The sequence below is a fragment of the Saccostrea echinata genome, unplaced genomic scaffold (genome assembly GCF_033153115.1).
Source record: "Saccostrea echinata isolate AGI-Se365-2 ecotype Australia unplaced genomic scaffold, CSIRO_AGI_Sech_v1 ptg000005l, whole genome shotgun sequence".
Classification (NCBI taxonomy): Eukaryota; Metazoa; Mollusca; class Bivalvia; order Ostreida; family Ostreidae; genus Saccostrea; species Saccostrea echinata.
This window is the reverse complement of record NW_026889754.1, coordinates 5458245-5530333: the sequence shown is the minus strand read 5'-3', so window position 1 is coordinate 5530333 and position 72089 is coordinate 5458245. Positions and strand designations below refer to the sequence as shown.

The 72089-nt window shown below is 36.7% G+C and overlaps 3 protein-coding genes and 1 pseudogene across 3 annotated transcripts; 2 read left to right on the top strand and 2 right to left on the bottom strand.

The window, feature by feature from the left end:
• Window positions 1-13090: 13090 nt before the first annotated feature.
• LOC133179557 (uncharacterized) lies at window positions 13091-13897 on the top strand (annotated as a pseudogene).
• A 14545-nt stretch (window positions 13898-28442) lies between these two features.
• On the bottom strand, window positions 28443-29585 carry LOC133180009 (uncharacterized). The gene is made up of 2 exons (XM_061314634.1): window positions 29410-29585; window positions 28443-29040 (listed from the first exon to the last, which is right to left on the bottom strand). The coding sequence occupies exons 1-2, from the start codon at window positions 29583-29585 to the stop codon at window positions 28443-28445; spliced, it is 774 nt and encodes a 257-aa protein (XP_061170618.1).
• A 7061-nt stretch (window positions 29586-36646) lies between these two features.
• Window positions 36647-39130, top strand: LOC133179555 (ATP-dependent DNA helicase RecQ-like). Its single transcript, XM_061314285.1, has 3 exons — window positions 36647-36992; window positions 37876-38042; window positions 38293-39130. Exons 1-3 carry the CDS (start codon window positions 36660-36662, stop codon window positions 39128-39130), a joined length of 1338 nt encoding a protein of 445 aa, XP_061170269.1. The 5' UTR covers window positions 36647-36659.
• A 69-nt stretch (window positions 39131-39199) lies between these two features.
• LOC133179554 (uncharacterized) lies at window positions 39200-40755 on the bottom strand. Its single transcript, XM_061314284.1, is given in 5 exon segments — window positions 39200-39433; window positions 39560-39676; window positions 39820-39989; window positions 40206-40488; window positions 40491-40755. Coding segments are annotated over 5 exon segments (1065 nt in total). The 5' UTR covers window positions 40752-40755.
• Between the last annotated feature and the right edge of the window lie 31334 nt (window positions 40756-72089).

Sequence of the window (72089 nt, the reverse complement as noted above, 5' to 3'; positions counted from 1 at the left end):
AAATGTACGGTTGTTCGATGTTCATATTTTTTATCGATTGTAACCAAGAGAGCGAGTCCGAGTATATTGTAAATTTGTCATTAGTAGAAGATTTAATATATTCAAATGCAAGTTGAATGGCTTTGGCTTCTGCTGTAAAAATAGTAGCTCCATTAGGAAGCCGTGTAGAAAAAACACTTTTGTCAATCACTGCAGCTGCTGCCGCTTTGTTTTTATCTTTTGAACCATCTGTATAAATATCGACTGAAGAGTTCTTAGAATGTTTTATTTCGGTAAATTTCTGTTTAAAAACAAGAGGATTTGTCTCTGATTTCTTAAATTCAGTTAAAGATGTATCTATAGTTGGTTTTATTAATTTCCATGGTGGTATTTCAGAATAATTTGAGGGTTTTATTACATCCAAAGGTATTTCAGAATCTCTTACGTGTTTTTTAGATCTTAGTCCTAAAGGTTTAATACATGATTTACTTTTTTCATATAAATCTTCATATTGCGGATGAAAAACACAATTATAAGCGGGATTTTCAGTATTTGCTTTTAATTTCGGAATGTATTGTAAGGTGAGTTTAATCCTTCTCAAGTCGAGAGGTGGCTCATTTGCTTCAACTTCTAAGCTGTCTATAGGAGAAGTACGAAAGGCTCCTACACACAGTCGAAGGCCTTGATGGTGGATTGCATCAAGTGTTTTTATATAAGAAGTCCTTGCTGATCCATATACATTACAGCCATAGTCTAATTTAGATCTTACAAGAGAGCGATAGAGTTTAAGGAGAGTATTTCTGTCTGCCCCCCACTTTGAATTTGCGATAACTTTAATTACATCTAGTGCTTTTGTACATTTTTCTTTTAGCATTTTAATATGTGATACAAAAGAGAGTTTACTATCAAAGATAACACCTAAAAATTTAAATTCTTTAACAACTTTAATGGGGTTTCCATAAAGCTGTAAATGCGGGTCATCATGGGTTTTCCGTTTGGTGCAAAAATGCACGCAAGCGGTTTTACTTTTTGAGAACTTAAAACCATTCATATCAGCCCAATTTTGAATTTTGTTTAGACTTTTCTGTAATTGTTGCTCAATAGAACTCATGTTTTTGGATTTATAACAAAGAACAAAATCATCAACATATAGACTTCCATGCATATCATTTTCTAATATTTCCGCTAAACTATTTATTTTTATACTGAATAATGTAATCGATAGAATACTCCCTTGTGGTACTCCCATTTCTTGTTCAAAATTGTTCGAAAAAGTAGATCCTATGCGTACTTTAAAATGTCTATCATTCAGAAAATTCTTGATAAAATTAGGTAAAAGCCCTTTTAGGCCTATATTATGAAGATCTTTCAAAATGCCATATCTCCATGTTGTATCGTATGCCTTTTCTAAATCAAAAAATATAGATACGGCATGCTCCTTTTTAATAAAGGCATTTCGAATATAAGTTTCCAGTCTTACCAGCTGGTCAATAGTACTTCGGTTTTTTCAAAAAACCGCATTGTATATTTGTAAGAATATTATTGGTTTCAAGAAACCATATTAAACGTTCATTAATCATCCGTTCCATGGTTTTACACAGACAGCTTGTTAAAGCAATTGGACGGTAATTATTAGGAGCTGTGTGGTCCTTTCCAAGTTTTGGTACTGGAATAATTGTTGCTTGTGTCCAGGAAGGTGGAAAATGACCACGTTCCCAGATCGTATTAAATATTTTCAGAAGACATTCTTTACTGATTTTAGGAAGATGTTTTATTATTTGATGATGGATTTGGTCCGGTCCTACCGCTGTATCATGAGCCTTTTCTGGAAATTTTTGCAGCTCATCAATCGTAAATGGTTCATTATAACATTCATTGTTTTCAGAACTAAAATCTAACGTTTCGCTTTCCTTTGAATCTTTATGTTTAATAAAATTAGGGTTTAGTTTGTCTGTCGAGGAATTTACAGCAATTGTATGAGCTATTTTATTTGATATTTCTTTTTTATCCGTAATAGTATGATTTCCAATTTTAAGGTGGTGATACTTTTCGGGACCTTTTCCTTTTATTTTTCTTATAGCATTCCAAATTTTGTGAATAGGTTTATTAGAATTAAGGCTGGAAACAAACTTTTTCCAAGATTTTCGTTTGCTAAAGTTAATAGTTCTACGTGTTTTTGCTCTAAATATTCGAACATTGTTTAGATTTATTGATGTTGGTGATTTGTTGAATTGTCGTTCTGCTTTTTTACGAGCTTTAATAGCGTCATTGCACTCTTCCGTAAACCATGTTTTTTTCATTTTAGGAGAATTAGTCGAGGTTTTAGGTATGCATTCATTTGCGAAATGTATGAGGATTTCAGTGAATTTTTGAATGGGATCAGAATGGTTTTCAAATTTTTCATCGGAAATATTTTGTATACACAAGTATTCAAATTGAGACCAATCAGCTTTATCTAGTTTCCAGTTTGGAACATAACTATTTTCGGAAGGTTCATTTACTTTGACAATAATTGGAAAATGATCACTTCCGCACAAATCGTCATGTACTGACCATTTAAGATCTAAAAGTAGTGAAGGATCTGCTAAACTGATATCTATTGAAGTATATGAACCATTGCCCGGATGCAGGTAAGTGTTTGAGCCGTCATTCAGGATACAAAGATTATGATGCGATATTGCATTTTCAAGTTTTTTACCTCTTTCTGATACTTTGTTACTGCCCCAAAGTGGATTATGAGCATTGAAGTCACCCATTAGAAGAAATGGAGCAGGAAGTTGTTGAATTAATTCTGTAAGTTCACGGGACTGTAGTTCGTAATTTGGAGGGATATATACAGAACATAAAGTAATAGTTTTTTCAAGGGAAATGCGTATAGCTACCGCCTGAAGATTGGTTTTCAAAGATAGTTGGCTATGAATATATTTATTGTGGATTGCTATAGTAGAACCACCCGATGCTCTTTCAGTTTGAGCATAATGGTTATACATACTATAATATTTGATATTTATTGTATCGGTTTCTTTCAAATGTGTCTCTTGTAAACATATGGCAACCGGGCAATGGTCCTGAATAAGTAAAGATAATTCATTAAAATTGACTCTAAAACCCCGACAATTCCATCGTATAATTGTAGGATGATTCATTTCTATTTATCATAAAGGGTTATAGGAGATATTCTCCCTTTATTTTTGGGGGGCGATGCACTACGGACTCGCGAGGAAGAATGGGATGGTGTAAAATCCATCTCCTCGAATACCCCAAATTTATTGTGTAGAGCAACGGGATCTTTTGTCCCTTTGGGCAGCCGATCAAACGATAGCTTCTGCGTATTTTTTGAGGGAGACTTATTTTGCCTCCCAGATTGTTTGGATGTACCTGCAGCTGCAGGTTTTGGTGCAGCGATAGCTGCTGGGCCTGCAGATGCAGGTTTTGAAACTGAATTGCCTTTGTCATTAGATGACGCGGTAACTTTGGTTGTGGAGGTCTGTTGAACAAAGTCGTTCTCACAGACCTGTGTTGACATATCTCTCAATGAGGATGACTTTACAACTGTTGAATATGATGGTAAATTCGGTTTAGGAACGCTGTACATGTTTACAAGTTTTTTGGCCTCTGGGTAAGGTATACCTTTTTCGGCTTTAACTTTTTGTATTTCTTTTTCTTTTTTCCAAATTGGACACTGTTTAGAAGACGCCATATGGTTTCCTTTGCAGTTTTTAAATCTTGGGTCCTTCTGGCAACTCTTTCCGTCATGCCCCTCCTCACCACACCTGAAACACGTATCAGAGCCTTTACAATTATTTTGTCCATGCCCAAATCGCTGGCACTTGAAACACCGCAGCGGATTTGGGACAAACATTTCAATTTTCATCTGGTACAACCCAACTTTGATGTTTGTTGGCAGTGTTGGCATGCCAAATGTAAGTAAGTAAGTATTTATTGGCTCAACATTTTCATTATGTTTTTTTGTAAATCGTTTCACAGAGACCACTCCCTGGGATTCCAATTCAGATTGTATTTCTTGCTCTGGAATTCCATCCAGGTCATGATCCCTGTCAAACAAAATATCCTTGCTTTGATTAAGTCCACTATGGACTTTTCCAAGAACAGGAATATCAGCTAGTTTTTTCAATGCTAACAAAGATGTCGAATGTTGTTTTTTGGTGACTTCAATGAGAAGAGCACCAGATTTCAATTTTTTCACTGATTTCGGTGTACCAATAATACCTTGTATCCCTTTTTGTATGACGAAAGGTGATACTTTTGTTAAAGGCTTTGAAAATTGATCAGATAGTTGTGCTTCAAGTGTGATGAAGCGAGGCCAGTGTTCCACAACCGAATTGATTTGTTCTTCATTAAATGAGATTTCTAGACCTGATGGGTAGCAACGTTTTTTGGAGGAAGCCATGGTTAGATAAAGTAGTTTCAGAATCCTTGCTCCCCGCCCGCCTCGGAGCGCCAACAAGGGCGATGTCAAATCAAACGGATATCCAGTAAGAATGACACCAAGAGGATACAAAGAAACTATACTCCAACAGAATATATCCGATTGACCCTAAGCCACCGCTTAATATGTATATCAACATGGAAACGTCGGCGTATTGGAAACTTGCAAAAGCAAGACAAGTTATTATAAAGGTATTGCAAATACATCAATACTAAGGCATGTTAGATAAAATCAGCTCGGCGTGACTAGCCGATTGATCAAGTCGGGCCAAACTTGACCTCCCGTCTAGATGAATATGGGGCCAAAGTGGAGTGTTGGTCTATCAGGTGCATTACACCCAGCACCTGCAGACCTCAGCCACCAGGATCCCCTTCTCCACCAACACGGGTCGCAACCCACGGCCAACAGGTTGCCCCATTTAGTCGCCTCATACGACATGCAAGGGGGTGCCAGGGACCTATTCTTATCACCCCGGGTCCCCACGGGGGGTCTAGCCTAGAAGAGTATAAATGAAAGTTATTCATAAAATTCATGTTACCGCACCTAATGACAAAACCATTAAAATGGACATGTAACAGTCTTTTAAAATGTGGATCTATATTGAAAAACGTAATTAACATACAGTAATTACAATAATTTACATCTTAAAAAATACCCCAACTTCCTCAGAAAACAAACTACGGAACGACTTTACTTTACCGGTCCCCGGAAAGAAACATTTCCTACTTCTTGATTTGTGAAGGATATCTAAAACACAGGAATTATTACAACTTTCATTGTATTCATGAAATAAACTGTAACATTTCATTTTTTATTGAAGGTTTAGATAGTATTAATCTTAAAGTTTTGTTTATTTTAATTTTTTTCATTTCCTTTTTTTCTGTTTTGAGTACAAGTTACTCTTTTTCTCCAAGCTCTGGCCATTTTCAGCAAATGTTTTGAAACACCTTGAATCTTAAGAGAATTTTGAAATTGTGCAATATTACTTTTTTGTCGTTATATTGCTTTTGTAAATATTTGTTATGATATAGAAGGTGATATATATAGAAACTCTGTAATGAAATCTTTTAGATTCCTATTAGCAGGAACCTGGTGGTAAATTCTTAAGGATTAGGATAGAATTCGACCAACTTATATTTTTCCACCTCATTTGTGCCTTCAAAATAAATGTTCTGCCTCAGGATTTCTGTTTCCTTTGGAATTTTGTTTTCCCCTCAAAATTGTTCAATACAGGAATGTTTATACCTTTATAGGTTAAGTGCCGAATTTTTTTAAGTTACAGTTCTTTACACATTAGATTCTTTTGCCATTGTCCGTTTCTGTGAGAACTTTGAATAATTGTGTTAATAATATTTAAGAAAAAATCTTAAGTGATTAAGTCCCAAAGCAGTCTCTGGTCCCCCTTATTTAGATGTTGTCATTTTATAATTTTTGCACTTAAGCAGACTTATTCATTAACACAAGTAGGAAACTTTCATAAAGATGATGATAATGATGATTATTGTTGTTTCATCCCTATTTCGACGGGTCGTATAAAGTAGTTCAAACGTTTTTAAACAAGTACTGGTTATTATTTTGATGCTCTTCAGGCACCTCATTATAACTGTAAAATTAACATACATTTTATATGTATCTCTCAAGGTAATGCAAAGTAAAATGATTAGGATGTTTGTAAAGCCACCAGTTATAGAGGAACTTGGGAGGATTTATTCCTTTGAGAGCAAGAAGAGGATTTTAGAAAAGGGGAATGTTGAGTATTTTTTTTTAATACTCAACATTATATTGAAATAAATATCGTGAAAGGTACAATAAGGATTTTTTGTAAGGAAATTAGGATTTTGATATTGGTGACTATATTTTATTTCTTTGAGTACATAATGATTCGAATCTTTTTGATACAAAGCATGTATAAATACCCTGAAGCAGCATCCTTCTGATAATATCAGAATTGTTATCATTCAAGCTTATTATAATTGTATCAATTTAAAGGGTTTTTATCACGTCTCAAAATTTTGTAATATGACAAAGTTTACAAGCTATTAAAATCATATATTGAAAAATCTTTGCTAGAAAATTAATATTTTTGATGTTTCAGCGATTCAAAGGTTGAATTTCTCATTATGCATATTTTGGTCGCCGATGTTACGCGCCATTGCTCTGACGTCATAGGTGTCAATCCTGGTCAAGCGAAGTACTTATTGTGTATACAAAAGGGCTCATTTGTTGTGTCTATTAAACCTGTTAGAAAATAATTAAGTGATAATTGGATAATTTACAGCTAGTAAGGTATAATTTATGGCATTAGGATGCACAAATTTGCACAAGAAAGGTTTAAGGAAGAATTTTTCCCCACATTTCCTGGACTGTTCGAGTGATGAAAGGGGGGCCTTTTTCTGCAAGTCGCTTATGCCGATCGATCAGGAATTATTTTTTCTGTCCTATGAAATATTTTAAGGAAAGATACCTTAAAAAAATAATAAATGACAAACACGCATTTTTTAAAAGTCGCACAGAATCTAGTAGGAATGTTGAAGAAGTATCATTTCTATTACATGATATTCACTACTGGAACAGATAGAAGATAAACAGGATTTATTTATATATAATTAATTAAAATAATAATGAAGGAAAATTTAAAATTCCCATATTTATAAATGTTTACGAAGTTAAACTCTAGTAATTTGTTCTATTTAGTCGAAGTCCCAAGTTGTCAACGGCTTCGTCTTCGGTGACCTCTCCAATTGTCGGCATATTTTCTGATTATTTCTCTCTGCTAGACGTTCATACATAAAAGATTGACCGTCCATAACCAAAGGAATATAGTCGATGTCAAAATTTCAACCGGGCATATTGGGTTTTCTATTTATTTAGCGTAAAAACCTATTCAATATATTTTTTTCTTACGATAAGCTTTACCAGTTCTATTGACCATTGACACCTATGACGTTTCAGTACCACGTGACCCCTATCTAATTAGTGGAGATTTTTACTCCGAGGACCCTATATTACGGGCGTTTTATCGTCAAATTACGGCTTTTTCCAACATTATTTCATAATTAAACGATAATTATATGTTTCAAGAATATAATAGCGTTTCATTTTTAAGAAATTTAGATACGTGATAAAAACCAGCGGGCTGTATATCAACAATACAACTAACAATATTTTACTTAACGAAATTCCAAGGGAAATAACACGTGAATTTCGACGAAGGTAAATCAATTTTGTAAAAACAAAGCGTCAAGACTTTACTCAGTCAACGAGGTTTTTAGTGTTATGTGAATTTTGTTTTACACCAAACTGGAAGCCAGCTGAATAAAGGATTAAACAGTCTCTAGGTATTGAGATAAAGAGGAGACGTCTGCTGCCTGATGCTGTTCAAACGGTTCATTTACCTAGTACAGGTCTTTTAATTTGTAGAGAAATATATCAGGATACATTAAAATAGAAAAAAAAAATTTTTTTTTGAAAATGATTTTTTTTTTACACCTGTAGGTTTTAAGAAGAAACAAACAACTCTTACCAAGATCAAGGATTGCGAGTCCCCGCAACCTTGGATCTAGTCCGAAATATCTGACGTTTTCCTGGCTTTTTTAATGATTTGATATTTTACGTACCAGGAAACGTCAGAACCGGCGCCATTACAAAAACTGGAAATTTTGCCGTCTCCAACCAGAGTTGATTTTCGATACTTGCGATCCGAAGAAAATGCCAAACTCACAATTTATCAATAGCACAATGCTTCTAGTACTTACCGATATCTATGAAAAGAAAACATCACTCCACATTTGACACAGGACTTGCAAGATTTTAAAATGTACGAATTGAAAACAAATCTCGACAGTCAGGTAAAATGTTTTCATCGGATTATATATTAAAGAAACTGTTGATGTATTGTGATCGGGCGCGGAATGCTCATAATTTTGTTATGTTTAAAAAACGCCATGCTTGAATAAACGTTGTGTCAACCTCAGAGATGTTTCATCAAGTATAAGCCCTGTTAGGCATATCAACATGGTGGCAGCGGTGGGATCTTGTTGTTAATGTTACCGGTCGTCCCTGAAATTGATGTTCCGTGAACTCTTGGAAGTTTTTAGTGTCAAACTTTGAATTTTGTTGTAAACACGTGCTCTGTATACAACCGCCATGTTGGATTCAGAATTGATACTCAGTAGCCTTAGATTTTTATTCGGAATGGGTGATCAGGAACAAGCTGTAGGACCTGTGCAGGTGTACAAGTGTCCGTTTAGATTACCTCCCCAACCTGAGTTATCCTCTGGAAATGAGAACTACAAAAAGTGGAAAAGACAAGTTGAAGTTTACATGTCCGCGTCAGGAGGAATCGACAAGAGTAAAGAGGTACAAGTAGCAATTATTTTGAGTTGTAGTGGACCTCATGTAGTCGAGATATATGACCAATTTCAGTGGGAATACGAATCTCATAAGAATGACCCTGCTAAGTTATATGAGAAGCTACAAGCTTATTGTAATCCTCGTTCCAATGAAGTGTTAGAGTCTCACAGATTCTGGAAGTTACCTTATCAGGAACCTTTTGACAAATTCCTTACAGAATTAAGGACAGTGCAGCATCGTGTAATTTCATTGAACAGGAGAGGATGATGCGTGACAAGATTGTATTTACAGCCATGGGTAAGCTACAAGAACTACTGTTATGAGAAGACAAACTGACTTTGAACAGAGCAATTCAGATATGTAGGGCTTTTGAACAGTCAAAATACATGTGAAAGAGCTTCGAGAAAACATTACTTCATCGAGCTAAGTGAATAAACTATCTACAAACAAAAGACAGAAAAACTTCAAGCTCTAAGTGACACATAAATAGAAAAGTGATTCACAGCCTTCGAGCAAGGAAAAGAAAGAGTGTGATTTCTGTGGTTATAAACATGAACTTGGTAAATCAAATTGTCCGGCATGGGCAAGAGATGTGACAAGTGCAACGGACGAAATCATTTTAAGCCCAGATATAAGAAAATACTTGCTGTAGGTGAAGACAGTGAAGATAGTTGGTTCCTTGCGTTGCACTTCACGAAGTATAATGTCATACACAGCTGGTGTTACCCGAAAATGCGATCTAAATAATGCTGCATCAAACAATGGCACAATATTTTCGGCATAGTTGGTTATCCTTGGTGATGCACAACTCGGTTATGATTCAGCAAGGCAGCAATTGTTAAATTTCTCGCAAGGTATACTGTCATGTCATTGTCATTTTCGTCCAAAAAGTATTGCATCAAAATAACTTCCATATTGCGAGTACAGACTCTGCTGCAAAACGCGTTTATCTGGAGAGTTGCGTGCGCATGAATTGTTTACGTCCTGTTATAACTAGAGTCAAGACTAGAGTTTCCAGATAAAAACGCTCTATGTGACACTGTACATGAAGCATAAAATAAATATGCATATAAGGATAACAACAAGCTTCATCATCAAATGTCAGAAGAGTTCTTAAAACTGAGAAAATCAGAGTTGGATTGAGAACAAATTTGGGGGGGGGGGGTTAAATTCAATGACTCAATCATAGACAACTGATCAACATTTAAAAAGGAGGAATTTATCATCGTTAGTTGTATGAGATTAAGTAAGAATAAAATTTGCTTTTCACAGATTGTTAAATTTAGTACTTTAGTTATTTTTTTAGAAAGAATTAAAATTAATGTTGGGGAAAATTATAACTTAATTAAAGCAGAACATGCAGATAAATTTAAATATGCTTGAAAACTTTAAATCTCCTCATTTCATCCAATTTCTTACTGAAATTTAAACAGAAATAAGTAATAAAAACTTCAGAATTTTTTTTTTCAGAGTTTGAATAAATGAACTATATATACAAATCACACATTTTAAAATTCAATTTATAAGTTGTATTACTTGTACATATTCTTTAAGTTAATAGTACAAAGAGGTTTATTAATACTTTTTGGGGCATAAATTATATCTCATTCTGAATAGACACATTTTGATCATGTAATATAAGTCCAAAGCTTCACCGATACAGGTAGTAAACTGTAACAGTTGTAACTCATGTTAATATTAAAGCTTTGATTCTGTGAAATTAGCAACATTAGAAATTTTTACCCCTTTTCAAATAAATTTAGAAAAGAAAACATTTGATTGAAATTTTCACCATTGAATGCAAATATATTTTGGATATATATATAGCATAATTTTAAGCCAATATAGTACATGTACTGCCAATCAGTGTAAACACATTAAACACTATATGAACTCATGGATAGAGTGTGTGTTGGTGGAGGGGGTGCTAGTGTCAATCTGTCTGACTCTATGCACAACATTTGCCAAAATATACGAGGTCCCAGTTCCTTTTTACAGATTGTTCCATTTTTATGCATTGTGATAAAACGCCGCTTAATGATAGAAATATTATTAAGCGTTGCAATTGCAATGCTTAATGCCATAAATTATTGCATTATAGTTGTCATTCTCAACCGCTGATGCTAAAGCGCCGCTTAATGAAAGAATTATATCATTAAGCGGTTGAGAATGTCAACTATTAATGCAATAATTTATGACATTAAGCGTTGCATTGCATTAGCAGTTAATACAATGCATATGTTAATGTCAATTTCATTATATTTGCTTTTGCCATTTTAAGGTTCATAAACCCGCTGCTTACTCATATAAAATGCTGCTTTAACTCTAATGATATTTCAAAAGAAATGTATTTTACAAATAAAACAAAAACAAAAACAGTTATAATATAGCTTGCGGGGCAAAATTAGACAAAAAAGACGCTTCAACTTGGCAAATTTATAAAAGAATAATAGAAATTTATGGCATGAAGAGTTATCTCTCTTATCAGAGTAACGATGAACCTTAATGTACATAAATTTATTTCAATGATTTAAGTTTACCAAAAGCTTACTAAAGCATTTAACACATTTGACTAATTTAGGACTGTCTAGATATCTAGGCATTTTCCACAATTAAAGCTCATCTGCCATGCCCATGAGGATAAATATTATAAATACCAACAGAAATGTGACATTGCTATGATCTTAACCATGGCTTACATACCTTGAGTCTAAATCTGTTAATATATCACTTAAAAAAAAGAAACATACCAGAAATGCATCTGAGGTGTGTCATATTAATTGTTTGCTATATGGATGATATGTCTTACAGATTTATGGATAGTGAAGATTTTGCAAATGAGAAGACAACGCAAGTAAAGAGGAGATCAAGAAGAAGAAGAGATCTGAAAAGAAAAAGAAGACAAGAGCTGAAAAACCAATCTTCTGTACCAGAAGAGGCAGAGGATCCATCATCATCTGATGAATCTCTTGGAACATTTTGAGAGAAATACGAAAGGGAAAGAGAAGGAAAGAAAGGTGCAATATGCATTTGAGTTTTAATCTATGAAGCCAAGTAGAAAGAAATATACTTTTTTCACATAATTTAGACGCATATATATTTGCTAATTTTCAAATTAAATATTTTGAGCAAAATGTGATATAAATTTTGATTATCTGATTCACTGATTTTACAAATATACAAAACAAAATTGCATGTAAAAGATCTTGCAAAATCATCTTCTCAAGAACTACTGGGCCAGAAAAGCTGAAACATACGTGGAAGCATCCTGGGGTAGAGTAGTTTCTTAATTATTAAAATCAAAACCCCCGGGGGTAGGGAGGGGGGCACAGTAGGGAATCCAAGTTTCACATTGAAATATATAGAGAACAAAATCTTTAAAAATCTTCTTCTCAAGAACCACTGGGCCAGAATAGCTGAAACTTATGTGGAAGGTTCCTTGGATAGTGTAGATTCCAAATTGTTAAAATCATGATATCCAGGGGTAGGGCGGGGCCACAATAGGGAATCTATTTTTTACATTGAAATATATACGAAAAATCCTTACAGATCTCCTTTTCAAGAACCACTGGGCCAGATATGCTGAAATTTATGTGGAAGCATCCTGCAGTAGTGAAGATTACAAATTATTAAAATCATGACCCCTGGGGGTAAAACAACACAAAATACTACTACTACCATTTCCTATAGAAATGAACCATAGTACAAAGTATTTAATTTGAAGCAGACTATTGCTGGAACTCTTCAGCATCGGAGGTTTAAACGAATAGCTTATTGCTGTGAAAAATCAACAACTTTATATTCTGATGGATTTAAACCTTTCTGAGGTAAGAAATGAAAGTTTAATGGTGATAGGGAATTAAAACGATGTCCAAAGCAAAAAGTTGAAGCAGACAGCTAATTCATTTCACTCCGTATTAATCGAAACAAGCGGTCGAAGTCCGGGCACGAAACCTCGAATGAGATTATGTGACACTGGTCTGAGATCCGTAGAGACACCAGACCAAAATTTTTAGTCTCTACGGATCTCGCTGAGATTATGTTTCAGTGCATGAAATGAAGAATTATTATAGACACAATTTTACTTTCAAATTATTTTTTTCATTTCCATAGTCACAAATCCATATGTACATACAAAAGCAAAACCAACTGCTTCATCTTCAACAGATTTGTTTGATGACCCCCTTATGAAAAACTTAAAATCTTATATTGTGACAAGGAACAAGTTGAAGAATTTTTGTGGGATGTCTGCAGTCAAAACACCTGACAGAAACAGACAGAAACCATGAATATGTATAAATTATTTTAAAATTATTGTTTAGGTGGCAAACAGTTTTTTTTCATTTCAGATATGGCCTTATCATTCATTATTGTGCTGATCAAATCAATTTTTTATCTTGGCTCTTTTTCTTCATCATTTTTGCTGCTCTTTACAAAATTTTTCCATCAACATTGTATCAGGCAAATAGTTCAGTACATTTTAAAAAAGATAATTTCAAGAAATATGTTGTATGTCCAAAATGTTTTTCTCTGTATGATTTTTCCCAATGTTTACAAATTATTGAGGGTAAAAATGTGTCAAAAACTGTAAGAATGTTGTCCAACCAAACCATAAATTAGCCAATTTCAGAAAGCCCTGTGGAGAAATTTTTCTTAAATCTGTAACAGTAAATGGAAAGATAACTTTTGTTGCTAAAAAAAACATACTGTTATAAAAGTGTTAAAGACAGTATCCACAGGCTTGTAAGAAGGAAAGGTTTTGAAAACTTGTGTGAAAAGTGGCGTCATCAAACTTACACTGATGATGTGTGAAGTGATGTTTATCATGGAAATGTTTGGAAAGAATTCAATGGTGTGAAGTTTAATTTTTTTACAGAACCAAATAATTTTGGACTTATGTTAAATGTTGATTGGTTTCAACCTTTTAAGTATTCAAATTACTCAGTAGGTGCTATATATTTGTCAATGTTAAATTTGCCACGAGAAGAAAGATTCAAAAGAAACAACATTATTTTGGTAGGATTAATATCCGACTGTACAACTGAACCCCCAACAAATACATTTTTACAACCTCTTGTAGATGAATTGCAGAAGCATGGGAGGGGTACCATTTAGATAGTTATACATCTCCTTCAGATTCTGTTATTTTTAGGTTGGCACTTCTGTGTGTGGGTTGTGATGTTCCAGCAAGCAGAAAGCTTTGTGGCTTTTTAGGTCACTCTGCTACTATGGGATGTAACAAGTGCATGAAGCGTTTTGAAGGAGTTACTGGTCAGAAAAATAATGGGGGGGGGGGGTTAATGTGAGGGAATGGGTTGAACGTGATAAAGATTCTCATATGAAGATGGTGAAGGAAATTGGAGTCAAAAACCAAAAAAAATAAGAGCTAGAAAAAAAGTATGGAGTCAAATATTCTGTACTCTTGGAGCTAGAGTACTTTGATCCTATTCATATGACAATCATTGACCCAATGCATAATTTGTTTTTAGGAACAGCAAAACGTATGATGACCCTATGGAAAGATAAAAAAGTACTCTTGCCCGATCATTTTGAAAAAATACAAGAAAAGATTTCAGGTGTGTATCGTCCATCAGATATAGGAAAGTTGCCCAAAATAATTGCATCTAGCTATGGTTCATTCAATGCTGATCAGTGGAAATACTGGACGATGTTTTCAGTGTATGCACTTACGGATTTCCTTTCTGATGGTCATTTTGATTACTGGAGGAAATTTGTTCTTGCATGTAAATTTTAATGTTCAAGATCATTGACGAAAAACCATGTAAAAGTTGCACATTTATAACTGATTTCTTTTTGTGAATCTGTTGAAAGAGCATTTGGTGATTTGGTCATTACACCAGATATACATTTATACGCTCATTTGGACAAATGCCTGTATGATTTTGGTCCTGTGTATGCATTCTGGTTATTCAGTTTTGAAAGAGAAAATGGAATTTTGGGTGCATTTCCTACAAATAACAGATTTGTTGAGCTGCAATTCATACGAAATTTTCTGAAAAATGTGCATGTTGTTGATACCGATTGTAAAGAAAATATTGGCCAAGATTTTGAGCCTGAGCTTGAAAGAATTGTTTCTATGATTTATAGTAAAGATAGGGGCACACTTGCTGAGATGAATATGTGTCAAAATGTCAGATTGTCAAAAATGTCCCCTAGAAATGTTGAAGTGAGCATATGTGATTGGACATTAGGTATGACAAATTTGGCTTTCCAGAAAGCCTGAAATGTCATCTCTTTGGCTTCATTAATGTCACAGAATAAACAGTGGAATGTAACATTTTTTCCTCAGCTATTACATACAGAAGAACTGGGGGGGGGGGGCACAGAATAAACAGATTACAAGCAAAAGAACTTTTTTCCAAAAAAGGGGGGGGGGTAGTCAGAAAAAAATTACAACTTACCTAAATAATCTTTCACTAGGAAATAAAAAGGGGGTGTTCAAACTCGAAATTCTTATTTCGTGGATGGGAGGGAAGATATAAACGTTTTGACTCTCTCGAAAACACTTTGGGGGGGGGGGGGGGGTATGAATATGCTGCAACAAAAAAATGTGGGGAAGGTAGAGGCAAGCTGCCTTTCAGTGAACAGTTGCAACAGTAATTTCAAATATTTTTTGTATATGTGTTGAAAAAATGTAACCACTAAGCAGTATTCGTAAAATTTGTGAACAATTGTTATACAAAAGGATGGGTAAAACCTTAGCGTTTCTATTGACTTTACATCACAGCAGCTTACTCGGACAACAACCAAGAAATTTAAAGCGCTAACTTGAATGCCATGGAGGAGTGAGCATCCCCTGCCGACCGCAAATACAATTTATCATTGAGTCAAATGCTGACTGACGTTTTTCATACTAATTGTTAGGCCATTATTTACACACTGAATTGTCGACGGATTTTCCCGTTATTTCCCGATCATGACAAGGAACACACGGCGGGTGTGACCGGTCGGCAGGGGATGCTCACTCCTCCATGGCACCTGATCCCACCTCTGATGTTTGGAAGTCCGTGTTTCCTCTGCTCCTATTTTGTATTGTATAATGGACTTTTGAGCTTGAATACTATTCGTTATCTCCATATATTTCACTCATTTAGAGCGTGTTGTAAACCCTCTGTAGACTCAGACATCAAAACGGTATCGTCAGCATAGAACAAAATATAATTTAAAATACAGCAAAAATTGGTTTTCTACAGTGTTTGAACTGCTTGCATTAAAAGATAGCCCATGCACATTTTTGCTGGTGAGAAATTCTTCTAAATCATTAATATACATAGAAAACAAGAGAGGCGATAAATTTTCTGCTTGGCGTACACCAATATTACAGTTGTAGAATTCAGATGAAAGACCATTGATAGTCACAAGGGACTTAACTCCATTATACATATTTGTTATAAATGTAAAACATTTACCACTAATGTCATATTTTATTAGCCATTCATGCATATTCTTCGTACTTTCATCTAAATTTTGTTACTACATGTGGTCATTTAATAGTGTTTATAAAACATTTATCACTTCCCGGTTAAAAATATATCGTAACAAAGGATGACACTCTATTTTGCTCAATTTTGCTATGTTTGTTTGACAGATTTATAGTGTTAAAATTCAATCATTGCCGATATAGCCGTAAGCTAAAATTGTCAGTTTTTGGGGTATCAAAGAATAAGTCTCCCAGGTAAAATCGTAAATTAATCAACCGTAAGGTAATTGTCCATGCACTCGATTCTGCTTTTTGATTGGTTACCTGCATGGTCAGTCGGAATTGATAATAGCGCTCGCACCCGTTTTCGGTCATTCTATTGCGAGTCGCCAAATACAAGTATCGACAACTTTTAATTCCGACTTTGTTATTTTTCATTACAAAGGTATGTTACAAATTTTTCTAAGTTCTGCTGTACTATTTTACTAGGTTATTAAGAAATTGTAAAGACCTGCATTTAAAGCAAAGCTTGATTTATGTTCAACTTTTATATATATATATTTACATTTCCAATGTCTTTGTCCGAGATAAAATTACAAACTGTAAAAATACTTTATTTCTATATAAATCTACTGGTTCATCGAGAGGCGCGGTTAAAAAAATCACGTGCGGGGCGGGACAAATAGAGACAGAAGCGGGACTATTAGCACGGGAATTTGCAGAATCAGGAGCATGTAAATATAAGGAATAACTGTCAGATTTTTTGGATTCATGACGATGATCAATCGATTGGCTTGCGTGATAATTTTATGCATAAACGCCTTCGGCGTTTATGCAAATTATCACACAAGCCACTCGATTGATCACATCATGAATCCAAAAAATTAGACAGTTATTCCTTAAATATATATATATATATATATATATATATATATATATATATATATATATATATATATATATATATATATAATGTTTTAACTTTGCATATCAATAGTAAAGTTTATAAGTTTGAGGACAAACTAATTGTCATATACAAATTTAAATTGAAAAATTTTAAATTTTTGTAGAGGACAGATTATCACGATGAAAATTTAACTGTTATAATAGATTTTTCTAATTTCTAAAATTAAGTTACTGTGTTGTGTATTTTTGAACAACTCTTTCTAAATTCTTGAGCTTTTCAAATTATTTTCTTTATTGAATTTACGACTCTTAATCCTTATTGAATTAAAACATCGGCGATTTCAGATAATCCAAGCTAATTGGGTTTAACACCTGCCATCGTTTGATATTGTTAAATTATCTTCAAGCAAAATAACATCAAAAGGACGATAATCTGGCCCTCAATTATTTTAAGGGTTTACTCAAGTGTCAAAACCTTTATCTATTTATCTCCAAATGTCATTTTTACACATGTCACACCATAATTGTCACATATGGCCATCATTAAAATTATCTTTGTTTCCCCTAACCCGACCCTAAAATTTCAAGTTGAGTAGGTAGGTAGGTAAATTATTTTTTTTTTCTGACAGCAGTTTTGAAAATACATTCTGAAAATTGAATAATATCTCTATAAATAAGAAAGAACAAAAGAAACCGATATTTAACCCGAATATCATACAAATGAAATTTAAAAACAACATATATGGTAAATTAATTCACAAATATTCATTTGAACTTGTGAAATATCTCAGGCCAGCGTAAATTTATTGAAATTGAATTTTTACAAAAAGACAAGATTCGCAAATACTCAACCATCGGCCATCCGAGTATATTTGTTTTCAAACCTACTATCATCTTCGAGTGCTTACACAGATAAAATGTCAAGGGCCTTGCGTGGCGAAGTAATTCTAGTGATTCGTTTTGAAGTCGCGACGTAATTCAGGAGCTTATTCTAAGTCACAGGTCCCGACGTGGGGCGTGGAAACTAGTCAGTCAAATGAGACCGTAAAAAACGTAGGGCCATGCAGTGTCACAGTATACATGTAGATGTTGGCACGATAAAGATCCCTTACTGATGCTTTATGATCAATAGCCATAAGTGCCGAGAAAAAGTCTAGATTAGGAGCCCTCCACCAGGCAGGTGTCCAAATGTTGTCGACCCAGCAATTTTTAAAGGTATTTTAAAGCAAAGAAACAACCTATTTTCAAGGGCCCAACTAAAGAAAAGAAAAATACACTGGACGTCTCAGGAAGCCGTACCATAAGCCAACTTTAAAGATTTCAACACTATTTGAAAAGAGAGTACCTGTATAAACAATATTTAAGGTCAGACGATACGTTCCTCAAATATCGGGTTTAGTATACCTTCGAATTATGTGGAAAATATTCAAAATTTTAATTACTTTCTGATTTCTAAACTGGTTTCTAACTGTCTTTGAAAAAATGAAACACCAAAAAATGTGTTATTGGCTAATTAAGTTTTTTCCAAAAGGATTTTATAGGAAAAACATCCTCTGGTATCTTGCAGAAATGCCTGGTAAGGTACCTCAATTTTTTGCGAGTAAACATGTTAAAGTAGCAATACTTCAATGACAAAATCTTAGAAAAAATTATACATTATTGAGGAACGTATCGTCTGTCCTTAATTCAACCAAACCATATTTAAAATGATTAAAGTTTCATATATCTAATGTTATAGTCACGAAGTTTACCCCATAAATAAAAGGAATGAAGAAACGACATCCGAATTATATTCATCGAGATGAAATATTTATACAAAGATTTATTTACAAATCCTATGGTCATATATAGTAAAAATAGAATCATACATGAAGTGTTTTTTAGATCGAAACGAATGAAATGGAGTGAAATTTATCGATATGCATACACAAATTGGGCCCCTCGTCTGCTCGATCATGAGGCAAGCTTTGTCATGCTTACTACGTAAGTAAATATAGAAGACACATTTGTAAATACCATCTTAACACTCCTTAGTCATGGTATATTAATTCACGAAATGTTTCCAGAGCGTAGGATTCTAATAAGTTGAAGATGTATATTAAGATTGATACATCGCCATTGCTTATAACACTAGATATATAATCCTCTGTGGCCACATGTTGTGGGAGCTAAATGAGAGTAAAACAAAAGCCGCCGTTCTGATAAAAAACGAATTTTGATGAAATTGTGTTTTATAGAGTTGATAAACAATAAAAATAAATATTTGAATACTCTTATTAAAAAAAACTTTTCAGTCGGCACGATTTAAGTGGGTCGGTCGCGTTAGGGGAAACAAACCTATTTTTTATTTTGGCCTATACTGTTGAATTTATTTTGGGTGATCAGTCGGAATCAGACAGCCGTCCCGAGTACACCGACCTGTATCAAAATTTGTCAGTTCCATATTAAAAGTTAAAACGCTGGTTGGAGTTTGTCTCTAATCTGTTTAAGTAAGTAAATTTTTTGTTTAATAAGATTCATAGATAGAAAGGAGCGCAGATCGTGGCTGACAGAATCCGTGAGCGACATCGTCAGGGAACTCAAAGAGGAGTTCTTCAAGCGAGATATATAAAACGTTCATAGTTTCTACATAGTCTTATTTTAGCACAGCCTGAGTGTTGATCGGGCGAGATTTTTTTTTTAAATTGTGCTAATTTTCTATGGTGGATCTCTTTAATTCTGTTGGCTTCTCGTCTTCTTTTATCTTCTCTTGTCCCAGTTTCCTTTCTGACAAATTGTCCTCTCTTTAGTTTTCTTAGATTTCTTATTGTCAGAACAAAAAACTGGGTCATATACGGTGATCTCATTGGAATCTAAAAGAAACTTTGCATAAATAATATAAGTTTGTTATGATAATAGTTTGTTATACAGATGTCTTAATCAACGAAATACATCATTTTATAGTATGAAGTATTGGGCCACATTTTTTGAGTGATTGACTATTGTTTAGCATGAAAAAAGTACTAGTTTAATTGTACTTATACTTTATTATATATTTCTTTTCTCTTTTCACTTTAATGATGAAAGTTATGAATGAAAACGTCAGAAGATCACTTAAAGTGTGTAAAGTCTTATAATTTACACAATGATAGACATGTAAGTGCCGCTTGTGCACGTAAACCGCGCCCACAGGTGAGAAACTGACCACAGTAGAACTTGAGAGAAACTGCGCGGATTTATAGACAGCCCCCCCCCCCCCCAATGAGAGAGAGTGAGCGAGATGGAATCCAGTATCACTTTAGGGTATACGTACTGTATGTTAAAAATATTTGGAATTTCCAGTTTATTACTTTATTTTGGAAGCAATTCTTTTCTCTCCTAATAACACTAAAATGAATGTTAGAAATTGAATTAAATATACATACAGTATGCACCCCTCCCCCTTCCCCTATCACGCATTGCCTCGAACCTGCACTTTTCTCTAATAATAATTAACACAATCTAACACAAAGTCTACCTTCCTTTAAGCATCATAATCTATATCATTTATAGAATTTAACAGAAAAATTGAAAATGTATACATTCTTCAACGTTCAATGATTGGGATCATAGCGGCTTTGTTCATTTCCGAGACGAACTTTATCTCATGGCAGTAGGATATATAGACTACTGTAGAAAACATAGCAACTATATGCTTGTGTCCCCTAAATAAAAACGTCTGATGACCTTTTTTTAAATTTCTTTTTATTTTTTTTAACTTTTTTTTATATTTTGCTTGTCAAGGAATTTTTTGTTATTAATAGTGCCCCTCCAACTGAAAATGTATGGCTGTCCCCCCCCCCCCAACTGAAATTGCTTCCTACGGGCCTGTATCTGATGTCCGCGCCCAAGAGAAATTAACTGGAGGTTATCATAAAGATCACGGTGTAGTCTAACCAAAATTTATTCTATGCTTTATTATTTATTATGTACAGCATTATGTTACAAATAAGAAAACGACTGGGCGAATTTTAACTTAGACGACAATGACTTTTAATGAACACAACATGATGGATAAAACAAATCATATACCATCAAAAAACAAGAAAGAAACTTTCTGTATTCCAGTGGGTGACTCTCAGCTTTTTTGTAAAAGGCTAACCTTTTATGAATTTCCCATTCTAATGCACGAGTGCATTTGAGAACGAGTTACTTTCTGTATTCCAGTGGCTGACTCTCAGCTTTTTGCTAGCGCTCTCGAGCGCTAGCAACTACGTTAGTCTATATTTCTGAAATACGCATGCTCGACTTCACGGTCGGGGATTCTGGGAAAACTACTGTAGATAGACTGTACGATAACAATTTCGTTTTGTCATACAAAAATAGAAATGATCCGAATTTCAGGCCTTTCCTGTCTGATAAGCGCGATATACATTTCGTAGGTTAGAGACAGTCAACACCAGTCTAGATCCGGATTCTGAATTTTTTTAAATTTATTGTTTAATCTACACATATAAGTACTAGAAAAAATTTGGCCATATAATGCCAAGATTCTAGACATCTAGCTTTCCTTACAGTTTTACCACCTTAGTGGATAATTCCGACAACCTCGGAAAAAACAACAACAAAAATTTTTTTCAGAGTACGTCGGAAAGACATGTCAATTTAGTGTTTATCATGTGAAAATACATATGATCTGAAGTTTCGTGTTTTGTTGTCTAACCTGCACGTAAATGAACAAAAAGTAACAGTAACTCGGGTCTTATAAAACCAAGGCTGTTATTTTTTAAGTTGTAATGAATACATAACTTTTCTAATCTACCTTCATGGATCTTTCCGGCAAGCTCGGAAAACAGCGGTAACCTCGGATATGTTTTCCGAGCTTGCCGGAAAGGCCCAAAGGTGCTCATTGGTTCTACTGACCTTTTATTTTTCACCTCGAAATTGATATTACAGTAAAATACAGAATGTTTAAAGCACAGTTAGGAGTTATGCCATTGCCGACGTAAAGCACACTCTTAAATTCCACACATTGAATTGTGACACCCCCCCCCCCAAACTCAACCCCCAGTGCACCAATATGCCTTCCTATTAATAATTAATCGATTCAGCAAATTTAACAAATGGTTCAGATATCTTCTGTATTTTTTTATGCTACAGCGCTAGCTCACCAATCTTTTTAAAAGATAAGCTTGTTTGTAAAAAGCTAATTTGTATGAATTTCCCATACTAACGCACGAGTACATTTGAGAACGAGTTATTTTGGAAAAGGGAAATGGGTAGTGTTAGAGTGTTCACAAATTATTCGATTGTAAACATAAACAGCTCGAAGGTCAGACACCTCGGCCCAACGACATCTCGGCCCAATGACACCTCGGCTCAAACAGGTCGGCCCAAGATTTAAGACAGGTCGGCCCATCTATAAGACACCTCGGCCCAAGCAGAATTTCATTACAAAATATATCATATTTTCAATTTGAGACTTAAATAAAATATTGATTGAAAAAATTAATCGAATATGCGATCTTTTTTTTTTTGTTTAGATTATAAAAAAACCTTGGAACCATGAATATTTTGACTATAATCAAGGAATGAGAAGACATATAATTAAGGTGCTAATTGATAAACAAACAAAATGCCGCGGCGCATCATTTGGAGTCTCAAGTGTGTGTCATACTGGTAACAATGGGTGGTTAATTACGAGCAGGCTTAATTGTGAGACAGTACATTTACATCCATTGAATATTTACTATTTTATTTCATAAGAAAACACGAAAATTATCATTTTATCGATCATGCAGTCAATAGAACCTTTTTTAATGCCCCTTTTACATCATAAAAATCATAAAGGCTGCATCTGTTTATTCTCCCAAACAAAATAAAAAAAATGTTCAAATGAATACATTTCTTTTCACGGATTATTGACCTATCTCAAATCGTCAGAGAAACAATGCAAAATGATACTGTAACATACACTGTACAGATATTCTTATAATAGAAATATATAAAATCGGAAGAAAGAATTGCTATTATGTTAAAATTCAGTATTACTTAGCATATATATTGCACATTTTCCACAAGAGAGGGATGCAAGTTAAGGACTTATATGATTTTAGTTAGGCCTATAAATAGAAATGAAACAATTATCTATCATAGACCCCCCCTTTTCCCAATTTGATTTAAAAAAAAATTAATGAAGAAAATCATTTAATCGTCAGAAAGAATAATTATTTATATAATAATATCAATTCAGACACCGGATTGTTTTTTCTATCACAAAATTTTGTTTGGGCCGAGAAGTCTTTTATATGGGCCGAGGTGTCAATTATCCTGGGCCGACCTGTGAGGGCCGAGGTGTCAAAAGTAAAGGGCCTAGGTGTCGTTGGGCCGAGATGTCTGTCTACCAACAGCTCTTACATATTTTTTATTTCTTTCTAAAATTTATATTACATTTTTTTTCTCAAAAGGCGCAGTCATTTGAAATGACAGAAATCACTGAAAAGAAAGCAGGGTTTGATGTTTTGCTTTGTTATTAAACCATGTTTTGGAAGTTTTTGAAAAAAAACTGAGAGAAAACAAGTTGGGTAAACAGGTTTGTGAAGGTATATTGCTGCATAAGCAAGGGAAGTTGACGATTGAAAAGTTAGTCATTACGTTTAGCATAAAGCTTGGTTGTTAGATTACCACTAACGTATGTTTCTAGTTAAATATCCAAATAAACAGATGTGTTTTTTATTTCAAGCTCACTGGGATATAGCATATCGACATACAAATGGAAATAACAATTGTTAATTGACAATATGTCGTCGATATATCTAAATGATCTAAAGTTACAGCCTTTCAAATTCTACTCAATTCATTGACATAATCTTTGATATGTGAAGTTCTCTTGCTGCACTGCAACTTTCACAGTGTATGTGGTCTTCAGCATGACTGCAGTTCTGTTGAAAATATGGTGACGTTCGATCACGAAGACTGTAAAGGCAACGATGGTCAGCACATGCATCTTGTACAGTAATTTGTATTATGTAATCGGTTTTCAGATATCTTTTGCAGATCACCTATTCAGTCTTTTAACTTTGTGTCCATTCAGGTAATAATCCTCGGTCACTGAGTTTATCTACTAGAGATATCAAAGTATCAAAAGCACAAGCTTCATCAGTTGCAATGTTATCAAAGCCTCTTAAACCTCCTCGTTTTGAGGCTGCACATGCATTAAATATTTTGAAAAGAGATGATTTTCCAAGAGGAATAAAGTTAAAGTTTTGGTAAAAGTTATGGGTCTTTCGGATGAGACCTTAAAAATCGAGGCCCCGTGTCACGGGAACCGTTGGCACGATAAAGAACCCACACTGTTCAATGGCCCTGAGTGCCGAGTAAAGGTCAAAGTTAGAAGCCCTTCACCGGGGTATTATGACATCTCTATACGAGTCAAAAAATTCTCGAAGGGGGCGTAAACAACAATCATTCATTCAATCAATTAAATCCAACCTCTGGTTCCATCAAGTCTGGTTTCTGTGAAATTAATATTACAAACCTGTCCACGATAATGTACATCCTAAATAACGTACATTCAGGTATTTTAAAAAAATAAATGTTAAAAAATTCTTATGAAAGGTAAAACAATTTCATATGTAATTATTTTAAACAACATTTACTTCTAGTTAGCATAATAGTTTTTAACAATGTCTAACACCGCATGTTTTTACACGTGTCTCTTTGCCTCTTTCTTTTTGTTTGTTTGTATGTTGTTTAACGTCCCTCTCGAGAATTTTTCACTCATGTGGAGACGCCACCACTTGCCGGTGGAGAGCTGCAAATTTCTGTCCTATACTCGGCACTTACGGCCATTGAGCAGTGAGGGATCTTTTTCGTGCCAGCACCTACTGCGACACGGGACCTCGGTTTAAACGGTCTCATCCGAAGGACTGGTCTCCACGTCCCACAGTGGAATTCGAACCCGCAACGTAAGGATCAACTCCTTACTTCGCTACTCTAGAGCAGACGCTCTAACTACGGCCCCACGCGGGGGATTCTTTCTTTTTGGTATGGCTCTGAATATGTCAATTTTCTAATATCTTTTAAACTTCTTTCCGCCTCGGAACAAGCATTTCTCCTGCATACCACTAAGGCAAAGGGAAAAGAAATCTCCCAATATTGGCAGAAATTGAGATATACAAGGAAAGCTTTACAAAGACTTCTGCAGAAAGAAAATTTTTTAGCGCTCTTGTTTATGTTTGTCGAAATGTCGGAGCCTAAATTCTGCATTTTGGCTTCATGTATAACGAAATACATTAGTCGTCGAGGACATTGACTTTAAAAAGATGGTTCTCTTTAAGAAACCCGGACTTGGAGTCATTTCCACCACATCTGAAACACTTCCTCCCCAACGTATGTCGCTTCTGCTTTTGCGGCTTTGCATTACGAGATTTAACCATATAATTCACGCTAGAGTCTACTTTAGCTTTAGCACTACTCCCAGACTCTATAAATTCTGCCTGTTTCTCACTTGATTCAAATGCTCGTGCAATTGTCCTTAGCTGCTCTAAGGTGAGATCCTTCTCCTTTTCAAGAAGTTTTCTTCTTAGAATAATAAAAAGGTAAAAGAGAGGAAATAAGCTTGTTGAAGGTGGTGCTGGGGGTACAGATGGGGTATCAGAAGTTGATGGTGCTGGGGGTACGCAACTGCAACACTGGCACTTCAACTTTGCCAATAACCACCGCTTTAGAAGAATTAAAATAATGATGATGGTTGTCACAACAGCCCATGCTAGCATTCCTATCAAAATTTGAAGAAAAAAAATTAACAACATACACCCTCACATACTTCTGCAAAACTTGTAGCATTATTAACACGCAGATTCTCTGTCAAACATTACAGAGTCATAATCATTATCATCGGACGCAGGCATGTATTACTGGATTCGGTTTAAATCTATTTCTGACCTGGAAGGTAATTTACCATGTCTTGGGTTAAATATTGCACGATTTCTTTTAAATTTCTTTTTGGATATCTTAGTTCTACATTTCAGCTTGTTAAACTTATCTTTGATAAAAATTAACAAGCCAATAAGAATACAAACACTAAAACCAAGATTTAAAGAAGGAATGAGTGTTAGACCTTTTGACTCGTCATCCACAAACAGTTCATCATGGTCAGGATCCTCTTCTTTTTTTCTTCCGAGAATCTACAATAATAATTATATATACATTATGAAATGATAAATGATACATAAATGATACATTATATATGATAAAAATGCATAATACATATTTAAAATGTTAGTGTGGAAATACTTAATTTAAAAAATACAAACTTCTTTTTTTCTGCTTCACAGTGTATCAATTAATAATTAAAACATATTTCCTATAACAAGGTATCAAACCCTTACCATCAACTACAATAGTTGATAGATGAGGCAGGGTCCTTAGTTGATGGAATGCCACTGATTAATTCGGATGAACAGCTATCTGTGGGGGTCCTGGAGGTTCCTGTTGTAGTGACACTGACTAATTCGGATGAACGGCTCTCTGTGGGGGTCCTGGAGGTCCCTGTTGTAGTGACACTGAGTAATTCGGATGAACGGCTATCTATGGGGGTCCTGGAGGTCCGTGTTGTAGTGACACTTGACTAATTCGGATGAACGGCTATCAGTGGGGGTCCTGGAGGTCCCTGTTGATAGACTCGTCGACACACCTAAAACATATTAAAATAAATCTGTGTAGCCATTATTGAAATTCGAAAAATTTCAAGGTTTTTGTGAACGTTAGTTTGCTAACCTCAGGATCTTAAAAAATCAAATGTTTACTGGATGTTTTTGAGTTTAACTGACGAGAAAAGATTCCGGTTTTGACACGATCCCTTTTATGCGTATCTCTGTAAACAAACTTGAAGCTAGCATTGACCTTGACGTGTTATCCAGGTAAAGTGCATTATGGGATAACAGGAACAAGAGTTCCCTTGCCAGAAGTAGACTCGGTCTTTTCCGTTTTATTTCGATTTAAATCAGTCTCAAAAAAAATCCCGCACCTATGTTAAGCATTCATAATTATATATATATATATATATATATATATATATATATATATATATATATATATATATATATATAAGCCTATATCTGCATTTTAAATACATTTTTTCTATCTATATACATATACCATAAAATAAAGATTCTTTAGCTACTAAACAGTGAAGTTCTTACTGTTACATCGTTTTCCTTCAATTGTGGTTAAGATCTTCATGTTGGATGGGTCAATTTCTTGATCGCGTCTCGCAACTAGAATGTCCCGCACCTTTTCTTCTCCAAAGTTCAAAATCCTTATACATGGCATAGCAACAAAGTCAACACAGTTTGATTATTATTACAAAGTCCGCATCTTATGGGATAGCCGGGAATGGTTGGCAAAATTACCAAATACAAACGTAAAAATCGCTTGACCACATGCATGATTGTTCTCTGTAATATGGCGTCCAGATTCCCTCTGAAACTCAGCGCGTGCAAAATTGTCACATGACAGCGTGAATACCCGTATTTGGTATCAACGGATACTGAACAAAATGCGGGTCTTTTTTTTAAGTTGATGACATATGTAGTGTAATAGCACATTTTAAGTAATTAAGGTCGTCCGTTTCCAAAGGAAGACCTTCTACTGATTCTGATGATTAAGATTATTATTCTTTTTTTAAAGGTCTTCCGTTTCCAAAGGAAGACCTTCTACTGATTCTGATGATTAAGATTATTCTTATTATTCTTTTTTTTCCTAGACGCCAACTTTGAAGCTTCATATCTTTCTCATTCCTGAACAGATTTTTGTTCAAATTTTCAGAGCTTTTAGACTTTCTAAAACACCATTAGAATACAATAATACAATTCGCAAATTACCTTCTGTTCACGTGTTATTCTTATAATTTTTTTTATAGAAGTGTATAGAAGTTGTTTTTTTTTTCAAATGGGGCCACAATATGTGATCAAAGTTTTGCATTAGAATAGATTAGGGATGATGGGAGAATTTTGTGATGAATATATGTACAGTTAAACATGCTTAAAGCAAACAAGCTTATAATGAATTAATGCTTACAGGGAAGTATTTTTCATTCCCTGTGCTTGAAAATATATTGTGCACATAAATTTGTAATAGATATAATGAATTATGTTTATAACGAAGCAAAATTATCTGTCCCTGGCACTTCATTATAAGTGTGTTTTACTGTATAACAATAATAAAGCACATGAAAAAAAAAATTAACAGCATACTGGTATTTATTTGAAATCCTTTGACCTTAATACAAACATGTTGTATTACATGAAAATTTTGAAGTTGTCAAGTGTAGAATCTTCTTGGCTCAAGAAATCATGCTGAGGTATAAATGAACATCTTGACTGCCTCGAATTTTTCATCCAGTGCCATGTCCTCTCGAATTGTTATGCCTTTTATTGCAGAGCTGTTTTTGCTGCTGTTTGTAAGCGTTCCAGTAATAAAAAACTGCTCTGGGGTCTTGTTTCCCTCTGTTCTTATGGAATGTTGGTTCCAGCAGCTATGAAACAGGGAAAGTCGACGATTAATTTCAGGCAAATAGACAAAGTGCAGAGCTAACATGTCATTTTGATTGTTTATGTCCAATTTCCCACTGTCTTCAAGGGCATAGAATGTGCTACAGAAGAAGCTTGTAACTTGTGTGTGCACATCCCTCCACAATCTTTCTATCCTCTCGTTGTGCACGGAACTCCCTGTTATGTGATGTGCACAACCTTTTACGAGATTTACAAACAAGGCAACCAGTTTGTTTTCACCTACATGATCCGATCTCACTGTAGATGGCATTCCATATAAAAGAGTTGCCATAAGAAAACGTTTAAAAACTGTAGCTGCTCTGTTGTTTAAGGAAGCATGTAGATAAACAATGCACCTTGAAAACCCATCTACACATCCATGTGTAGTAATTCCCCACCTGAAATTAAAAAAAAGAAATGTATACTTGATGTAAATTTATTTAAATACATCATCAGAAATTAATGGTTGCTAGCATCAGGAAATAATCAACCATTGGCTTCTATTCATGAAGAATATATACCCCAAACAATCTTTTTGCAGATGTGAAGGGGGGGGGGGGTTAAAGTACAAAACATACTCTGAGAATGAAAGCATAGAATCTGTTACAATTGTACTATTTGTACTATGTTTTTTTTTTTCTGACAAACTTTTTCAGCAATATTAATCAGTCATTTTTTGGTCAATTCTGATTTAAATTGACTGAAAATGACCTATCTTAAGAGATTTGACACAGAAGTAACATGTTCGCACTATTACATGTATCTACCTTGCCAATTTCATATGACCATCCATGTGCCATAAACTATTGGGAGTTGGTACTTTGTATACCCTTCTTGATATGGGTTTCTTCTTTTCGATTCTATCTGTTAAAGATGAAAGGGTCTCACGAACTCTTTTCCTCTGTACATATATTCCTTCAGCAAAAAGGTATCCATGCATCATCTGAATAAAAAAAGAGTATTATTTCTACAGCCACCGTAACTTACCAAGTCCTCCTTGTGTCTTTAGAACACAGGTCAGGAACCACCATTACAAAACTGAAGTAGATACAACACCATGCGGAACTCATCAAGTGTGACTAGTGGGTTCGCCTCCCCTCTTTTCTCCCTTTTTAAAATCTTTTGATAACGATCTAAAAACAGAATGAATCATAAATACGGAAAGTTCAGTGGTGTTTTAAAAAAAGTGATATTCACTGAATATTCACTATTAACTATTTCTCTTCAAGAATATATGTGTTACATAGATACAAAATTCCCCGTGTGTCCGAAAAATCGAAAACCCTATTTCTAGTTGTGTCTTGGGATGTTTTTAAATATAAATTGTATGCTGGTTTATTACAAAATTGTATATATTGTAAAATGATTCATTAACTTTTTTTAATTAAAAAAACAGCAAAACCATTTTACATTTTATTGTAAAAGCCAAAAAAAGAGGCCCACAATGTTCACCTGAGTCACTATAGCCTTACTGTTTTTCATCAGCAGATTTTTCTAACCTATATATTTCTATGTAAACTTTGATTGCCGGGGGGGGGGGGGGGGGGGTCATGATTTGAACAAATTTGAATCTATATGTTACCTGAGGGTGTTTCCATATCTATATAACTAATCAAGCCTTTGCTATTTTTAGGAAGATTTCAGAAAGATTCATGTACATTTCTATGCAATACGGTCATCATTCATGGCCCCACCCTATATACAGGTTTTTGAACAAACATGAATGTATACTACATGAGGATGCTTCTATATAAGTTTAGTCTTTTCTTGCACAATGTTTCTTGTGAAGAAGGATTTTTAAAAATTGAAAAGAAGAAAATGTGATGATCCACTTGAATATGTTTGAATCCGTTTAGTTGACATTGGCCCAGTGGATCTTGAGAAGATCTAAGTCAAAAATGTGAAAAAACAAAGGGAGAAACTTAGATCAGAAAAAAGCCCAATTGAGCAAAAGTTTTTTTTAGGCCTATGCAAATAAATCATCTTCATGTCCAGTTGGAACTGATATAGATAACAAAACACATGTAGATAACCTTTTCATTAATTGCTCATAATGGGAATTGTGAATATTAAACACTTTTTAAAAAAGAAAAAAAATCAGGATAAAAAGATAATCAATTTTTCTTATGAAAAGTAGCCAGCTATTACCCTAGTCTTTCCATAAACTCTAGATACATTTGTAAAAGATACTAGTATTCTAATATAGGTCCTAGTATTATTAAATCGGGATGATAAAAATATTTGGCCATATAATTTCGTCACTTTTTTAAAAGTACTGGGCCTAAAAAACACTCATAATATATGTAAATATGTTATTAATTTAATAAACAGAGTGGTTATCAACTCAATCATACACTCTGTAATAAAATTATGGAAAAATAAGGCCAATTTTTCATTCAGTTTGGTATATCGCCAAACCTCCTAACTACGTCACTACCCGAACTCCGACACTTTCGGGGTACTCGGGTATATATATTTTTTTCGCTCAATTATGGACATACATGTTTATTTTAATAAGTAAATAATGCTTTTGCACACGTAAACATACCTTTATTTCTCCTTTAATCCTCGCTGTCGTCGCCCCGTATGCTCTGTGCGTTTCCCTCCATGTTCAATATTGTCTCCAAGGGAGCGTTCATTATTTTCAATAACACAAAACGAATTGAACCTAGGTATAATTGAATTTTACCTATCTTCAAATCCTTTGTGGATATGTTCTAATTGTACATATCTTCAAATTAATTGTACCTATCTTCAATCAATTGTACCTATGTTTAAATCAACAAGCATTCTGAGAGTATTGCATTAGCAATACTAGTCCCCTACCGGCAAGTGTAATCTGGTTCCCGTTAAGCATTGAGAATGCCATAATTCCGTCAAAAATCAATGAAGCGGGACAAAATGCAAACTTGATCTATAACTAATCAAGGTAAAGTCATATACCAAAAATCAGCTCAATATCTGAAAGCATTTAGAAGAAAAGTGCGGAAAACCCTTAAAAATTGAAAAGGCCGTAATTCCGTCAAAAATCAGTGAAGCGGAACGAAATGCAAACTTGACTTGTAACTCATCAAGATACACTCACACACCAAAAATCAGCTCAATATCTGCAAGCGTTTATGAAAAAAGTGCGGAAAACCAAGTGGGACAGACGGACCGACGGACAGACAGACAGACGGACGGACAGACTCAGAGGAAACCTATAGTCCCCTCCGGTTTCACCGGTAGGGGACTAATAATACCTATCTTCAAATGAATTAGAGATAGGTATCAAATGAATTAGAGATAGGTATAATTCAATTGAACCTATCTTTAATTGAATTGAACATAGGTGTAATTCCACTAAAGATAGGTATAATTTATTTGTACCTAGGTATAATTATTTAGAGATAGGTATAATTATTTACACCTATCTTCAATTCTATTGTACCTATCTTTAATTTAACACCTATCCTCAATTCATTTGGAGATAGGTTCAATTATTTGAAGATAGGTACAATATTTGAAGATAGGTTCAAATAATTGAATATATGTTAATTTGGTGTTCCATACTAATTAGCCCATTTGTGGGCAAGTGCAAATTGATTTCTTTTAAATTTTGTCAACGCAATTTTTATACGCCCGTCTTTAGACGGGACATATTATGTTATGGCGTTCATGTCCGTCCGTCTGTTAGCTTTTTCATGTCCGGCTCATAACTTTAATACTATTAGGCCAAGGATTTTCAAACTTTGTCAGCTGATACTTATGGGTAGAAGGTGTGTCGCGCATTAAAAGTAGGTCGCTCTGACCTTTAATTAAGATGCTATGGCCAAATATGGAAAAATCCTGTCCGGCTCATAACTAGAAAACTATTGGACTTAGAATCATCAAACTTGGCCCATTTATGCATCTTAGGTAGGTGTGTCGCGACCTATTTAAAGGTCACTGTAACCTTTAATTTTAGTGAAATTAAAAAAAACTGTCTTTTTACTATTAGATTACACAATCCCAAAAAATGCAAGAGTGTTGCAGTATCCTTATTAAAGAAAATGTTAAATCAAGAAAATACTTATTTTTTTCATTATATACTTTACAGCAATCTATAACAAATGTAATGATACAAGAGAAATTCCACCTCTCCCATGGATGTAATTATCAAGCACTGGTCAAGGAGAATTTGATAACAGAAAATTGCATGTCAAATTAGAGAGAAATTAATGAGTTTAGTGTGAGGAACTAACTGGTAGAGCATCTCTGATGAAGCACGTGTTATCTATATCTCTTGGGAACTGGGCGAAAAGAATCAGCGGTGTTGGAATAAATAGTTGGCTAGCCTAACTTTTAAAATGAATTTGGTGAAAAGTAATTAAAACTTAATTGATATTGTATAATAAATTAATTTGATATTGTATAATAAACTAATTTGATATAATTGTATAAGGCCAAACAAAAAAATATGTGTGGTTCCGGTTACACTTCCAAAAAAATTAGGGTAGGTAGGTAGGGATTTTTTTTTTTTTTCAACAAAATGATTTTCTTAATTTTTTCTAAATACCTATCACTGCTTTGCAAATGGCATTTAGATGTGGTGTGATAATATACTAGTCAATATTGGTAGGGGACACCTACATGCTAGCTTGCTTTGGATTTAACACTATTAAACATTTGCACTATGTTTTGCAAGGAGGCCGTCATTGCTGAAACTAAAACTTAAACTGGAGCCATTGATGGAAATCGGGGGAAATTCCGGAAAAAATATGAAAATTGCCAAAAAAAAGTTTAGGGTCGGGGGTATAAAATAGGGAAGGTCGGGTAACCGGAACCACACATATTTTTTTTATTTGGCCTAATAGAATTAAAATTAATTATACTGGGGGAGGGGGGGGGGATTGGAATCAACATGCCCGTTGTCCATATGAATTGCAGCTTAAAACCAGTCTGACATTAAATTAAAAAAAAAAAAATAAAGTATTTAAAAAATGTTTTAATTATGGTAGATAGTCCCTACAAATCTAAGAGTAATACAGGAACCTTATTAAAAATGTTGCATCAAGATTACACAAGTTTTTTTTCTGTTTGTAAATCTTTGTAACAAAAAAAAATCTTGGTTTTCAAATTTAATTTCAGAATTACATAAATATGCATTTTTATTGCACTGCATTAAAGCAGATAGTATGTATAGATCCATTCATCCGTTGGGAGTAATGAGTGGACATGCATCCAGTTAAAGATTAATTTTTGAGTTCAGTGTAGGGATACTAGCTGTCTCAATCATTTCTGTTAGAGGATCTCTGATCAAGCAGCTCTTATCTGCATCCTTTGGGAATTAGACAGAAGAACTGCTTGTCAGTTTATAACATATGTCATTTGATGGCCAGTCTTTTATTTTTAATATTAATTTGATATAGATTAAGTTGTTAAGACTAGATTGATATTGTTTAAAATGATATTTTTATTTATTTTTTTGAAAATATCAACTAATTAAGAGCATCATGTCTCGCAAATCTGAAAGCTGGGGGGGGGGGGGGCGGGGGGGTGTCTGCAGATGGGCATTTGTCAAGCTCTAACACAACCAGTTGAGGATCTTTAAGTTATACTTGTTATAATTAATGCCTACACCACAGGAGATGTGTAAATGAATATTATAAGGAATGGAAAAATCATTGAAATCCTTGTATCAAGGTTGACATGATTTTCTTGCACTCTATACTGTTTATGACAATTGAACAATATTTGACGGGCGTATCATGCTGTGGCGGGGCACTTTATTGGTATTTTTCGGACGTAGCCAAGGGTTCAAATGGAGGCTGACGTTTTTAGTTGTCTCGCTGCAGCTCGGAGCGCATTGTAGACTGTTTTACTGCGCACATTTTATTGTTGAGATCCCATCCCCTTCTTTTATACAGGTGTGTATTAAGTATATTTGTTACTTGTTACCTACTTTGCATTTATGTAAATCATTATAATTGTGCAGTTCTTTTAATTAAATGAAATTTAATGCAACATGTGGTTGCATTAAAGTGGTTGCATACGAACACAGGCCTTTGTATCGCTTAAATCCGACTTTAAAAAAATGGGGTGGATAAAAAAAGATAAAGGTACGGAACTCCTTACATAGGGTACCCACTTTCCCAAATAGAATACTTTTAAATCGTCTGCTCTAGAGTTTTACTTTCTATTCATATCTATTCATATATACTCAATCTACATTACTACCAAAGTTCGTTCCGAAATTGCATGTACTTCCCGAGATATGGCCAGCGTATAATCATCAGGTTTGATGGAACGCTGTACTACGTAGATGTAGAAATCAATTCCAAAATTGACCTACTTTTATACTCGACATTAGCTTGGGTCCTGATAATTCACATGTATACAAACGTTGTCTGAACTGCAGCGAACAGCTGCCTAGTATTTTTTGCACAATCTTTCAACATTTTAAAGTTGATTTTTTACTCCAGATCAGAAGGTGAAGTCAGTAATTATGCCTTTCGCGAAAAAAAATTTAGAAAACGTTTGCTTCAACAACTTCACAGCCATGTTGTTTATTAATGTAAAAAGAACTATGACTGAACTAAATTTTCCCGGAATATACGTTTTGATTTTTTTTTAAAAATTGTACCGCTAAAATGTTGTTGGTAACTTATTAAGACCATATTGGGTACATACCTCCAATTATTTTTAACCGTAGTCGTAGAGCAATAGCCGGCTTATGTTACGGTGTCCTCTTTTCTTCAATTAGTTATTTGTTTAAAATATGCGAAAGGTTTTCATCAGGACTCCCTGTCTGCGTCACATTCTATAAATAAAGGTTGAGTAACCAGGCTCACACTAATGCGGGGAGCACATGATCCGATGTACACCTTTATGCAAAACCCCCCGCTGAGGACTCGTCTGTGCATAAACGTTTGACCTTGCTGCATCAATGTTTATTTACTTCTGTGAGTAGTATACGACCCCGAAACGATACATGTGATAAATTGTTTACGTTGTTAAATTCAAATTGCATTTTATTTCATTTTTTAAACATTTTTTATTTATACTATATGCCGTAAATATATTTTACATATTCTTCCAGTGTCTTGTTGTCTTTCATCTGTTATTACAATGTACGTTTCATGTAAAACGGTGTTTGCCGGTTCACTTCTCTGTAAATGAGCCCGGCTCTGTGTACTTCTGAGTACTTTGATTAGAATTGGTAGGAGAAGAAAGTAGTGCAGAAAAAATTACAAGTTCCTTTATTTGCAGACCTTAATAAAAAAAACTGTGATAATATATCAAACTGATCCTCATACTTTGTTTATATTAAATTGTTTATAAGGAGTATGTTCGTTTGAAAAAAAGCTTGGCAGATGTAATTTATCAAGAAGATCAGCAGAATTATTTTAAATGTATTATAACACCAGTGAGAAGTCTTGAATTCCTCAACTTTCATTTTCAGAGGTTAACGCAGACAGACGCATTTTGCCGGAAAACGAATCTGACATGCCACCTCGAGATTTCAACCAAGGAAAGACAATTTGATGTGCTTTGATTTGAGGGGTCACTCACTGCTGAACGAAAATTAGGGACATTGCTTTGTGAAGAAGATACGTTAACATTGCCGCCTAAGGGAAAACAATTAGTGGGCTGTACCCAATATGATCTAATCAGATAAAATTTTGTAGAGACTGAGTGCTAAAAAACAAATATTCAGAGAGTATAGAATAAATTCCGGGAAGGATTCGTCCCGTCGTTCCCGCTTTACAATTAGTGTAACTATTCAGAGGCCCAAGATAATGTCGAGTAAAAAAAAATAAGGTCAATTTTGGAATATGATTTCAGCATATCTCGGTAAGTATACGGAATTTCGGAAAGAACTTTGGTAGTATTATCTGTGCGACTATCCCGTGGTACGACCTACTGATGATGTTACATCAGATGGCCATTCGTAACTACTCGGCCATTTTCCGAGAGAGAAATAACCTCGTAAACAGAGAGGAGAAAACCTTCTTGAATTGTTTGCCGGAAGTAAATCCGCATATAGTTCTGAAACATGGAGGAGAGACTCGAATTTGCTCGAAATAAACTTGGAATTGAATTTTCACTAAAGGAAAAACAATTGGAAACTCTAAGAAATTTATGGGAGAGACGGGATGTTATAAGTGTGTTACCAACTGGTTACGGTAAAAGTGTCCTGTATCAATTACTTCCGTGGTTTTTACAAGGCGATAGAGAAAAAACTGGAATCGTGATTGTCATTGCCCCCTTGACCTCGATTATTGTTGACCAGGTGTCATTTTTATCTTCTAAGGGAATAAAGGCCCTATGCTTGAACTTTGAAGGAACTGGGTGTCGTTCCGCGGATGAGGAAGAAACTGTCTCGAAGGTATCAAAAACGTATATATAATAATTATAACATTAATCTGTACAGATCAGACTACAAGACTCTATAACTTTTTCACAGGTCTGGTACATATCTTCATTTATTTATATATGTACGGAGTCACACTGCGGAAAGTTAGCATCCCCCTCCCCCCAGGATGTACAAAAAGCACTTTGATGCAGTGATTGTATATCTAAAGTAAAAAGCCAAAAATGCGTAATAAAGCTACCTCAATTAGGTAATTAAAGCCATGGTAGGTAATTCAAGCTAGACCTGTTTCAGATTGTCTGCGAGGAGATGCAATGGCCACCATATCAGTCAAATAATTTCAAAGTTCTTAATATTTTCATGTACACTGTCATTTTTATGAAAAAAATGAGCAACAAAATCAGGCTGTCTTTTTCATAAATCATCTTTTTTGCCTTTTATTAGCAATGCCATATCAGCCTTTTTTATCTTGTATATGCAGTATCATTTTTGGCTTTATTTCATTTGAATACAGAGACTTTAATAATGTTATTTAGGTCTGACTCGCTGGTGAACTGTTTCACAATAAAGTCTATTTCATTGAAACTGTTTCATGATAAAGTCTATTTCATTGAAACTGTTTCATGATAAAGTCTATTTCATTGAAACCCTCTTTTTACAGAGATTTAACTATACTTAGACAATACTTTTAAACTATCATAAAATTCTAAAAGTACAGATAGAAGATGGAAGAACTTCAGATATTGTGGAAGGATTTGTACTATAGTCAACACTGTGAATGAACTTTTATACTCAGTGAGAATGCATTTAAATTCTGGTCATGGTGTATCAAATGCTTCAACTACCATTACCACTACCAAATAAAAGTATTAAAAAATTATTTGTTGTTGTTTTAAAGCTGGTCACAAAAGATATGCAGCGTATCATAGATGGTGATGTTGAGATCCTTTACAGTCATCCAGAAGCAATTTTTTCTAAAAAGATTGGTAGGATTCTGAGGTCAAAAGTCTTTCAGGAGCATGTTTGTTGTGTAACCATTGATGAGGTTCACATGATAGAGGAATGGTAAGGAAAGACAAAAAATCCAGTATTTAACATTCCATTAAAATGTATATATCAGTCTCTCATATGGTAAATGACTAAGATAAACGAAAAAAGTCAAAACATCTCACACAACTCCAGGACAGTCCTTCATTAAAATGATCCGAATCATCTAAAATCCTAGACACTCATCCACATTTGTTAGGTGACCAAATACTGTTCATCCTTTATAAGGCTTTGCATTGGTTTTTCCTTGAATGAAATATATTTACAGGGGTGAAGAATTCAGACCAAAGTTTAAAAAACTTGGAGACTTAACCTGTTTGTTTCCATCTGCGGCACATTTATCACTAACAGCAACAGCGACTGAAACCTCAATAGAAAGTCTTGGAAAAGTGCTGCAGTATATAAATCCAGTTATTATCAAAGCCAATCCTGACAGGCCAAATATTTTCCTAGAAAAGATTGTGCGCCCTCCTAATATTAACAAAGTTAAAAAGTTAGACACAATTATTGAACCTCTGTGTGAGGAGCTGAAAGAGAAGAGGGAAAATTTCCCTGTGACTATTGTTTATGTCGAAAATTTAGAGTTGGGTTACTTTTATCAGTATGTGAACTCAGAATTAAGGGAGCATGAGTATGTAGGTGAACCGAATCCAGAAAACCGAATCTTTGCACAATTCCACAAAGATTACACAGAGGCAATGAAAAGCCATGTGATAACAGAGTTAAAAAAAGAAAACCCTACTCTTCGTTTAGTATTTGCAACAGTTGCACTTGGTATGGGTTTGGATGCCAGGTGCATTACCAGGATCATCCACTGCAGGCCTCCTACGACACTTGAAAAATATCTTCAAGAAATCGGTAGAGCCGGTAGAAATGGAGCCCAGTGCACAGCAATACTGTATTTCAATAATAATGACATTGCCAAAAACAGAAAGGGACTAAGTGAAGAAGTCATCCAGTATTGCAAAAATTCTGAAACTTGCCTCAGACTTTTTATATTAAAGTACTTTGGATTTAACCAGTCATTATACTGCGGACCACCAAAAGATTGTGGCAGCAATTGCAGGAGTAAAAGTTTGAATAGGATCCTTTGGAAAAGAAAATAAGATTTCTATTACCGATATTTAAAAATATTTGCTATATAAAGAGCATTTCAAAGTTAAGATTTTTTAAAATCATACCAACAATATCATACTGACCTGAGTTTTAAATGGAATATACAGGTCTGCTACAATTTCATTCAGCAGATCATCAAAAATGGCCTTTTTTCTTGTCAGATGAAGTTTGGCAATATTATCAGGAACAGCATCATGCACAGGTTTGTCAGACAAATTGGCCATATGAAACTTCTCCATTATGTAAGTCAGGAAGTATGAATGGCCCACAGAAGTGAAAAAATCTTCATGTGCCTATTTAGTAGTAAAAAATTATAATGCTGACAATTATCTTTGAAGAGATTCAATAATTTTATCACAGAGCAGAACAATTTTTCTAATGTGTAAAAATTTAAAAATTCCATCTGAATAAATCACTACCTTAAATCTACTTTTCACATTTCCATTTACATTTGTCCTTTGGATTTCTACTTTAAGGTTGGCCAAAGTTCCCACATCTCTCCCTTGGTTTAATTTCAAGAACTTCTTGCACATTTTCTGTAAAATAAAATGAGGTGTCTGAATAGAAATATGTTGTTTAAAATTTTAATTAATAATGCATATATTTAAACAGATTAGAATGAAATTTACAACTTAATTTTAGAGTATAATAATTGGATGAAAACGTTGTTGGACTTTACCTCTATAAAGTCCTGTAAAGTGTGAAACAACTCAATGATGATGGGATTAAGTTGTTCCATCCGCTCCTGTATGGTGTGGCAACCAGCACGCAATGCTTTTGCACCTTGAAATCTTACTCTTGTTAACTGGTCCCCACCTACAGGAACTTGGAGTCCTTCTAACTCACTTGCTGTGAGAAATAAAGTGGATCAATTGATTCTAAATACTAGATTTACATTTATGTATAGTGATTTTTTTTAAATGTCAATATAGTTGAATATACAGTTATTTGTTACAGGTACTTTACTCACTGTTTCCAGAATTATTTAAAATAAAGACTAAATCATGAATACTCTCTTTAATAGGTTATTTATAGTTTGAAACAAGGAAATATATAATATAATACCTCTGCCTGCTTTTCTGTACCATTTGTTAATCCATTCAGTATATTCCTGTAGTATTTTGAGACAACCTTCATATGAACACTCATTGTTCAAGGACAAGGGCAAGGGATGTATTATTGAAGGCTTGGCCATTTCCTCCTGATAGAGATGGGGAATATGTCCAGGTATTACCTTTGAAAACCACTCAAATGCAGGAATATTTTCTGCCATGACCCTTCCGAGAAGAACTTTCAAACTGTCTTTGTAAACTGTTACTTCAGTGTCACTAAGAAAAAAGTTATGTCAATATCTACATCTGGTGTAAACTCAGCAGGTGCCTCCGGAACAGCACAAATTTCCGGTATCACTCTATCCATTACAAAATTTGAAGCAAAGAAATGGTAATGCTTGTCTTTGTTGGTCATTCGTATATCATTGGTATTGACCCTTATGTCAAGATTATCGCCATTAAATTTGCCATTTTTTCCACTGCAAATGTCCTTGATTAAGTTTTCTCCAAGTGCTCCTCCTAGCTCCTTAATCAAATTTCTTTTTGACGAATCGGACATAGTAATGTGGACTTTATTGAGTCTCTGCATGAGCTACAAAGAATACAGCATAATAAATTATCAATTCTCATTTATTATACATTTACAGGAATGCATGCATTCTCCCAATTAGTGGATGTATTTTATATATATATATATATATATATATATATATATATATATATATATATATATATATATATATATATATATATATATATATATTCTTTGTTTGCTTGTTGGTTTTGTGATTGTTTGAAAGATAGGGTATGTCAAACATTTTTTACCCAATTTCATTAAGTACCTTGTTATCTGCATGATATCGAATTGCTAAGGTTGAATACATTCTCTGTATTCCAGAGGCAAGGGGATCCCTGCTGTGAAGGATCATGCCATAAATGGTGGCCAGTGTTGCAATCTTTTTCTCTGAGGAATCAACTGTCCCTAAAGACATGGTTAAAATCTCAAAAAGAAGAGGGCAGTTTGCTTGCATTTCATTAACCCATGCTGCAAAAATGTTGCACCCCTGCAGAATGTGTGCTCCTTTCTTGAGAAGGACACTTTTCCTCCTTTAAATTAACTTGTCTAATTCTTTGTTGATTATTGTGGTACAATCACTGAAAATAAACCAAAAGGACAAATATCAAAATTTCTAATCTTATAAAATGACAAAATTTAAAAAAAAAATTAAATTACTGGTAAATAATGTGAATATTGTAATATATAAAATACATTTAAGTATTTTAAGAAAATTGTTAAAGTACTATTTTTATGTAAACAATCATTTATTAACTTACAAAATAATGAAAGTAATGTTTTATTAAAAATTAATTTTAAAGACATAAAAATTTTAAAGTAATGGGTTTCCAGGATTTGAACCTGGATGTTCTCAACTGAATGGCTGAAAACATGCCTTGATACCCAGTGTATTGAATAACAATAATATATATACTAGTATATATGTAGATATATATGTATACTACAAGTAACAACATGCCATATATGTTTTTCAATACAAACTGTTTCAACAATGGATCTCAATTTGATAGTTCTATTTGACCATGTTTTCTCCTATGCTATAGCAGCATTCCATACATGTGATACCCTTCACTGGGAATAATCTGGAGAGATTTTTATGTGTTGAAATTCAAACAGCTGAAAAATAAATAACACATGCAAACTAAACTAAATTCAACAAATGCAGTGGTATATACAGATACAGCATAGATGATGCTCACAAAATTTATTTAGATGAAGGAAATTTCTAAAAATAACAACTTGACTGTATAACTATTTAACTGTATATACCACTGACCAGGAAGCATTTAACTTCATAAGCAGTCAACTTCAAAATAACAAGAAAAATTTAACGATAAATACTTTAAAGTGGAAATATCTTGACTTTGCCTTGCTGGTGCATAAAATAATCAGTGTTATCTGAGTAATTAAAATTACAAAAGCCTCATTTAAAAAAAAAAATGATTAGAGAGTGTATAATTTAAAAATTATATTTTTTCACACTTTATCAACACCCATTAAGTGGATCAAATACAAAGCATACATGTCAAGATATTCATACATGAAATAAAGCATGGAAAATTATAAGCATTACTAAATAAATTACTAACCTTTCAAAAATTGGATTTGATATTTTTTTCAGCAAACTGTCAGCTATGTTGTCACAAAATTTCTCTGACACAGTCTGTAAATCCTTTGGAGTATATGAGTGATCAGTTGACACAAAATGAAGTTTACGGCGTGCTTTGGTAGAACTCGAGTCAGACTCCTCTGCATCACTTGCTGAAACTTTTAACTTCTCCACAGACCTTTTCAAAATATGTTATAACTCACTCAGTTCAGTATATTAAATATGTAGCCCTACACACTTATCATCAGTTAAGAGGTACAAGGTATAGGTGTCATTGCTTGTAAATACTTTATATGTTTATTAAAAATATCAGAGATAACTAATGAAATAACTATGTCCAGGATTAAGGTAAAAGAATGATATTGTAAATTCTTTTTCTTACTTCACCAACTGATCTATAACACGACTCCTTTTCTTAGTCTGGCCCGATCTTAACTGCGAGGGTGGTGTTTTGGCAGGTCTTTTACCAATATCTATGGGCGTGGTCGTTGTGGATGTTTCGGGCATATCACATTTACTTGTTTCACAAACCTTTCTCACATTTTCAATAATGTTAGATATTAGAGACAACTTTTAGACAATTATCACAAATATGTTTACTTTTGATTGGCGTTAAATCTACCTCATAATTCAATAACGAATTTATGGTCGATTCGGTTTTAAACAAAGCACACTTCTTGCTGGTAAAACAATAAAATTTACTTTTTGCTACTCCACAGCATACACACATCGGATAGCTGGGGGCCGCCATCTTTTCTACCATGTGACTGTAAATAGTGCGGCGATTTGCCGATTCCTTCACAGTCTGCGTACGAGGTTATTTATCGTTCACGGAAATGGCCGAGTAGTTACGATTGGTCAGATGGCGGGACAGTCCCACGGACCTCTTTCACCGCCAAGATGTCAGACGGACAAGACGTGCTGCAGAGACGGTGAGTCAGCCCGGGCCAGAATCCATGACAGAGTATATATTTGTACATAGTTGTTAGTTAATAAAGATTGTATAAGTACTGTACCCCGGAAGTTACTTTACTGGCGCCCAACTCGCGGGGCTCGGTGCTAGATTCCCGTACTGCTATCAGTTTGGAATTTTTTTTTCTTGGCATTGTTTTAAGCCGCCATTTTTGGTGCTGAGAGCACGTGTGATATTTGCAAAATTTTTCTGATTCTAATATAATAATTTTTTGAATCAACTGAAATTAATTTGTGTATATATTTATTGCAAGTGATTTAGTGATTTTATAGATTATCTGTGATTTATTTGAAAATTATTTTGTACAATTTTATTATGAATATGTCCCTGGAGGAAGCCGTGTCGGCTTTAGGTCTGGGTAGTGACCCGGCTGTCACGCGGTCAGACAATACCACCCCTCACACTCCGGGTAGGGTGGGGGGATACCCCGGGGAGGGGGGTTATTTGCCATACGCTTATAGCGGGAATGAGCATTTTGCCTCCCGTCACACACCTTTTGCTCAGTCAATGTCAGGCCACATGGGAGGGGGTTGCGCCTGGGGGGTCCCTCTACACCTATGCCCGGCCTGCACTCGGGCATCCCCTGTGGGAGGGTAGTGTATTGCATGGAAAGTCTGGAAAAGAGGTAAGGTTTGCCCATCCTCAATTTGGCTCACCAGGGATGATGACCAGCGATTCCCTGGAGGCCTCTCTAGGTAGCCCGTGTAGGTGTGGCTCACCTGGTAGCACTGTGGGTTGTAGCCCACCTAAATATGAATATAGGGAGGTTCCCTTGAATTGGGGATCAAACCATCTGTATTCCTTAGACCATGTGCGACCAGCTAGTAGTAGCCACCCTGTCCCTGTGGGAGACACAGCTAAACTGGGGGGCCCTGCTACCATGGGTTATAGACCAAGCCGCTTGGGTGAGGTTGTACCACACCCACTTGACCCCGCCCTTCCGTCCCATACACCGTGTGTGTCAGCAACCTGTGAGGCCTGCACAGCTCACCTCCGAGTATGATCGTCACCATGTGAGGCCCGTAGATCCTGTAGGGCTCACCTGGGACCCTGCACCAATACAGAGCCAACCTAGCCTAGCAGATTTTGGTGCGCCCTCTCTCCCTGGGGATGATTTGCAACCCTGGAGCTCAATGCCGTGCACTACATCTGTCCCAGCCCCAGTTAATGTGGGAGTGTCCCCAGCAATGGTTCATTCACAAGTAAATCCTTTAGACACTGGTGTGACTGCTGCCAGACCCCAACCTACATCATTGTATGCTAGTTCCCCAAGCACACCTTCTCATGCGCCCCAATCAGTGTACATCAATCCTTGGGGTAGGCATGCCCAACCCCCAGTACCCGACCACTCCCAGTCTGTGTTGTATCGAGGCGAGAGTACTCCAGCCACACTCCATGGTATGGCTATGCCCAGTGCACTGCAGCACCATAGTGTTCCTGTGTCAAGGACTTGTAGTCCTGCCCATCCCAATACCCCAGCCTGCCATTTTGGAAGGGAGGGGGAGAGGATAGCACATGTTCAACCTAACATGTATGGGGAAGCCCATCCGGGATACTATGCTAGTCAGTCAGACCCGGCTAACCAGGCTTGCAACTTTAGTACACCAATACATTACGGCTCACCTGGTTACCAGGGCACCACACCATACCCAGGTAGGGCAGCCACTGGGGGTAAGCCCCGGTATAAGGACTATAGGTATGATGGTAAGACCAGCTGGAAGGCATTTTTGCACAAGTTCGTTAGGTTATCTCGCAGCCAGCTATGGACAGAGGAGGAGCAGCACGACCAGTTTTGTTTCTGCCTTGAGGGGGCAGCAAGCGAATACTACTCCTTGCTGTTAGAAACCAGTAGCCAGCTCCGCCTAGGTGAGATCTTGCAGAGATTTGAGAAGCGTTTTGGCTCCTCTGCCCCCGATCTCACTCATCAACTCAACTTCCAGGCTGCCAATCAGAATCCAGGAGAGTCACTTCGTCAGTGGGCAGACAGGGTGCTGACTTTGGCGACGCGAGCCTTCCCTTGTGTGCCGGACTTGCACACACACGCCATACCTAGGCTGTGTTATGGAGCCGAGGACCGAGACGCTGGCCTTTACGCGCTCGATGGCCATCCCAGGACCATGGATGAAGCCGTGGAGCGAATGCAGTACTACCAGCACTCCCGGCTACATAGGCCTAAGACCAAGAAAGAGCTGCGGAAGGTGATCTCCGATGAGGATGCCGAACAGGACGATCCCGGGACGGTAAATGTTGCTGCTGGGGAGGAGCTGGAAGCCCTCCGGAGCAGAATGGAAAAGTTGGAACAAGCTGTTAAGCAGACAGGATCTGCCCCCCTCCCTAAACCCCAGTGGTCTGGTACCCAGCCACCCAGATTGGCAGAGTGAGACCCGAAGCCCACTGTGTGTTTCAAGTGTGGAGAGGTGGGGCATTTCCGTAGAGATTGCCCCACCCAAGCTGCTGGGAAGTTAGTAGCTACTGATGGGCCGCGGGGCGGAGCCCGGATGAAGGGACCCCTTGGTGAGAGATATCGTAGGCCTGAGTCCCAGGAGAGGGGACCAAGGAGTGGAGGGCCTGGATCCCAGGGAGGGCCCTCCCAGGCAGTTCGATTTATGAACCCAGAGCAGTCCCCAGAGAGGACAGACTCGGAGTGTAAGGAGCAGGGGGCTAGTCAACCCCCCTCCTGTATGCGGCGTAGGCTCAAGCGGCGCAGGCTAAGGGTCCGCTTTGAGACGCCCCAATCGCCGGAGCTATTCTCAGCTGAAGAGGAAGAGGCATCCTTGGACGAGGAAGTGGGGAAGCTTGTGGCCCCCCACTCCACGCCGGAGCCACTTGGACCAGCTCGGGATAGGACTAGGAAGTTCCAGGGCTTTGGGAGGACCAAGCCTGGTGGCTCTGGTCAGAGGTCACCAGAGGATGAGGGGAATGAGACCACTATACCTATTGGACAGCTGCGCCCATCTACAGGGTTTTCTGTTAGTTTACTTGTGCAAGGGACACAGGTTAGTGCTGTGGTTGACACGGGGGCTGAGGTCAGTGTTTTGTCGAATCAGGTTTATGACAAGCTAGAGCCCAAGCCCCCGATACGGAGACATGTTACTATGACTCAGGCGGGTAAGGACACCAAGTTGAAAGGTTTCATAGTGGGACCCGTGGCAGTGAGCATAGGTACACAGACTCACGAGGTTGACCTTTATGTCGCCCCCTTGCAGGACCGTATGTTGCTGGGCATGGAGTTTCTTCATGCCCGGAAGGCTCAATTAGATCTAGAGCATGGGACTTTGACCTTGGGAGGGGAGACAATTAAAATGAACTTTGGCCGAGCTGAGGAGATTCCGGAGGCCAGGGTGACTTTGGCCCGGAAGGTACGAGTTCCAGTTGGCTCTGTTGTTTTATGCTCCTGTCGCCTGGATCAGAAGCTGGATGATTTTGTAGTGGTCCCTGGCATTGATATGCAGTCTGATGTGCTTCTTATGCCCCATACATACCATGTGGGAGAGGACAGTGCAGTTATCTGTGTAGTAAACGCTTCAGATCGGGATGTGACCTTGATGGGGGGTAGCCTTGTTGGTACTGCAGTGGAAGCTGATCCACACCACCCTGTGCCCTACCTGGTGCGGACAGTAGGCAGCCTGGATTACGGGGATCGGGGGGCAGGAGCCACATCCCCTGAGGTGCCTGAATTTCTGCAGGATTTGTTAGAGCGCTCCTCGGTGGCCTTGCTGGCCAGTCTGCTCTCGGAATTTCAAGATGTATTTGCTCGAAGCGAGTTCGATTTTGGGAATTTCACCGCATTAGAACACGAGATAGATACCGGAGAAGCACCCCCTGTAAAGGAGCGGATGAGACGTACTCCCATGTTCTTTGCTGGTGAGGAGGAATCCCACCTAAAGAAAATGCTGGAGGCTGGTGTGATACAGCCCTCTATGTCTGAATGGGCCTCAGCTCCAGTTCTGATTAGGAAGACGGTCAGATCAGATGGTGCCTGGACTACCGCCGTTTGAACAAGGTGACTCGAAAGGATGTATTCCCCCTGCCTTTGATAGATGAGTGCTTGGACACCCTTACAGGGAATGTATGGTTTTCGAAGCTCGACGCCAACTCTGCCTTCCATCAGATAAAGATCCGTCCCCAGGATAGGAAGAAGACAGCATTTTTGACGAAGTATGGTCTGTTTGAGTTTGTGCGCATGGGATTGGTCTATGCAATGCCCCGGCTACCTTTTCTAGGGCGATGAACCTTGTACTCAGAGGCCTTACTTGGAGTATTGTTTTGGCCTTCTTAGGCGATGCCCTGGTTTTAGGTCGGGACTTCCTGGATCACCTGGAGAACTTGCAATCTGTGTTCATGCGTTTCCGGGAGTACGACTTAAAGTTTAAGCCGAAGAAATGTGAACTTTTCCAAACCAAGGTTGAATTCCTGGGGCGGCGGGTAAGCAAGGAAGGCATTGAGATGGGAGATGATTACATTGCTGCAGTCAAGGACTGGGCTGTCCCCAGCAACACAAAGGAGGTAGAGAAGTTCCTTGGGTTTGCTAACTACCACCGGGGATTCATTGCGGGTTATGCTGAGTGGGCACTGCCCCTCTACAAGATCACAGGCAAGAAGCCCTTCGTCTGGAACCCGGAGCAACAAGCAGCTTTTGATGGTTTAAAGAGGGCCCTTACATCTCCGCCTGTCCTGGCCCTCCCCATTCCCGATGGAGAGTTTATACTTGACACCGACGCCTCCAATGAAGCCATAGGGGCCGAACTCTCCCAGTTACAGGATGGCCAGGAGAGACCCATATGGAAGCCTCAGTCTATCCCCGGAGCAGTGCAAGTACTGCACAACCCGGAAGGAGCTGCTGGCAGTTATTCGCTTTACCCGCCTGTTTCGCCATTACTTGCTGGGGAGGAGATTTATTGTGAGGACGGACCATCATAGTCTTATTTGGCTCCTTAACTTTAGAAACCCCCAGGATCAACTCGCCAGATGGATGGAAGAGCTCAGCCAGTATGACATGGAGATACAGCATCGCCCGGGGCGACGCCATGTCAACGCGGATGCCCTGTCCCGGTTGCCTCCTAGTGCCATCTGTGCTGGAGCTGATGTCACCATACACCCCAGCGACTTACCTTGCGGCGGATGCCCGAAGTGTGTTAAGGCTCACCAGACCTTGAATGTCTTTGCAGAAGAAGTTAACAATGTGGCGCCCTTGGCCAGTCCTGGAAGCTGGATATATACGCCTAGCTCGGAGGTAGAAACTGTGGAGGAGACAAGTTTTAAAGTCTGAGGGCAATACTGAGGAAGCAGGTGACTTGCCCTCTCCCCCTGGACCAGCCCAACCTTCAGTTAGTGAAGTGGCCTATGGTTGTTTCTTGGGGATTGTTAGGTCGCATTGGTCATTATTCTCCCCCGGAAGTTGACTTTGATGATGAGGAGTCAGTAGAGGGGCCCTTCCGGACCGACCCAGATTCGCCTCACTAAGCACCCCCACTTTGTGGCAGTAGTGGGGGCACCCCCTGATGATTCTGGTAGCCCGTTGTCATTTGTGGGTTTGACCCCAGAGGAAATGAGTTTATGCCAGTCATGGGACTCGGAAATCTGTCAATTTCTTGACTGGTTGGACGATGATGTAGCGCCAGAGGAAGGTGTGATGTTCCTTGCGAGTCCCGCAGTTAAAAGCTATTGGCTCAATAGGGCGGCCTTCACCTTAGATCAGGACAAGGTCCTTTGGAAAGAGGTGGGGGAGGGGAGTGTGAAGACTAGACTTTAAGTTGTCCCTGAGGAGTTGAGGAAGGAGGTTCTACGCCTGTGCCATGACGTCCCAGCAGCAGGCCACCAGGGCATTGCTAGAACCAAGGCACGCCTGCGTGATAGATTTTTCTGGTATGGCATGATGAGGGAGGCAGAACAGTTCGTGAGCACCTGTGGTCCTTGCAGCAGGAATAAGCATCCTCAGCGCCATGCCCGGGCAGAGATGATTAAGTACCATGCTAGCGCCCCTATAGAGAGAGTCCATCTTGATTTTCTGGGGCCCCTACCCCGGACTAATCAGGGTAATGAATATGTACTTGTCATGGTCGATCAGTTCACCAAGTGGGTGGAGTGTGTCCCTCTGCCCACTCAGACTGCTGAGGCAACAGCTACTGCTGCGGTCGATCAGTTCTTTGCTCGCTTTGGCTGTCCCTTCCAGATCTTCACCGACCAGGGTAGGAACTTTGAAAGTAAGCTCTTCACAGCAGTGTGCGACTTGTTGCAGATCCATAAGGCCCGCACCACTCCTTATCGTCCCTCAGCCAATGGCCAGGTAGAAAGGTATAATAGAACCTTGATGGATGCTGTGCGTTGTTATACAGACAAGGCCCAGAACTGCTGGGATGAACATCTCGCCCAGATAGCAGGTGCCCTGCGCTCTGCAGTCAACCGGAACACAGGCTTTACTGCGAACAAGCTGATGTTGGGCAGGGAAGTGAATATCCCTGCTGATTTGATGTATGCCCCACCTCAGAGGAACCCGGCTGTTGACCTTGAGGCCTACGTAGTGAATTTGGAGAAGGCCATCCAGTCAGCTCATGAGACAGCCCGGAGACGTCTCCGGACCTTAGAGGACCGAATGAAGAGGGACTATGTCTTGAAGGTCTGTGCCAGAACTTACAATGAGGGTGACCTAGTTTACGTCCTTGACACAGCTACTGTCAAGGGGAAATGCAGGAAGTTGAGCCCTTCCTGGAAGGGACCAGGTATTATCTTGAAAAAGTTGAGCTCCCACCTTTACCGAGTGAAGACCAAGCTCACAGTGATGGTTGTCAATCATGATCGCCTGAAAAAGTGTGTAGATCGGGACATACCATTATGGCTGTCCCGGTATCAGGAGAAGTTCAGAGCCCAGTCCCAGGGGAGTGGTGAGTTAAGTAGTGTCCCATTGTCCCCAGGGGAGAAAACTCCCTCGAGTGAGGTCCCTGGACCTTCCCAGTTGAGCTCGTCCTCAGACAGCCCTCCCCGTATACCGAGAAAACGGGGGCGCCCACGTAAAGTGCGGTCGCCCTCTACCGAGTCTGCTAAGTCGTCAGATGGGGATCTGACAGACTCTGAGCTCTATTGTTTCTGTCGTAGACCGGACGATGGGGGGCTAATGATTCAATGCGACCAGAGTGACAGTTGGTTCCACGGGGTTTGTGTGGGGGTCACTTCAGAGGAAGCTTCCTCCCTGGATCAGTATATCTGCCCAGATTGTATGGGGGAACCCCGGGTGGCTAACATTGGTGCTTTTCTATTTTCTAGTTCCCCTGTGGACGGCCAATTTGACGACCCTTCATCAGATGCAGACTCCTCGCCAGTGAGAGGCTGGAGGAGGGAGCGCCCTTCCTCCGACTATATCCAGAGAGGCCAGGAGGAAGAGAACGAGAGGCCCCTTACGATATCCCCTGAAAGGAGGGTGCCTTCACCCTCTGGGAACGCTGAGGGGCATAGCATAGATTGCGTGGCGGAGCCCCACGTCGAGGAACATCCCCGACTTCTCTCGCCACCACCTTTATTGGAGAGGAGGGATGAGGAGCGGTATCGCTTCCGACCGGCTGGATCTGAGGGGACCCCGGACATGCCTCTTCCCAGACACAAGCCAGCTTCCCCTAGGGGCAAGGCTAGGGGGGCTAGGAGGGATCACAATCCCTCACCCTGCCCTCTCCTGTGTGGGGTGATGACCCGCAAACTCAGAGATCACATGTTGCGGTCCCATCTCCCCGCTGTGTTTAGACGCGGGGTGCCACCCACCCCAGAGGCGTCTGCCATTAGGATGGAGGCCCTCAAGTGGCTTACCCACCAGACACTGGGAGAAGATTCCTTCGTCCAGGACTTAGCAGATCAACTCCGGGGGGAAGATGTCTTCCCGGACAGGAATAGCCTGGCCACTCAGGACTTGGTCCTGGCCATGGACGCCCTCTGCCATCACGTCGGGGAATCTCCCCAAGCCGTATATTCATTGACTGGACCGCTGCACCCAGCTTTGTTGTTACATTGGAGCGCCCAATCATATATCCTGCAGCGCCTATCTGGCCGCCTTCGTTGGGCGTATACCAATGCTTTTAATGGGCGCAGGGTTGGAGGTCGCCGGGTGACTAGTTTTGGGACGGGCTTGCCCCCTGGTGGACCCTCTGATCGATGTGTGTGGCGCATGCCCACCCCCTCTACAGAACTGGTTCCTGTCCAGCTCATGAATGTTGTAGAGGACGAGACCTCCTCTGTTGAGGAAGTTCCCTGCCATGAAAGTGATGAGATATCCTCCGTTGAGGAAGTTCCCCGCCGAGAAGATGACTCGGCTCCATTCAGGCCCCCACCTGGGACAGTCACCGGTGGGGTTGTAACCATGGATATGCCCCAATTTTGGCCCGGGGCTAGACGGGTAACCCTGGCAGTTCAGGAATGGTAAGTGGGTCAGCTGGCTTTGACCCGCTCTAGCGTACCCTGCCAGGCCAGACTCTTTACCTGGGAATTATCCCGGACTCTAGGGCCTGGAAGTGTTTAATTGGGAGCGATCCCAGACCCCTTTTCCCAGGAGTTATCTTGGGTGTGTTTTGTCTGGGGCTCGCCCCGGCACTAGTCGTCCCTGGGCAGTCCGCCCGGGTGGGTGTTAACAGCGCCCCATCGTTGGAGATGGTTCCGGACCCTCCCCCGCACTGTGGACTCCCGCCTTTCAAAGAAAATGGGGGGGGGGGGTGTAGTATCTGTGCGACTGTCCCGTGGTACGACCTACTGATGATGTTACGTCAGATGGCGGGACAGTCGCACGGACCTCTTTCACCGCCAAGATGTCAGACGGACAAGACTTGCTGCAAAGACGGTGAGTCAGCCCGGGCCAAAACCCATGACAGAGTATATATTTGTACATAGTTGTTAGTTAATAAAGATTGTATAAGTACTGTACCCCGGTAGTTACTTTACTAGATTGTTTATATGGGAATAGTTATGAATAGAAAGTAAAGTTTTAGATCATTTGATTTAAAAGTATTTTATTGTCGAATGTGGGTACCCTACGAAAGGTGTTCCATACCTTTATATTTTTTTAACACCTTAATCTTTTTAAAGCGATCTAAGGGCCTGTGGTTAAGAAGATCATATATGTAGCGTTTCCGAGTAAATCCTTTTCACATTCATATTTCGGTAGCTTTCAATCATAATTCCTCTTTGTAATAAAACACCAAATAACGGTAAAATGTTTAGTATATGCAAATGAGAATAAAATGTAATTCAAATCAATGTCACAAAATAAAAATACAAAAGAATTGAATGAAAGGCACTTGAAATAAATATCCCAATGTAACTTAAGTTAAATACCTATTATTAAACTATCGAATTCCGAATTATTTCCTACTCATTATAAAATGATCCTACTTATATAGTTTATGACTCCACTCCTCTTACACCGTTCACGGTAGCTCAGTCTGTAGAGGTCGTGAGTTCGAATCTCAGCCGCGACTGACCTAAGTCGATAAAAAATGAGTAGCAATTGTTGCTTCGCCATGCGCTCGGCACTTTGAAGTGAAAGTTGCGGGTCCTTCGGATGAGATCTTAAGAACCGAGGCCCCGTGTCACGGCAGGCGTTGGCACGATAAAGATCCCTCACTGCTCAATGGCCCTGAGTGCCGAGTAAAAGTCAAAATTTGAAGCCCTTCACCGGTATATAGTGACGTCTCTATATGAGTGAAAAATTCTCGAATTGGACGTAAAACAACATACAATCAATCCACTCCTCTTACTCCTCCTAATGTCTCTCCTGAAGTAAACTAAGGTCAAGCTATAAAATCTTAACACTATAAATCACTACTATTGTATAAAATCTCCTCCTTACCTAATTAACAGCTTCCCATGACCTGTTCGCAGTCTGGGTCAAGAAATTGATAAACAATCTAATCTAAGAATAAAAGTAAAATAATAAAAACATACTAATCTACTGAATAAGAAAAGTAAATATAAAAAAATGATAAAAATAAAAAAAAATAATTATGCTACATTTCCCCTTGCTTAGCTTTGTATCCCGTACAAAAACAATGAAACAAAAATAAAAGCCTTTCAAACAAAAGTAAGACAATGTAAATAATAAAAGCAAATGATAAAACAAAATCAATCATGTACATCATCAAAAATATGCAAAATAATGGCATTTTAAAACAAAAATACTAATAAATGATAAATTTAAAAAAAAACATATGAAAATGTCATTTATTTACAAGTTTATACTCGGTCTCAGTTCATGTATTACTCTCATTCGAATTGTCCAAGAAATCGTCCATGAAATCTGATATCAAGTCAATCACTGGCACCTCTTTCATTTCTTCGGTATAAGAAAAGTTTATCTCTTTAATAATTTCTGAATGCCCGTCCTTGTGATTAATTTTTCTATGAATTAACTGAATGGTAATGGATTTCTTTTCCTCACAAACATTGTCTTTTTCTTCCTCATTACTGTCCTCGGCACTCTCTTCTGTTTTGTCATTAGCCTCGGAATCTTTTGATGGCTCGAAAGCTTCTTCATCAGATGAAATATCCTCGTAAAAATCCCTTTTCACGGTAAAATCCATATTCTAGTCATAAGAAAAATTTGGAATATCTTCTGGTGAAAGGTCATCTAAAACTTCCATTAAACTATGTTGCGAAAAATAACGTCTTTTAAAGTTGAAATTCCTTGTAAATATCCATTGACAAATGTCTATGGAACGCCATAGCTGCCTTGTGTGGTTATTTCATGAGAAGATGGTGCTTTTTTATATTATGCTGTGGTTATTTCATGTGAAGATGGTGCTTTATTATGTTATGCTGTGGTTATTTCATGTGAAGATGGTGCTTTATTATGTTATGCTGGGGTTATTTCATGTGAAGGTGGTTTTTCGTGTGAAGGTGGTTTTTCATGTGAAGGTGGTCTTTCGTGTGAAGGTGGTTTTCATGTGAAGGTGGTTTTTCATGTGAATGTGGTATTTTATGTGAAGGTGGTTTTTTATGTTATGCTGTGGTGATTTCATGTGAAGGTGGTTTGGAAGTTATATAATGTATATGATAGTATTTAGGTGCATGATTATTATATTCGGAACCCCTTTGACTTCATCTCTCATATTTGAAGAACTACAATGGCAACTGTGTCAGCAAATTTGTAACAGATTCTTCAAAATTTAAACTTACACCATGCAGTTCCAAATTTTGAGAGGGAGAAAATTAGTATAGATATTGTTTGTAGATTATCGGCTTTTCAATTAGAAAGTCTGGGCATTTCTAACAGGGCAGACATGATGAAATTACGAACTGAATGCATAAAATATGGAACAGTTATGCCCCTCAAAGTGTATACAAATTGTGGTGCACCAAAATTCGAAATTCCCAAATCATTTCTTCAAAATGCCCTAGAGAATGACTTAACTATTTCAGATATTTCCAAGTTACTGTCAGTGTCTGAAAGAACTGTTTATAGAAGAATGTCAGAGTTTGGTTTGAGCAAAATGACTTTCTCAGAAATTGATGACTCTGAATTAGACCTTAAACTAGGAGAAATTGTGAAAGAGTTTCCTTCGTGTGGGGAAACTATGTTGCGACAAATGCTTATATTTAAAGGAATAAGAATACAAAGATGGAGGCTTAGAGATAATCTTCATAGGATGGATGATCAAGGCGTGCAAGACAGACGCACTGGAAGACTTCATAGACGGGTGTACGATGTGCCTGGTCCAAATTACCTGTGGCATATCGACACAAATCATAAGCTTGTGCGCTGGAGATTTGTTATAGTTGGGGGTATTGATGGTTTTAGCCGCTTAGTAACATTTTTAAAATGCACTGACAATAATACGTCAAAGACAATATTAGATTGCTTTTTGTCTGGAGTTGAAAAATATGGGATACCAAATAAAGTCAGATCAGACAAAGGGCTTGAAAATGTTTCTGTGGCTGACTTTATGTTGAATCACAAAGGAGAAAACGGTATAATTACAGGGAAAAGCACTCATAATCAGAGGATTGAGAGATTATGGAGAGATGTATTTGAAGGCGTACTTAGTTACTTCTATAATCTGTTCTATTTCATGGAAGATCAAAGTTTTCTTGATCCTTTAAACTTGATCCACACAATATCTTTACATTATGTTTTCTTGCCTGAAATAAATTGAAAACTGCAATTCTGGAGAGAAGCGTGGGCTCGACATAAGTTACGAACTGTGAAATCCTCTCCAATTACTTTGTGGACATTTTGTCAACTTCAAAACCCCATTGGAATTTTAGAAGAACCAAATCTGGAGGACTTTGGAACTGAAGGGTACATTGATGAAAACAGCAATGAAGAAGAAAGTAGGAGGCCAATCTTCCAGCCTCTAGCTCACAGGATAAGTGATCAGTGCAGACTGGAATTGTCAATGGAGCCACCAAGGCATACGATTAATTTTGGAATAGATTATTATCTTAAATGTTTGGAAATCATTGGGAGAAACACCCAGACAGATTAAATGATACAAGCAATTGCACCATATCTAAATCAATTTCAAATGTTTGTTGAAATAATCAAAACAATTAATAGGAGAGTTTTGGTCTAGATTGAACCTTCTTGTCGTTCTATATAAATGGTTGCATATTAATTCATTACAGTTTAGAGAAAAAAAAATATTTTACCTTCATTTACTAGTACATCATTTTTTTCATACATTTCTATTACCTACTTTGATCACTTTATTACCCTGGTCAAGATATGAGCAAATATAAAACTTCTTGTATTAATCATAAGAAATTCGCTTTTCTTCTGTGAATCTCAATTTTTCTAATCTCCACGAACTTCTTATCTCCCTTTAGAAAAAAAAGTTTAAATTACCACTCATTTTTACAATTAATTTTCACTAGAAGAAAATGATAAACAGACTGATGCAAATCAAAAAGGATCATAAAATCTCAAATAACTAAGAAAGTAGTTGAATTTTGATTGAATGTGGTAGTTTTTTACCTTTTACAATTAAACAAAATTACCATAACAAATTACATGTCATAACATAAATTTCACTTCTCTTTGAAGTAATACAACCTAGAAAATGTGTTCACATTTGAGTATTGGCTAAAACAAATAAATCAAATTCAAACTCCAAAATGATTAGAAACAATTGCTTTAAAAAATGCAACACAAGCAAACAAGCGGCTAATGCAGAGGCCACATCCCTCACATGAGGAACATTGGTCAACTGACAAGTATAATCCAAGCAGCTTTAATAAGTGAAATACAAACATATCTGTAAAATTTAGCAGACCATATTTTGTTTAAATTTTTTTTTAAAGTCCACACAGATTTAAAATTAAAATTGAACACATATTTTGAAATAATTTGTGTTTCTAATACTTATACCCCACCCCTCTCCTACCCCATGGGATCATGATTTGGATGAGAAATTGAATCAACATTAACTGAAGATGCTTCCACATAAGTTTAAACTTTACTTGCCAAATGGTTTTAGATAAAAAAAAATAATACTAAAAATAAACTTAAATCTCCTTGGCATTAGAGGGTTTTGTGCCACATTTGGTTGAAATGGTTGTGGGGAAGAAGTAAAAAAGGTTAAAAGTTTACAGGCAGACAGACCAATGGCAGACAAAATGTGATGCTCAATGGTGCTAAAAACTAAATATGCAACATCCTTGCAAAAATACATACCGATCTGTTCAACAACTCAGTTCCAAAAAAAAAATACCAGATGTTTGCAAATTATTATTAATGAATCACAATACACATTATTCAAAACCCCGCAATAAAGAGATCTAATGACAAAATTAACATTTTCATAAAATCTTGACCTTACATGTATTTCATATTTTAAGAGAAAGTTATTCTATCAAAGTGTTAACCCGGTTGGTTCTGCGATGTAATGCGCTTAATGACTTAAACGTTACATTAGTCCAATATATGCATTTGAAAATGCATAAAATGCATAATCATAATATGAGAACAGATTCTCTTTTGGTGGGAGTGGAATTTCAGCAGATGGCCTGGGTATATTCAGGGTGTTGGTACAAGTGCTTGCAGTTGGAATAAAAGATGTGCTAGGTGTGCTTTCAACAAATTCAATGGATGAATGCAGGACAAATCCAAGAACAGGTTCTTCATTCGCTCCAGTAGCAAACTGCAAAACATCCCTGAGACTAACAGTTCCCCTTCTACCACCTATAAAACAGTTTCCAAAGAAAATGAATAAAAATATTCCTATATAAAACATTCAAAAATACAGTTTGTGAGGAAGCATTATGGTATACATACTTTTGTTGCTAACTGAGAATTAATACTGTGTTTTTTAAATCTTCAACAATATTCTCAATTTCACATATTTAGTCCTTTATACACACATTGCACATAGCGTACTACTGTGCATACTGTTTTAAAACCAACTCATTCATTCAGTGTCAGAGTTTCTGTGTCCATAGAAATTGTTGGATATGATATAGAGTCCCTGCTATAGTTAAAATGAGATACATGTACACAAACTCCCACCGAAACTTGAATTTCATTTTGTAATTAAGGAGTAAAAATGTAAAAAAAAAAAAAAAAAAAAAAAAAAAAAAAAGTATTATCAAAACAAACAAGAGGTCAGTGAGTGAATATTCACTAGTAATACCCCTGCTCTGTTGTGAATATATCCTCTTGTGTTGACATTGAATTTATACAGAAATGAATCTCACCTAATGATTTGCCTAAAAATGAATCCCACCATATGGCAAACCTAAACAAAAAGTGTGCTAGAATTTCAATCATCTAAGATGAGTAGTTGCCAAGAAAACTGACAAAAATTTGTTAGGGACAGACACACTGACATACAGACAGACACCCAAGGGTAAAACAGTATACCTTCCTCTCGTTCCGAACGGGGTATAAATATTGTAAATATCTTTATAGATATGTAAAACATTTAAACCTAACAAAAAGCAACTTCTGATATTAATTTGTACATAAAATATCTACAAACAAAAAGACAGAGTAAATGACCTGTGTCTAGGATTTGAAGGATGGAAGGAATTAAAAACATACTTGCAATTGCTCTTAAATACTTCAGAAATACTGTATATACTGCACTCTCATATCTTTTGTTGTTTGATCCCTCCTCTGAAAATTTTGGTCGCAAAAGCTGTATCAAAGCTTTGATTGTGAGTGTACAACAGCTTGGACGAAATAGATGCCGGAACATTGACAAAACACTGCCAACCTACAATATATCATGTGTAAATATACATGTAATTACCAAACATTTTTTTTTGTTTACAAAATTAACGTATAACGCATATGAGATTTAACTGATAATGTAGTCAACAGATTCCAGTCAATTTGTCATTTTTACCTTGATCAGACCAAGACAATCTAGACCTTTCTTTAAATTGTGAACACATGCTGATTCAAAGTCTTCTGAATATTGTTTAAAAAAGCCTGTTTAGAATGTTTTCAAGAAATTTTGGCACAGGTCCATTCTGCAGTATACTTATAAAGAAATTTACATAAATATATAAAACTCATATGCCTGTTTCCCAATCATATTAATCTGATTAATGTTGGTGTTAATCAATGAACAACACTTTAAACAAGCAACATACACTGACTATCAAATACCAAAACTCACTACAGCTAGTATATACATGTATTACTATCAGCACAGAAACTGCCTTTATATGCATTCAAAAAAAATAAATGTATTTCCAGTTAATCTGTTATACAGGTGTGAATATTTGCTTTAATGGCCATCACATGATTAAAAATACACCAGGTGTAAATTTACTTATATGTTCATTTTATTTAACACCCCCCCCCCTCCAACCCCTAGAAAAAAGGAATGTTCACAAGAGCCAAAATACACCAAGATACAAAACTTGGGTATGTCAGAGCAAGGTTTAAATTAATGAAAACATTTATGTATGGTAACCAGGCTAAACATGGGCAAATTAGTGCATGGAAAATTTCATTTTAAAAGTTGATCAATATCAATAAAAACTAGTTATAATTGTAACGGGGACCGTTACAGATGTTCCCCAAACGCTCCCCAACACCCTTTTGGTGTCTTATTTCCTGTAAGCTTCATTAAATAAGGCAATGAAGTATATTGATCGTTTTTTTGGATTTTACGCGCGCGTACGTCCATGCATGTGCAGGATGACCATGTCATCTCATCTATACTTTTAATGCATCTTTATATTCTCAGTATCAAAACATTTCATCAAAAAATAAATAAGTTCCGGCTATATCAAGTATATTGGACATCTTAGCATTGCACGCATGCGCACCTGCATGCATGTTCGTAATGACCATGCCATTTTGTCTACACTTATAATATGTCTGTGTATTCTTAGTACCAAAGCTTTTCATGAAAAAAATATAAAAGTTATGGCTATATTAAGTATATTGGTCCTTTAACACATTGCACGCGCGCGCATGTGCATTCAAGAGCATGATGTCCACATCATCTTGTCTACACTTTTAATAGATCTGTATATTCTTAATGTCAAAGCTTTTCATAAAAAAATATAAAAATTACGGCTATATTAAGTATATTGGTCATTTAACACATTGCACGCGCACGCATGTGCATGCATATGCATGCATGCATGCATGTGCATGATGACCATGTCATCTTGTCTACACTTTTAATATATATAAATATTTTGAGTATCAAAGCATTTCATCAAAAAGTATAAAAGTTACGAGTATATCAAGTATATTTGTCATTTTACTCTTTGTGCGTGCACACACGTGCATGCATGTGCATGTTGACCATGTCATCTTGTTTACACTTTTATATATCCTTATATTCTGAGTATCAAAGCATTTCATCAAATAATATTAAAGTTACAGCTATATCAAGTATATTGGTCATTTTACGCATTGCACGCGCACGCACGTGCATGCACGTGCGCGCAAAATGACCTTGATTCCGCAAATCTACATAACATGCCTATTAACCCTAAAAAGGTTTCACCTCAATCGGATGAGTAGTTGACGAGATCACTCGCGGACAAAAAAGTACCCAGGAAGAAGAAGAAAAATAACTAGATGAGATCTCGTTGCAAGCAAAGAGTAGGTCTTCCGTCCGATTTTTCGATGAGAAGATTTTGACTATGATCTTTGTTAAAAAGATAATAATATATAGACTTCCCTAATTAGATTTCACTCTTTCGATTTATATAACATTATCAAAGAGCTAATAGATGACATGCTTTTGGCCCCTCTGAGCCCCTAGTTTGAGGGGACAGCCCCTTTTTCTTGATATCAATTGAAAGGTCTTTTGATTTTGAAAACGTTTTGTTCAAGAAATATTCACAGATTTCCTTTCGTTGTGCAGATATGCCCCCTTTTCGAGATATAAAGCGTCAACGATTTAGCATTCTGGCCCCTTGTGACCCCTTATTACGTAACATATGATTAGAATCTTATCATATATTGTTGTAAATCGTTAAGATAAACATCTTTGCTTTAGTAATGCATTACAAATTATTGATCGTTAAACAGTTAAAAATGAAAGACTTTTGGCCCCTCTGAGCCCCTAATTTGAGGGGTCAGCCCCTTTTTCTTGATATCAAATGAAAGGTTTTGTGATTTTGAAGACTTTATATTCAACAACTATTCAGAGATTTCTTTTCGTTGTGGAGATATTCTGAATGTAAATATTTAGGGGCCACCCCTCCAAGTCCCTAATTGGGCCGTTTGACAAAAATTGAACGGGTGCATATTGTTTAGAACATTATTTTGACCATCTATTGTTCAGTATTCCTTATCAAAATATTCTCCCTTTTCGAGATATAAATCGTCAAAGATTTAGCATTCTGGCCCCTTGTGACCCCTTATTACGTAACATATGATCCGAATTTTATCATATATTGCTGTAATTTATTAAGATAAACATCTTTGCTTCAGTAATGTATTACAAATTATTGATCGTTAAAGATGAAAGAATTTGGGCCCTCTCAGCCCCTAATTTGAGGGGTCAGCCCCTTTTTCTTGATATCAAATGAAAGGTCTTGTGATTTTGAAGACTTTTTGTTCAACAACTATTCAGAGATTTCTTTTCGTTGTGGAGATATGTTGAATGGAAATATTTAGGGGCCACCCCTCCAAGTCCTTAACGGGGCCGTTTGACAAAAAATGAAAGGGTGCATATTGTTTAGAACATTATTCTGACCATCTTTTGTTCAGTATTGCATATAAAAATATGCCCCTTTTTGAGATATAAAGCGTCAAAGATTTAACATTCTGGCCCCTTGTGACCCCTTATTACGTAACATATGATCAAAATCTTATCATATATTGTTGTAAATCGTTAAGATAAACATCTTTGCTTTAGTAATGTATTACAAATTATTGATCGTTAAAGAGTTATAGATAAAAGACTTTTGGCCCCTCTGAGCCCCTAATTTGAGGGGTGAGCCCCTTTTTCTTGATATCAAATGAAAGGTCGTATCATTCTGCACAACTTTTCTTATAAATGTTATAACAAATTCTTTACAATTATGAAGATATGAAAGAAAAGGTGTAAAATTTTGTGAGATATATCTGAGATATTTTTCGAGCCCTACCGAGCTTCGGCGCCTTTTGCGCTAGAGAGATTTGGACACCTGCCTGAAAATCTACGAACCTTCCCCTACTTTCACTGAAAATCTTGCCTCAATATCTTAAGTCGTTTCGGAGGAGTTTCCAGGACAAGCCGACCCTCTAAAAATCAGAAAATCCTAAATATCTCGAGATAGAAGGAGACGTCATCAACGAAAAAAATTTCCAATAAGGTTCAGATCAATACCTATCAGATCTGAAAGTTTCATGAAAATCGGCCCAGACGTTACCGAGAACTTGCGTGCACAATATCGGTAAGAATAATAATAATAATAATAACTAGATGAGATCTCGTTGCGAGCAACGAGTAGGTCTTCCGTCCGATTTTTCGATAAGATGAGATACGATTTTGACTATGATCTTAGTGAAAAGATAATAATATATAGACTTCCCTAATTAGATTTCATTCTTTTGATTTATATAACATTATTAAAAAAAAGCTCTAGATGACATGCTTTTGGCCCCTCTCAGCCCCTAGTTTGAGGGGTCAGCCCCTTTTTCTTGATATCAATTGAAAGGTCTTGTGATTTTGAAAACGTTTTCAAGAAATATTCAGAGATTTCTTTTCGTTATGGAGATATGCTGAATGGAAATATTTAGGGGCCACCCCTCCAAGTCCTTAATGGGGCCGTTTGACAAAAACTGAAAGGGTGCATATTGTTTAAAACATTATTCTGACCATCTTTTGTTCAGTATTGCTTATCAAAATATTCCCCCTTTTGGGGATATAAAGCGTCAAAGATTTAGCATTCTGGCCCCTTGTGACCCCTTATTATGTAACATATGATCAGAATCTTATCATATATTGATGTAAATCGTTAAGATAAGCATGTTTGCTTCAGTAATGAATTACAAATTATTGATCGTTAAAGAGTTAAGGATGAAAGACTTTTGGCCCCTCTCAGCCCCTAATTTGAGGGGTCAGTCCCTTATTCTTGATATTAAATGAAAGGTCTTGTGATTTTGAAGAGTTTTTGTTCAACAACTATTCAGAGATTTCTTTTCGTTGTGGAGATATGCTGAATGGAAATATTTAGGGGCCACCCCTCTAAGTCCTTAATGGGGCCGTTTGACAAAAACTGAAAGGGTTCATATTGTTTAGAACATTATTCTGACCATCTTTTGTTCAGTATTGCTAATCAAAATATTCTCCCTTTTCGAGATATAAATCGTCAAAGATTTAGCATTCTGGCCCCTTGTGACCCCTTATTATGTAACATCTGATCAGAATCTTATCATATATTGTTGTAAATCGTTAAGAAAAGCATCTTTGCTTCAGAAATGTATTACAAATTATTGATCGTTAAAGAGTTAAGGATGAAAGACTTTTGGCCCCTCTCAGCCCCTAATTTGAGGGGTCAGCCCCTTATTCTTGATGTCAAATGAAAGGTCTTGTGATTTTGAAGACTTTTTGTTCAACAACTATTCAGAGATTTCTTTTCGTTATGGAGATACGCTGAATGGAAATATTTAGGGGCCACCCCTCCAAGTCCTTAATGGGGCTGTTTGACAAAAATTGAAAGGGTGCATATTGTTTAGAACATTATTTTGACCATCTTTTGTTCAGCATTGCTTATCAAAATATTCCCCCTTTTCGAGATATACAGCATCAAAGATTTAGCATTCTGGCCCCTTGTGACCCCTTATTATGTAACATATGATCAGAATCTTATCATATATTGTTGTAAATCGTTAAGATAAACATCTTTGCTTCAGTAATGTGTTACAAATAATTGATCGTTAAAGAGTTATAGATGAAAGATTTTTGGCCCCTCTCAGCCCCTAATTTGAGGGATCAGCCCCTTCTTCTTGATATCAAATGAAAGGTCTTGTGATTTTGAAGACTTTCTGTTCAACAACTATTCAGAGATTTCTTTTCGTTGTGGAGATATGCTGAATGGAAATATTTAGGGGCCACCCCTCCAAGTCCTTAATGGGGCCGTTTGACAAAAACTGAAAGGGTGCATATTGTTTAGAACATTATTCTGACCATCTTTTGTTCAGTATTGCTTATCAAAATATTCCCCCTTTTCAAGATATAAAGCGTTAAAGATGTAGCATTCTGACCCCTTGTGATCCCTTATTACGTAACATATGATCCGAATCTTATCATATAGTGTTGTAAATCGTTAAGATAAACATCTTTGCTTCAGTAATGTGTTACAAATAATTGATCGTTAAAGAGTTATAGATGAAAGATTTTTGGCCCCTCTCAGCCCCTTATTTGAGGGGTCAGTCCCTTTTTCTTGACATCAAAAAGGTCTTGTGATTTTGAAGACTTTTTGTTCAACAACTATTCAGAGATTACCGTTCGTTGTGGAGATATGCTGAGTGGAAATATTTAGGGGCAACCCCTCCAAGTCCTTAATGGGGCTGTTTGACAAAAATTGAAAGGGTGCATATTGTTTAGAACATTATTCTGAACATCTTTTGTTCAGTATTGCTTATCAAAATATTCCCCCTTTTCGAGATATAAAGCGTCAAAGATTTAGCATTCTGGCCCCTTGTGACCCCTTATTACGTAACATATGATCAGAATCTTATCATATATTGTTGTAAATTGTTAGGATAAACATTTTTGCTTCAGTAATGTAAAACAAAATATTGATCGTTAAAGAGTTATAGATGAAAGACTTTTGGCCCCTCTGAGCCCCTAACTTGAGGGGTCAGCCCCTTTTTCTTGATATCAAATGAAAACACTTATCATTCTGCACAACTTTTGTTATATATGTTTTAGCAAAATATTTACAGGTATAAAGATATGATAGAAAACTTGTCAAATTTTGCGAGATGCTTGTGAGCCTATTTTTCGAGCCCAGGTGAGCTTTGGCGCCTTTTGCGCCGGGATGATATAGACGCAAAAAAGCACATCTACAATCCTTTTACTACCTTCACTGAAAATCTCAACTCAATATCTTGAGTCGTTTAGGAGTGATTGCCAGGACAAGCCGACCCTCTGAAAATCGTCCATATCTCACGACCGGAAGTGACGTCATCGACGACGAAAATTTCCGACAAGGTTCAGATGAATATCTATCAGATGTAAAAGTTTGGTGAAAATCGACCGAGCCATTTCCGAGAATTCGCGTGCACAAAATCGGTAAGAAAAATAATAATAATAATAGGGAAAAAGAAACCGAACGAAAACAATAAGGTCTTCCGTTGGAGACGAAAGACCTTAATAATAATAGGGAAAAAGAAACCGAACGAAAACAATAAGGTCTTCCGTTGGAGACGGAAGACCTTAATAATAACTAGAGCAAAGCTCGTTGCAAAGCAACGAGTGGGTCTTCCTTCTTAGCGATTAGCTTGTAAATTGATGAAACAAATGATTTAATTTTAATTTAATTTCCCTCTAAAGGTCAAATGTTTCTGTTTACAGTGTCAACTTTTCTAACATTCTTTTTTCCTTTGAACTTTGACCCAAATATCGACCTCCTTTCTGAAACTCTGAAGTGATCCTGAGCCTAAATAGTCCAACAGGAGTCTCTGCAACAGTTCTCTGTAAATTGCACACACAGCACTAATAATCTCTCATATCTCAATCTTTGAATTCCGATTTTTAATTCCTAGACTTCTTTCTAAATTAATCTAGCATCTTTGAAGCAATTATGTTAGTAAAATGATGAATGACATACTATGGCATTATCAGTGCCTCGCTAAATCAGTGTCATAAAAATTGCTTTAAAAATATTTACTAGATTGTAAGTAATTCAAATGTGTTACTGATGAATGATTTCCAATGTTTGACAATCAGCAAGTGTAGAATACTCCTATAAGGATGATTTCTAGTTTAAGCAAAGGGGGGAAATCAATATCTGTAAATATTAAAAAGGTGAAGTCGCAAAACCAAAGTATCAGCAAGACACTGTTACTTGTGGATATTTTAACATAACCTCTTTCTTAGCATTTTAAATACAGTTGAACTTCATTATTTCGAATACTGATATCTCAATTCCAGGGATATGTGAAACTGAGTTGGTTGTCCCAATCACTTATCATGTCCTTTTTATCCTTCCTGTTTATCTTGAATCAACAGATATCTTCAATTAATCTTGGTTCTGTTGAAGTCGAGATAACGAGGTTTGACTGTACATCTTGGGTTCATTTATTAAAATGTTTTACAAGGAAAAAAACACACACATATTTAAATTTTGCAACATGTTTAAATAATTTTTACATGCATAATACAAACATATTCAAGTAAATTTGTTATCAAAATTCATTTAAAATATCTGAATCCATTGAAGTTTTTTGCAGTAGATACAGTACAGTAAAACATGAAGGAACAAGTGAATCTAAGACTATCTATGGCATATTTTACCTGTCTTGTCCATGTGTTCCGTCTTGTCTTTCTATTGTACAAAACAAGAGGCCCATGGGCCACAACGCTAACCTGAGTAACTTTGGCCCTGCTGTTCTTCACCTGATTTCCTACACTGTAATACCCCGTCCTACCCCCCGGGGTCATGATTTGATCAATTTAGAATCTTCATTACCCCAGGATGCTTCCACATAAGTTTCAGCTATTCTTGCCCAGTGGTTCTTGAGAAGGATTTTTCCTATATATTTCAATGTAAAACTTGGATTCCCTATTGTGGCCCCTCCCTAGCCCCGGGGGTCACAATTTGATCAATTTAGAATCTACACTACCCCAGGATGCTTCCACATAAGTTTCAGCTATTCTGGCCTAGTGTTTCTTGAGAAGAAGATTTTTCCTATTTATTTCAATGTAAAACTTGGATTCCCTATTGTGGCCTCGCCCTGTCCCCGGGGGTCATGATTTGATCAATTTGGAATCTAGGAACTACCCCAGGATGCTTCCACATAAGTTTCAGCTATTCTGGCCCAGTGGTTCTCAAGAAGATTTTTAAAGATTGTTACTACATATTTCACTGTAAAACTTGGATTCCCTATTGTGGCCCCGCTCTACCCCTGGGGGTCATGATTTGAACAATTTAGAATCTACACTACCCCAGATTTGAAGATTTTTTAAAGACCCCACCCAATTTTTGTCTCTTCTTGATTATCTCCCCTTTGAAGGGGGCTTGGCCCTTCATTTTAACAATTTTAACTCCCCTTCACCCAAGAATGCTTTGTACCAAGTTTGTTAAAATTGGCCCACTGGTTCTTGAGAAGAAGTTGAAATTGTGAAAAGTTTACAGACGGACGGATGACGGACAACGGGTGATCAGAAAAGCTCATTTGAGCATTCAGCTCAGGTGAGCTATAAAAAGGTCTGACCAAGACTGAAGTTTCTGAAAACTGCATCAAACTTCAAGATCAAGGTCATGAAGTCAAATTTCATAATAGAATCCAAAAGGTAACAAATAATGCACATGTGAAAAAAAAAGCCCTTACTCTTCTGGAGAAAAAATTATAGCAAAAATTAAAATGTTTCTTAAGTAGGTAAAAACTGTTGTTCAAGATCATGAAGTCAACAAAATGATAGCTCTTTGTGAAAGAGTTTTCACATGTAGTTTATGAGAACACCCTAGCTTCTCTCATTCCATATAGTTACCACCAATATTAAAATTTATTTGAAAAGTAGGTCAATCTTCAAGATCATTGGATTAAAAAAGCATAGACATACAGTGTATCTTGATATCAATACCATTAACAAAGCCCTGCTGTTCCTAAGAAGAAGATTTTTAAACATCTTTCTAATACCTTCCCCTGAAACTTTGATCCCCTTTTGGGATCCCACCCTACCCCTAGAGGCTATGATTTTAACAAACATTGATTTTAAAATTTGTCAGGAAACTTTCACACAAGTTTCTTCTTTTCTGAGCCAGTAGTTTTTAACAAGATTATGAAATGACCACATTAATTTTACATTATTTCTTTTATTATCTCCTCTTGAAAAAAGGACTTGGTCCTTAAATTGAACACACTTAAAAGCCTTTTACCTATGGATGCTTTGTGGCAAGTTTGATTGAATTTGGCACAGTGGTTCTTGAGAAGAAGTTCAACCAGAGGCCTATCAGCAATGTCATCTGGGTCCCTTTGCCCCTGCTATTCTTCATCAGCTTTTTTTAAAACCCTCTTTAATTTAAAAAAAAAATGACACCACATTGTGGACCAATATATATTACCCTAATAGAGCTATTATTCTATCAAAGTTGAATGCACATGACATTGAGATGCTCCAATATCAATATGATCAACATGGCCCTGTTGTTCTGTAGAATTTTTTTTTCCTTTCTGCACCATGTAAAATTTGGATCTCTGATTTTGGCCCAACCTACACCCCAGGATTCATTGAATAAACAAGATGCCCATGGACCATATCACCCACCTGAGCACTGTGGCTAGGAAAAAAGCAGAGATCAATCAGTATATGCATTGAAAAGTTTGAATACAAAAGTGGTTCCATCCTACCCCTAAGGAGGGGTTGGACATGATTGAAACAAACTTGAATGTACACTGAGGATGCGTCCATACCTCTGTGACTAATCATGGTTTTTGAAGATTTCTAAAGATTATTTTGCTGTAAGATTGAAACAGATTTAGTAAGATTTTTCATATGTATTCCTATGTAAAACTTTGATTGTCAATTATGGCCTCAACCTACCCCATTGGTTCTGATTTAAACAAATTTGAATCTACACTATCTGAAGATGCTTCCATAAAGATATGACCAATCATTGCTTTCCTGTTCTTGAGAAGAATTTTTTAATGATTTTTCCTATGGATTCCTATATAAAACTTTGATAGTCCATTGTGGCCCCACCCTATCCCCGGGGTCATGGTTTGAACAAAATTGAATCTACACTATCTGAGGATGCTTTAACCCTCATCCCCGCAGTCACGCATTTTAACGCATATACCATTTCCTATTTCTAACGCAAAATCATGCATATTCCGTTTCCCCGCAATCACACATTTTTCAGGCACTTTCAAAAGTAAATTTAATCTTCAATTTAATGTCAATTCCCTTTAAATTTATACTCGCTAAAATCTCATAAAATAAGAAAAGTTATAATCTTATTAAAATATTACGTCATAATTATTTACGCTAAACTTTAGAGAAACTTGTACATCGCTATAAAGTGCTTGCGGGGAAAAGGTAACGTCATATTTCTATGACGTGAACATTAAGTGTATGTAGAGTCACAGTTCAGTAAGTTGTAAAGAGGATGCTTTAATATAGATATGACCAATTAAGACTTTGCTGTTCTTGAGAAGCAGATTTTTAATATGTATTCCTATGTAAAAATTTCATAGTCCATTGTGGCCCCATGCTACCCCATCGGTCCTAATTTAAAGAAATTTGAATCTACACTATCTGGGTATGTTTTCACAAAAGTTTCATCTTTTCTGACCCAAAGTTTTTGATTTTAAAAGATGCTATTAATTATTTACTAATTTTTAATTATTTCCCCTTGAAAGAAGGCGTGACCCTTCATTTGTAGAGACTTGAATCCTCTTTACCAAAGATACTATGTGGAAGGTTTGGTTGAAATTGGTCCAGTGGTTCTTGAGAAGTAGACAAAAATGTGAAAAGTTTACAGACAGACTGACGCCAGACAAAATGTGATCAGAAAAGCTCACTTGAACCTTCGGCTCAGGTGAGCTAAAAAATTTAAAAGATTTCTTCTTCTATAATCTCATAAAACTTTAATCCCCTATTGTAGCCTCAACCTATTCCCAAAGACTATGATCTGAGCAACCTTGAATCTAAACTTCCTGAGGATGCTTTCATATCAAAATAACTATAATAATGACTAACTTATTTCTTACGTGAAGAATTCTTAAGATAATTCCTACATACCAGGTACTGAATGGACTTTTGAGCCTGAATACTGCTCGTTAAATCCGTAAACAGTAAAACATGACATTGCTTATAATGAAGAGTCAGGGATAGACGATTTAGCTTCGATATAAACATATTATATCTGTTAGGTTTACAATACATTGTATATTTCAAAGTCACAGGGAATGAAAATCACTTCACTGTAAGCGTCAATTCATTATAAGCATGTTCGCTATAAGCCTTTCTTACAGTAAAACTTTTATGTTCTATTGTGGCCCTGTTCTACCCCATGAGGTCATGAATCTACACTGACTGAGTATGCTTTTATTCATGGATTTGCTATTTGTGAGAAAAAATATTTAAAGATTTTTCCTATATATTGCCATGAAAAACTTGATCCGCCATCGTGGCCCAACCCTAACTCTGGGGGTAATGATTTAAACAAACTTGAATCTACACTATGTAATAAAGCTTTCACATGTACAAGTTGTATCTTTTCTGGCCAGTGGTTCTTAAGAACATTTTTAAAGGATGCCTTTAGGTTTTCAATAATTCTTAATTATCTCCCCTTGAAAGAGTTGCCCTCCATTAGAACAAATTTGAATCCCCTTCACTCAACAATGCACTGTGCCAAGTTTCATTTAAATTAGCCCAGTGGTTCTGAGAAGAAAATGAAATTGTGATTTTTAAAGTTTACGATGATGACAACAATGGGTAAATTTTGTTCAGTTATTGGCTCAGGTTAGCTAAAATTGAAAAGTTTACAAAGACATAAGGCAGTACTGGGCACCCTTCGATCAGAAAAGTTCAAGTGAGCACTTAGCTCAGGTGAGCTAAACAGTATACAACAGCTCTAATAGTTTTGTAGAATTTAGTGCTTTGTTATCTTTGAAATGTGATTGAACATCTCTTCAATCTTATACTTGAAAGCTGCACTTTATACATATACCTGCCCTGTGTCCTAGAATAAATTGAAACATGCAAGCAAGTTTCCACTTGTAGTACAGCTGTTGAACTTCAGTATCTTGAACACCAATATCTCGAATACGATGGATATATCGAAGTGATTTTGGAGGCCCAACCCCTTATTCTATAAGAATTTTACCCTGGATATCTTGAATCCTCGGATATCTCAAAGTTTATTCTCGTTCTCATTTAATTCAAGATAATGAGGTTTGACTGTAGTTGTATATGCCAAAACAGCTCTCCCTAAATTAAACTGTAAAATTACACATATTACAAGTTCTTAATGATAGGTAATGATAGATGGACTTTTATCCTTGTGTGACTGTTTAAATTTTACTATGCTGCTTATTCTGCATGTTCTGTTTCCTCTCCCAACAGATGTTCTTCTGGTAAATCATGGCCATGCTTGGTATCAAATTTCACATTCAGTTTTCAGATGACAGTCACACTTATCTAAAATGAATTTGAAATTTCTTATTTAAGTTAAAATAAAAGAAATCAATATTGTGCAACATATAAATAATAAACCATCATTTTGAATATGATATTGTCACATTTTCTCTGCATTATTTGGTTAAGTACTGGTTTTTACATGCAGTCATTTGAGGATGTAATAAAAATAAAATAAAAAGGATGAATGTAAATTTTTTTTTTCATGATTTCACATAAAGAAATGCACATATAATGTAACTTGCAGTACATGTGTAAAATTTATTAATGATGGCAATGGTTAATAGACTAATTGGTTAGAAAGATGGTAACTTGTTATGATTTTCACATAGATAGTGACCGCATGTTCCTTCATCAAACATCCAGTATTAGAAGTAAAAGTTACAGGTTTTTCAGATGAGGAGAACTGAGGCCCCATATCACAGTAGATGTTGGCACGATAAAGAACCCTCACTGCTCAATGGCTGGAGTGCCAAGTCAGGTCTAAATGTGAAGCAGGGCTCGACATTAACTTTTTTCCCTACTTGTTTATTCGGACAAGTGACCAAGACATTTACTTGTCCGAACTTCAACTTTAATTGTCCGAAAATTTTTCAATAAAGATCTAATATTGTCAACTTGAAAACCAGTGTTTGAAACTCACTGTAAAATTAGACAGACATGCAGGACTGACTGCTAGTAAAAGTTGTCAGCCCTGCCAAAGATCTACTTGCCCGAGAAAAAAATTGTCTTTTATAAATTTGTTTTTTAACGTTAATGTGACTGGAACCAGGTCACCACAACTTCAAACCAGAATCTATAGACTAATGAATTCTTCCTATTGGCTTGTTAAACTTTGCTACCGATACTTGATATGAAAAAGATTTATCCAATATATGAATTTTAATTATCGAAAATTTTAACATGTCCATCCGGGCGTCAGTACATGCAAATTTGTTCGCCCACTGCAAAATTTGTGCGTCTCGGGCGGTCGGGCGCACAGTTATTTCAAACAC

Excerpts from the sequence above, each read along its gene's own strand:
- LOC133180009 (XM_061314634.1), bottom strand. The coding sequence starts at position 29,585 with ATGATGCATGGATACCTTTTTGCTGAAGGAATATATGTACAGAGGAAA. Across the intron at positions 29,041-29,409 it reads GGTCATATGAAATTGGCAAG|GTGGGGAATTACTACACATG; the intron begins GTAGATACATGT and ends TTTTAATTTCAG.
- LOC133179555 (XM_061314285.1), top strand. The coding sequence starts at position 36,660 with ATGGAGGAGAGACTCGAATTTGCTCGAAATAAACTTGGAATTGAATTT. Across the intron at positions 36,993-37,875 it reads AGGAAGAAACTGTCTCGAAG|CTGGTCACAAAAGATATGCA; the intron begins GTATCAAAAACG and ends GTTGTTTTAAAG. Across the intron at positions 38,043-38,292 it reads GTTCACATGATAGAGGAATG|GGGTGAAGAATTCAGACCAA; the intron begins GTAAGGAAAGAC and ends ATATATTTACAG.